This window comes from Rhizophagus irregularis, chromosome 28 (assembly GCF_026210795.1).
Source record: "Rhizophagus irregularis chromosome 28, complete sequence".
NCBI classification, from domain to species: Eukaryota; Fungi; Glomeromycota; class Glomeromycetes; order Glomerales; family Glomeraceae; genus Rhizophagus; species Rhizophagus irregularis.
This window is the reverse complement of record NC_089456.1, coordinates 1,218,203-1,277,874: the sequence shown is the minus strand read 5'-3', so window position 1 is coordinate 1,277,874 and position 59,672 is coordinate 1,218,203. Positions and strand designations below refer to the sequence as shown.

The 59,672-nt window shown below is 29.3% G+C and overlaps 17 protein-coding genes across 17 annotated transcripts; 6 read left to right on the top strand and 11 right to left on the bottom strand.

Moving 5' to 3' along the window:
* Nucleotides 1-2,485: 2,485 nt before the first annotated feature.
* On the bottom strand, nt 2,486-4,789 carry OCT59_018928 (uncharacterized protein; the record flags this gene model as incomplete). The annotated part of the gene is made up of 10 exons (XM_066135694.1): nt 2,486-2,689; nt 2,760-2,902; nt 2,983-3,242; nt 3,313-3,424; nt 3,484-3,661; nt 3,745-3,887; nt 3,957-4,137; nt 4,221-4,356; nt 4,431-4,514; nt 4,692-4,789. 10 exons carry the CDS (start codon nt 4,787-4,789, stop codon nt 2,585-2,587), a joined length of 1,440 nt encoding a protein of 479 aa, XP_066004959.1. The 3' UTR covers nt 2,486-2,584.
* Nucleotides 4,790-5,729: 940 nt separating this feature from the next.
* Nucleotides 5,730-6,277, top strand: OCT59_018927 (uncharacterized protein). The gene is made up of 2 exons (XM_066135693.1): nt 5,730-5,891; nt 5,966-6,277. The coding sequence occupies exons 1-2, from the start codon at nt 5,868-5,870 to the stop codon at nt 6,185-6,187; spliced, it is 246 nt and encodes an 81-aa protein (XP_066004958.1). The 5' UTR covers nt 5,730-5,867; the 3' UTR covers nt 6,188-6,277.
* Nucleotides 6,278-8,818: 2,541 nt separating this feature from the next.
* On the top strand, nt 8,819-9,158 carry OCT59_018926 (uncharacterized protein; the record flags this gene model as incomplete). Its single annotated transcript, XM_066135692.1, has 3 exons — nt 8,819-8,942; nt 8,999-9,073; nt 9,151-9,158. The coding sequence occupies 3 exons, from the start codon at nt 8,819-8,821 to the stop codon at nt 9,156-9,158; spliced, it is 207 nt and encodes a 68-aa protein (XP_066004957.1).
* Nucleotides 9,159-12,312: 3,154 nt separating this feature from the next.
* On the bottom strand, nt 12,313-20,286 carry OCT59_018925 (uncharacterized protein; the record flags this gene model as incomplete). The annotated part of the gene is made up of 12 exons (XM_066135691.1): nt 12,313-12,893; nt 12,966-15,488; nt 15,582-15,775; nt 15,880-16,071; nt 16,141-16,578; nt 16,654-17,153; nt 17,231-17,430; nt 17,504-17,664; nt 17,750-18,378; nt 18,458-18,569; nt 18,641-19,312; nt 19,393-20,286. The coding sequence occupies 12 exons, from the start codon at nt 20,284-20,286 to the stop codon at nt 12,689-12,691; spliced, it is 6,720 nt and encodes a 2,239-aa protein (XP_066004956.1). The 3' UTR covers nt 12,313-12,688.
* A 5,740-nt stretch (nt 20,287-26,026) lies between these two features.
* Nucleotides 26,027-27,699, bottom strand: OCT59_018924 (uncharacterized protein). Its single transcript, XM_025322697.2, has 2 exons — nt 27,366-27,699; nt 26,027-27,234 (listed from the first exon to the last, which is right to left on the bottom strand). The coding sequence occupies exons 1-2, from the start codon at nt 27,609-27,611 to the stop codon at nt 26,551-26,553; spliced, it is 930 nt and encodes a 309-aa protein (XP_025165702.1). The 5' UTR covers nt 27,612-27,699; the 3' UTR covers nt 26,027-26,550.
* Nucleotides 27,700-28,657: 958 nt separating this feature from the next.
* OCT59_018923 (uncharacterized protein) lies at nt 28,658-30,866 on the bottom strand. The gene is made up of 4 exons (XM_025328638.2): nt 30,193-30,866; nt 29,268-30,111; nt 29,141-29,173; nt 28,658-29,051 (listed from the first exon to the last, which is right to left on the bottom strand). Exons 1-4 carry the CDS (start codon nt 30,829-30,831, stop codon nt 28,954-28,956), a joined length of 1,614 nt encoding a protein of 537 aa, XP_025165701.1. The 5' UTR covers nt 30,832-30,866; the 3' UTR covers nt 28,658-28,953.
* Nucleotides 30,867-31,788: 922 nt separating this feature from the next.
* On the bottom strand, nt 31,789-33,343 carry OCT59_018922 (uncharacterized protein; the record flags this gene model as incomplete). Its single annotated transcript, XM_025332893.1, has 2 exons — nt 31,789-32,936; nt 33,028-33,343. 2 exons carry the CDS (start codon nt 33,341-33,343, stop codon nt 31,789-31,791), a joined length of 1,464 nt encoding a protein of 487 aa, XP_025165700.1.
* Nucleotides 33,344-35,231: 1,888 nt separating this feature from the next.
* On the top strand, nt 35,232-36,243 carry OCT59_018921 (uncharacterized protein; the record flags this gene model as incomplete). Its single annotated transcript, XM_025322696.2, has 2 exons — nt 35,232-35,808; nt 35,909-36,243. The coding sequence occupies 2 exons, from the start codon at nt 35,232-35,234 to the stop codon at nt 36,241-36,243; spliced, it is 912 nt and encodes a 303-aa protein (XP_025165699.2).
* Nucleotides 36,244-36,534: 291 nt separating this feature from the next.
* On the bottom strand, nt 36,535-37,711 carry OCT59_018920 (uncharacterized protein; the record flags this gene model as incomplete). The annotated part of the gene is made up of 5 exons (XM_066135690.1): nt 36,535-36,750; nt 36,955-37,040; nt 37,210-37,290; nt 37,383-37,502; nt 37,579-37,711. 5 exons carry the CDS (start codon nt 37,709-37,711, stop codon nt 36,535-36,537), a joined length of 636 nt encoding a protein of 211 aa, XP_066004955.1.
* Nucleotides 37,712-39,726: 2,015 nt separating this feature from the next.
* On the bottom strand, nt 39,727-41,691 carry OCT59_018919 (uncharacterized protein; the record flags this gene model as incomplete). Its single annotated transcript, XM_025322695.2, has 3 exons — nt 39,727-41,322; nt 41,403-41,417; nt 41,514-41,691. 3 exons carry the CDS (start codon nt 41,689-41,691, stop codon nt 39,773-39,775), a joined length of 1,743 nt encoding a protein of 580 aa, XP_025165697.2. The 3' UTR covers nt 39,727-39,772.
* Nucleotides 41,692-43,588: 1,897 nt separating this feature from the next.
* OCT59_018918 (uncharacterized protein) lies at nt 43,589-44,292 on the bottom strand (the record flags this gene model as incomplete). Its single annotated transcript, XM_025332892.2, has 2 exons — nt 43,589-43,848; nt 43,929-44,292. The coding sequence occupies 2 exons, from the start codon at nt 44,290-44,292 to the stop codon at nt 43,589-43,591; spliced, it is 624 nt and encodes a 207-aa protein (XP_025165696.1).
* A 167-nt stretch (nt 44,293-44,459) lies between these two features.
* On the bottom strand, nt 44,460-44,798 carry OCT59_018917 (uncharacterized protein; the record flags this gene model as incomplete). The annotated part of the gene is made up of 1 exon (XM_066135689.1): nt 44,460-44,798. One exon carries the CDS (start codon nt 44,796-44,798, stop codon nt 44,460-44,462), a length of 339 nt encoding a protein of 112 aa, XP_066004954.1.
* Nucleotides 44,799-45,323: 525 nt separating this feature from the next.
* OCT59_018916 (Coronin-like protein crn1) lies at nt 45,324-45,533 on the bottom strand (the record flags this gene model as incomplete). Its single annotated transcript, XM_066135688.1, has 1 exon — nt 45,324-45,533. The coding sequence occupies one exon, from the start codon at nt 45,531-45,533 to the stop codon at nt 45,324-45,326; it is 210 nt and encodes a 69-aa protein (XP_066004953.1).
* A 1,631-nt stretch (nt 45,534-47,164) lies between these two features.
* OCT59_018915 (uncharacterized protein) lies at nt 47,165-48,075 on the top strand (the record flags this gene model as incomplete). Its single annotated transcript, XM_066135687.1, has 6 exons — nt 47,165-47,201; nt 47,314-47,336; nt 47,425-47,493; nt 47,839-47,858; nt 47,931-47,971; nt 48,044-48,075. 6 exons carry the CDS (start codon nt 47,165-47,167, stop codon nt 48,073-48,075), a joined length of 222 nt encoding a protein of 73 aa, XP_066004952.1.
* An 849-nt stretch (nt 48,076-48,924) lies between these two features.
* Nucleotides 48,925-49,211, bottom strand: OCT59_018914 (uncharacterized protein; the record flags this gene model as incomplete). The annotated part of the gene is made up of 2 exons (XM_025328636.2): nt 48,925-49,073; nt 49,160-49,211. 2 exons carry the CDS (start codon nt 49,209-49,211, stop codon nt 48,925-48,927), a joined length of 201 nt encoding a protein of 66 aa, XP_025165693.2.
* A 2,002-nt stretch (nt 49,212-51,213) lies between these two features.
* Nucleotides 51,214-52,336, top strand: OCT59_018913 (uncharacterized protein; the record flags this gene model as incomplete). Its single annotated transcript, XM_025322694.2, has 2 exons — nt 51,214-51,793; nt 51,898-52,336. 2 exons carry the CDS (start codon nt 51,214-51,216, stop codon nt 52,227-52,229), a joined length of 912 nt encoding a protein of 303 aa, XP_025165692.1. The 3' UTR covers nt 52,230-52,336.
* A 547-nt stretch (nt 52,337-52,883) lies between these two features.
* Nucleotides 52,884-53,891, top strand: OCT59_018912 (uncharacterized protein; the record flags this gene model as incomplete). Its single annotated transcript, XM_025322693.2, has 1 exon — nt 52,884-53,891. One exon carries the CDS (start codon nt 52,884-52,886, stop codon nt 53,889-53,891), a length of 1,008 nt encoding a protein of 335 aa, XP_025165691.2.
* Nucleotides 53,892-59,672: the final 5,781 nt, after the last annotated feature.

The following is a 59,672-nucleotide window of genomic DNA, read 5'->3' as shown; positions in this document are numbered from 1 at the left end:
AAGAAATTTCTCGTTCTTTTATATCAAGCTCTCTCTCTTTGAGATAGAGCTTTCTCCTTATCATCCTATTGTAATAACGTTTTAAATTAATAAATATGTAAACCTAAAAGGAATTTATTCGCAATCTGGAAATGAATAGAAAACATATATACTCACGAAATTTTTATGTATTTTTCTTTTTTTATTTTTTCAATTTTCCTTTTCTGGTTCTTTGTTTGGTTCTTTGTATACATTTTTTAAAATTTCCGGACTTTTCCATAGTTCGTTCACGTGTTTTGAATCAGCCTATTGAAATAATTGAATATTAGTATCATGTTGATATAATAAAAAAAAGTATTAGTTCAATATGATCAGTGAGTGAAGAGGAAATTTATTGACTTAAGGATGATACATAACCGAATCCTCATTCAGATTCGGTTGACCTTTACAATAAATTTCACTTTCCAACTCATAATCACATGACTAAAATGGTTTCCTGCTTGGCTGCTTAAATCCGATTGAAAAACCTCACTAAGGCGCAGTCAGTGAGGGAGGAAAAAAAACAGGACATCAGGTAATGAGAAGTACTTCAATTTTCAGACAAAAAAGGGCTTCCTTACTTTTACTGTTTATCCAATTCAAAAACCTCACTAAGGCGCAGTCAGCAAGGGAGGAATAAATAGGACATAAGGACATTTGAGAAAGTAACCCATACCATTCAAGAAAAATGGGTTCCTGCTCAGCTGCTTAAATCCGATTGAAAAACCTCACTAAGGCGTAGTCAGAGAGGAAGGAAAAAGAACGTAACATCCAGGAACAAGAAAGTAACCCATACCATTATTAGCCAGAGTTTATGGAAGCAAAGTACACTCACTTTTTTATTTTTAATAAGTTTCTTGCTTTTTTAGACTTCTTCGAATCAACATTGTTTATTAACATGTTTGTTAATAATTTATAAAATGTCCAGTGCCCTTTGGTGGGTTGATGAAATATTACATTATTGATGGCCCAGCTGTCATAGTCGATTAATGACCATTTATCTACGTCTTGTACATTAAAGTAAATTTTATACTTTTCGTCCATATTAAATTGAAACTACGTTCTGTAGTTAAAGTCAGAAAATTTCAGTCTTTAAACGAATGAATGTATTTATCAAAATTATGTGGAATCAACTTACAATAAAAAAAGAATTATTATTAAAACAACACTATCAGAACCCAAATAAAAGTTTAATAAATCTTCGTAAAGTTGTTGATATAAAAGTTTCTGATATGGACGTGAGATTTATAGGAAATTTGTTGTGGGAAAAGATTTTTTTTTACGGGAAGAGATAATTTTTTTTTTACTGAATTTTGTTGTGGGAAAAGATATTTTTTTTGCCGATATTTATATATATTTACTCAAAAGAAACCAGTTATTTTTTTTTGTAAACTTAATATGGTAATGTGATTAATCGGATCATAAAAAATTCTTTAAATGTGGAAATGATCAAATAGTTTAAAAAATTTTCCACGCCACTTTTGAAAAATTATGTAATTGCTCCAACCAAGTTACGCGATTATTGAATCTAAAAAATCACAAGTGATCTTACATACACAACGTGACATTTTGATGAAACGAAGTTTGCAATTTAGGGAGCTTAATGGCACCTGAATTTGATCAATACTGAGATTTTTTTCATATATCACTCATGTTCAACATGAATTTTCTTATTTTTTGGGACTTGCATTATCACTAGCAGAGATATTCCATTTCTGTTTCATACTGTAGTTAAATAAAGCTTCCGCAAGTGAAACGAGTAGTAAACAATCAAAATGCGTCGGAAAAAGTATGGCTCAAAAAAAAAAAAAATAGTCGTATCCTTTTTAGTAACTTACAAGTATAAAAAAAAAATTTCATTCAAAAAAAAAAAAAGTTCTAAAAATTCTGAATAAATTTCAGAAATAATCAGCGGATCAAAAAATTGTTCGTATTGAAATAAACCTTTAAGTGAAAATTATGAAATCCTGATACTGATAAGTTTATAAAAGATACAATGTATAATGTAAGAGATAGTAAATAAATTCATGTTTATAAATTTCTTGAAAGGTATAAAAGAAATTGTTCGCAAAAATGTATTCTGCAACATGAATCAAAAACTATGATGGAAATTGGAAAAAAAGAGCCTGAGCACATAACCGTTGCTATGAAAAGGTTAAATGGATCAGAAAATATTTAAATGAAGTACGTATTTATACTATTCTGTTATATTAAGAATCACTGGAATTATTTATTTAATTTGTTACTAGTTGTAGCCCTGTTGCTTCGCACCACTGGCTGGAATTATATGATCGTCTTATAAATTTCGCTTTTTTGAATTTGTTTAACGTCACGACGTTACGTAATAAACTGGCCAATGGATAAGGTTGCACAATTTAGAATTTATTTATACAGGTAATCCAAACAAGTTTCTTGTTTATCAAAACAAGCTCAATAACTTAAGTATTTCTGAAACAATATTTTTTTTAAAAAAACTACTTTATTAATTATAACTACAAATAACAATCAATATAATGCATGCCTTAAAGACTACGTTTAAAAACTAATAAACTAAGCAAACGATGACTTAAGTAGATTTAACAGCAGCTACTTCATGTAAATAAGTACCAAGCAGTTTGATTCCTTGAATATAATTAGATCGATCAAGTTTTTCATTTGTCGAATGAGCGCCCTATGGAATTAAAAAAAAAGATGGTTAATATAATTATTAATCAATAACTGAGGATATAAATAATTCTTACGTCGTCTCCTCTACCCATTGGAAGCAAAAGAACATTCTTATTTAGCGCGTCTTGGAAAGTAAGAGTAACGGGAATGGAACCTCCTTCACGTGTCAGATCAGGTTTGCACTTAAAAACTTTTTCAACAGCTTTAGCTGCTGCGACTGTGAAAAATCATTCATTATATTAATAATACTTTATTTACACTCATGTTTTTCTTCTAAAAGATAAATATTAAACAAACCAAAATTCCAGTGATTTGGACTTGAAACCCATGCTTTGGCACCATGTAAACTTTCTATATTAAGTTTATTCTTACTGCCCAGTTTAGCAAATTCTTCTTTTAAATATTTTTCAACACAAGCTGTAACTTTATCAGGGTCCATGTTTGGAACTGAACGAATTGAGAATTTGCCAGAAACTTTACAAGGTAATACAGTTTTAACTCCGGGTGCAGAAAATGCTCCTTCAATGCCGTGTATAGATAGTGACGGATAGCGCCAGCTAATGTAACAGAAAATTAGTTAATTAATGACAATCATTTCCGTTTTTTAGTACTAGCAGAAGTAATTACCGAGCTTGTAAAGTTTGAGTTTCGTTATCGAATAGATTAGTTTGAGATTCGATAGCAGATTGAAGATCTTGTATTTTGAACTCAATTGCCTTATAAGTTTCCTTTTCCTCATCTAAAATATTAAAACTGTTAATATTTTAATAAACAAGTAACAAAATAATGATTTCTTACCTGTTAATTCCGCTACGTCGTCATTGATTCCAGGAATCAATATTTTTCCATCCGAAGTAACTAATTTACTGAATAAAATAATCAGATCCGTCATAGGCTCATAAACAGTACCACCAAAGACTCCAGAATGAAGGTCTCGCCCTGGACCAGAAACTGTGACTTTAAAATAAGAAATGCCCTTAAAAAAAGAATATATGAATGATGAGTAGGATATCCTTTTCATTATTACAACTATCAGCACAAATTATATTAACTACATACGCGTAAACCGTAAGTCAAACATGGTTTTGTGACACCCAACCAATAATTATCAGAGATGCAAACTGCATCTACGCCTTTAAAATATCTATTAGCCTCTCGTAGAATTAAATCATCTAATCCTTCGGATTCATTCTCCTCCATTCCTTAAATTAATAAACAAATAATTTTAAAGTTTTATAGTATATTTAAAGAATGTTAATTAATTTGATTACCTTCAAAACAGATCTTTAAGTTTACTGGAAATTCAATTCCAGCTTTTTGATGTGCTTCAATTGCATTAAGCCAACCAATAATTGGACCTTTGTCATCTGAGGATCCACGACCTACTAAACGACCAGTAGAATCTTCAGTTAGCTTCCAAGGATCTGATCTCCAGCCATCTTCAATTAGAGCCTTGAAGCAGAATATTAATTATCACAAATTTATTACGTAAAACGATTTCATAATTTTTATTTAGAAAGAAAAAGATTCCCTACCGGTTGAACATCATAGTGTCCATATACCAAGATAGTTTTTTTATTAGGATCATTGCCATAAGTACCCAACAAGATAGGTGGCAATTTCAAAGTTTTACCATCTAGCACATGAGTGCCTGGTTCAGCAGCTTCATAGCTATCCGTAAAAAAAAAAATAATAATTGATATCAAATATTATAAAGATAAGACAAAATCGCAAAATTTTCACACCTAATATTAAGTTGCTTGAACAACCCGATGAGCCAATCGCCCATCCGGTAAACGTCTTCACGATGATCTGCATCAGAACTCACACTAAATTGATAGTATTATCGTTCAGTTCATCCAAGAAAATTATTTATGTATATTTAATTATATTAAACATTAAACATCATCCAAATTTTATTTGAAAATAAGAGCTAAAATTAGACTATAAGGTTCTTCTCGCACAAATATTATTTATAACCAAACTCTGAGATATTATCAATGTACCTCGGAATAGCTACTGCTTCTCTTAACCTAGTAACGTAATGATCCTGGTTTTGGTCAACGTAACTGAAAAAACGTTCCAACGTTTCCGTGTTTGCCATTTTGCAGTTTTAAATTTAAGTGAGTCCAAAAGAAACAATATATATTAAAAAAAAAGTTCATTTACTGTCCAAAATAGCAATGTATATTAAAAAAAAAGTTCATTTACTGTCCAAAATAGCAATATATATTAAAAAAAAGTTCATTTACTGTCCAAAATAGTTATATTAACGCTGCGCCAAGATAAAGATCAATAAACGTTACACAGAACATTATTTCTATTTCTATTTCTTTTTAAATAAACTAGTTGTAGCCCTGTTGCTTCGCACCAGGATTGTAATGCTGGCTGGAATTATATGATCGTCTTATAAATTTCGCTTTTTTGAATTTGTTTAACGTCACGACGTTACGTAATAAACTGGCCAATGGATGTAAGGTTGCACAATTTAGAATCAGGTAATCCAAACGTTACAAATTTTTTTAATTAGATAGATTGCAAATTGCAAATATAGCTTAAACTCTATAAGAAATCTGTATAAGGAAATGATACGTTTTGTACTTTTGATTACATTTTTTAGATAAATTCCGTGTATTTTAAAAAATTTACTATAAGAAATCTATATATGGAAATGGTACGTTTTTCATATTTTTATTAGTCTGAAGTGTAATTCTACACAAGGTACAAATATCCGAATGTCCGCCATATTGAAATTCGGTGAAGGATTTTTCCATTTAATAAAAATATTTGATATTTCTTAGCTTTTCTTGTAATTTCAGGTTCAGAATACCAGAATGCGTTTCACAAGCTTAATTATCTGCTTCTTTCATTTTATGTACGAGTTGTGGAATCGTATGATGAGCATGCAAATGAGTTTGATTATATGTAGTTAATTAGATATTATTATGTTTACTGAGAGTAATACGAATAGTAGTATATCTGTGTAACACAACTATAAATAATATTGATAATCAAAATTTTTTTTCATATCGAACCTTTACTTTCTTTTTCAATTTCAAATTATGGATAATATTTTTGAAGAGGACCTTATTTTAGAGGTAACTTAATATGATTTTAGTTAAATATTCATAAAACATACAATATACCCAATAGAGGGCGAGACAAAGGACCTATAGCTCGCAATGTTCAGTCTAACAAACGTAAAGGTAATTAAAAATTATGACTTTATTTAATTATGATTTATTTTATTGATTTTTTTTATATATTTGCTAATGCACAGGTTAAAAAATCGAATGTTACAAACAAGAAAACCAAAACAATTGTCACAATTTCTGATTCCGATGATAATTGTGATGATAATCATAATAAAGAAAATTTAAACTTAAATTTCAATGAGCTTGAATATCGAGAGAGGGAACTAGCTTTAAAAAAACGTGAAATTTTATTAAGAGAACGTGAAGCAAAAGTTCATGTAATGGAACTATCCAGAGAAGGAGCGTAGTTTATTGGTTAGAATAGCTTTATCAATAGTAAATTATAAAAGTAAAAATTTGCATTAATTAAATAAAAATGAAATCCGCATTTTATACTCAATTACTCTTTGCAAATTAATTAATACAATACATGTTTTAAATGTTACATACATATTATTACGTCATACAATACTCAATAGACAACCCATACGCATTTTCATACATTGTTATACGTGTTTTTAAACGACGCCATAAAATTGTTTAATATTTTATTGACATAAGGTTCGTTACTCTACATTTTTTGGTACATTTATTAACACTTTATACGCCTATTCAAATTACCATTTGTAATGCATACGTAATTTTATAAAAAAATTTATTTTTTTAAAAATTATATTAAAAATTATAAAATAATTATAAAAAAAAAGTCTGACTCCCGATCAGACACGTCCAATCCCAATTGGACAAAAAGAAAAAAAATATAAAATAATTATAAAAAAAAGTCTGACCCCAATCAGACACGTCCAACCCCAATTGGACAAAAAGAAAAAAAAAATTATAAAAAATATAAAAAAAAACATGAAAAAAAAGTCTGACCCCAATCAGACACGTCCAACCCCAATTGGACAAAAATAAAATAAAAAAAATTTATTTATTTGAAATTAAAATTTTAAAGCCATGGCTCCTTTCTGGCGTTAAATTTACAATTTTTCGCTTGGTAAGATTTGCTGGACCAGTAGTGACCTTTAAACTCGGAAGGGATTTTATCGCAGTAAGCAGCTACCCAGCGGAAACCGTTACAATAGATGCAAGTTTCCTACAGTATTTTTATGTTTAAATTTAAGAATAAATTATTATTAGATAATTTATAAACTTTAATTTTATATTAAATTGATAAATACCAGATTGTGATGACGAGACGTGTGGTGAGGATAAGCGTGATGAGACATGCGACCAGACATTCGAGCGTGACGGGATATTTGATGTGGTTGTATCCGCAGCTGCTTTGATTTCATTGTTAAACATCTTCATTTTCTTCAACTTCTTCACGTTACAGAAATTATGTTAGAAGCGATATCTGTGAGCTTTTGTGTCTTTTATTAGACCTGCACGAAGACCTGGTTTTCTAATATTAGTAGAATTAATAGAAAATTTTATTTGACACACTACCTTTAAAATATTGTTTATTTCTATCGGTATGAGCCTAGCATATCGTTCCAACCAATAATTTCTGCTTATTTTTCCATAAATTCGCCATATTTGACGTATGTCTTTTTTAAAAGGCCGTAATTGTGTCATTCTTGAATGTTAAATATATTTTATATAATAAAATCTTATTACCAAAACTTAAAAAAATCATATTTTTTTTATATTAATTATTTTACTTACTATTGATTATTTTTTATCGAGTTAATAGCCATAAGGAAAACTTCTTTAGCATGTCGTTACGATTTTTTGTGCTTTAAGAACTTGTTCATTTATTTCAAATTCGTTATCTGTAGTTTTTTTTTGATACGTTACTTGTAGTTTATTTTTTTGAGTCATTTTTTAAAAAAAACCAAAGAAAAAATATTTGAAAATAAAAATTTCGTTTTTTTTATTCTTTTTTTTTTAAAAAAAAATACATTTTTTAAAGAAATCACATTTTTCTAAAAGAAAAAGTCATGGCAAAATTCCAATTTAGGGAATAGAACATTATTTGTTAAAAAATCTTGGCGTAATAATTGATAATCTAAAGATTAAAAGACAGCTTCTACTAGTGTGGCGCAGAGCGCTTTTGAAAAATCCGAACAAGTTTTGTTAGCTCAAAAGGACTTTTTATCACTTTGTGGGCAGTTTCAAATGTATTTGGTCTGAAATTTATTCGATAAAACTTTTGCCATCACTAAAATAATTTTTTAGACGAGAAAATAGATGCACCTAACCCTTATTAATAATAGATATTTTATTATACACAAATTTCCATTTGTTTTAGCTTTGTATAGCGTTTATTCCTACTTTTACTTTCTTTTTGTTATTACGTATTTCCTCCCTCCTTTCTTTTTGAATAATTTTCTTTCTTCAAAAATTTTTCTGTGGGAAAAAAATTTTTTTCCCATTACGTGATCTGACGATTTTGGTAATCTAGCTTGCTGAATTTCATGCAACATCTGTGAAGATTGAACCAATCAATGGATAATCAGACAACGTGCAGATCTTACGAATTTAAGTTGTCCTACGTGTATGATACGCAGTTCCCATTGAAATCTTATGCAGGTTCCAATCGTTTGTATAATGTTTGAAGAAGAAATTTTTGTTACTTGTTTGACAAGGATAATCTAGTGATACATACGAATAACCCCAAAATGTTATCAGAAATCAGAATTTATCACCTCGAATGCAACTAATATGAATGGTAAATATAAATTTAGTAAATTTCTTACTAGTTGATTTTTACGCAAGAATTCATTCCATCACGAGCTAGAAGAAAGAATTAGAACTCTTTTGAGTCAACAATATGAAGCTATTGAAGCGCGAAAAAGGAAATCATATAAGGATATTTCAGAGAAAAGCAATAGAAAAACAAAACCGTTTTTTCGTTTTAGTTATGGAATTAGTGGATTTTATGTGGGAATTTACCATGTGGGTTGATTAAATGTAATTTCCCAAGCACTTTTGTAATGAACGAAAATCGTCCGCATCACGTGAAAGAAATTAGTCACGTGGAAGATCCACCAATGCATATCAACCGATATTTACGTACCTTTAATAGTCACGAAAAAATAATTATATCCAAACGTTTGGGTATGGCTTACACAAAGGTTGTTACTAGGGCAAATGATTCTTTTTTTTTTATAAAGAATTAAAAAATCCTGCGATTTTAACGAAATCAACAAAAGCACAACGTATACGGCGCGATCAGTTTTTGAAAAGAGGTATAGAATTTGAAAACAATAAATTTGGTACAAGGCTCATTGCTGGTTTTTGTAAAGTGAAATTTTACAAATTTAAGGATTTTGAAGCTAATGGGCGATATAAGGCAGCATCGATCGTTAAAAAGAAACTTCAACTTCAAATGGAAAAGGTCAATAATTTATCTACAGAAGTGGCTCGTTTGGAATCAATGGAGAGGATAGAGCATAGATAGATCGGTTAGTTATAGGGTTATTCAATCGTTATAATTGTTCACCTCTATGTACATGTATTTCTAAAATTAATGTAATCTTTGCTTGCTTTATATAAAAACAGTTAATAAAGAAAATGCGTTACTAATCAAAAAAAAAGAAAATTGCGTAATATAACCCCCGTGTATGAAATAGTGATAATTTTATTAGTCGCATACGTGACCAATTTATTAATAATATTAATTACAATGCTTCAGTCTGAAAAACCAAATTTATATATTTATATTGCTTTGTTAATTTAAATTGATCTAGTGCTCTCCTACCGGGTCAACTCAAGTCGGGTTTGGAGAAAATATTCGACTCGACCGACCTGATGAGCATAATTAACTCGAATAAACCCAGGTTATTCGAATATCCATAAATTGCAATTAATATAACAAGAGTTCATGTTTAGAGGAATTGGGTTAGTGTAAATGCTAATGCAAGATTTAGTAAAGATTACGTTTTTTAATAAAAAAACATTGAACCCAGTGTTTTTCATTAAAAAAATATAAAAAAACATCGAATCTGATTTTTTTCATTAAAACAAAAATAAAAAATGTCAAATCTGACGTTCTTTCATTGAAAAAAATAAAAAGCGTCAAATCTGACGTTTTTTCATTAAAAAAAAATAATAAACATCAAATCTGACGTTTTTTCATTAAAAGAAACAAAAAAAAGTTTTTTAATAAAAAAATGTTGATTCAACGATTTCCATTAGAAAAGAATAAGAAACGTCAGGTTTGACGTTTTTTCATTAAAAAAAAAAAAAAAAAGTCGAACACGACATTTTTTCATTAAAACAATATTTTTTTTTATCGAACCCAATGTTTTTTCATTAGAAGAAATAAAAAACATTTCTATTTATAAAAATTTCAAGAAAAAATGCCAAAACATTTTCTTAATAACTTGCGGTCAGGGTTATCAAATTCATGACCTACCTCTGGTCAGTAACGTTTTTTCATAATCTATCTAATTAAAAAAATTTTGTCATATTTAGATTACCCTGTATAAATAATTTGAATTGTGTAACATTGAAAAGTGTGCGTTTGATCTATTTCGTAATTATCATATCATAATTAATATATCATATCATAATTAACTGACTACGATAACAAATCTTTAAACTAATACATTTACAGTTAATTAAAATTTTAACTGTATTTTTTTTTATTCTGATGGATTATGCATTTATTTGTGGTCATTTCCGCTCTCTTAGTTACCACGAACCATTTCTTTAATAATAATTTTTTTCAGTTTTTACCAAAAAACCGAAACTACCTTTTTAGTCTTTTTTTTTTTAAATTTTTCCCTCTTTTTATCATTATTGGGGATTTTTTTTTAATCGGAATTTATCAAAATTTTGGATTTTTTTTTTAACCCAAAAAATAGTCTATTCTTTTTTTAGTCAATGATATTGTTTCTAACTAATAAATTCGTGTGAAATTTTTTTTTGATATTAACGAATTTTTTTTGTGAGATTGTTTTAATTATATAGATATTTTGTAATTAAATCAATAAAATCAATAAATTTTTTGATAAATCTATATAACTAATAAACTATATAACTTAAAAAATTTATCTGACGTTTGGATTAGTCTCTGCATAATATTCCCGTGACATACCTCCACCTGATCTATTTATTCCAATCCAATTTACCTTCAAACTGAAAAAAAAAATTTCTTCCTTTCTTCTTTCGGTTTAGTTTTTTTTTCAAACCGAAAATTTGTTTTTTCTCATTCTTTTCCCGTTTAGGTTTAATTTTTTTCGATACTTATTTTTTTCAGATTCCTTTTTTTTCAGAAATTTCCCTTTTTTTGAACCGATTTCTTTCCCCCAAATTTATTTTTAATTTTTTTCAAATTCATAAAAATCAAAAAAAAATTGATATTTTTACAATATTTTATAATTAATTAATTGAAGAAATTGTTGATTTAATAATAGACTATTATAACCAAAATTCTTAATTCAAATGGTTTAGTTAAATTAATAATTTATCGAATAAAATGAGTATCAAAAGAATAATAATATATGAAATGAACAGATTTCTAATACATTTAAATGATTCAAATATTTTTCCTAAGTTGATTATAAGTTTAAAAACAATAAGAAATAATTAATTAATTAATATAAATATTTGTAGTATTTTCATAATATTAAAGTTTTCTCAAAAATACTTCTAAAAAAATTAATCAATTTTTATTGATAATTATTTTTTCACAATTCTTAATTAATCCGAATTTCACTCTACACTCAAACATCAAATCATTAATACATTATTTTAAAAATAATTTATTATTTATATCATTCTAATATTATAAATATAATTTAATACATATTTTTTGTTACCTAATTATTACAATATTAAATTCCTAATTATAAACAAAAAACTTCTTTAATTTACTTAGTATTACATTATAATATTAAATCTTTCTATTTAAAAAAACTCATTGGTCCTGGCGCGAAGCAACGGGTGACAGCTAGTAATATATTAAAAAAAATGTTTCGCACCATTTTATTATGAAAGAACGTTTTCACTACATTTTTTTAAATATAATATTATACAAAAAAATGTTGCGGCACTACTATAAAACTCAAAGCAAATAAACACTCAATACAAAATTAATAATGAAACAGTAAAATAATGATATTTATTGAATTTAAATATATATTTATTTTATTAAAGTGGTAAAAAAGAAAATTAGCATTTCTGTAACATGCTATTGATTGGTGAAATTTTAAAATCTCATAAACTTAAATATGAATTCTACAAAATTAAAAAAGTTTTTTTATGCCAAAAAAAAAAAAAATTTTTTTGTGTTATGCGTTTGGAAAAAAAACTTAATATAGTGGGAAGTGATACAGCGTACTACTAAGCGTACTTACTCAGCACACTATAAATAAATTGATTTTCTTATCATCAAGGTAGTTTAAATTTAAAAGTTGGAAACATTTAAAATATTTTGTGTAAATACATGCAACATTGCAATAGGTACTATCAAATTTTATTCTTGATTAGAACTTGGACTCATTTATTTACTTAATAACTTAACAAATTACATAGAAAAAATCAATTAGATCAACAGTTAATTGACTTAAATTTTTAAAAGTAAATAAAATTACATTATTTAGATTGGAAATTAGAGATCCAATTGTTATATAAAGGTTAAATAATATCCTAAAATACTACAATCTATCACATCCAGTTGAAAAATACTGTTATTTGGTTTTAACTTTTAGACTAGTAAATCGGATTTTTTTTTTTTGCAAATATAAATTTTATCACATAAAATTACTCATAACTTTGATAGCTGGAAATGGAATAACCGCAAATAAATAGAACGAATCATAAGGATAAATATTACGTTTGGTTGCACTTTGTCCCATTCAAAATTCTTTTTGCTGGAAAATTTTATTACTATTAACTTCATCCTCGTATTCATCCACCCAGTTCTGAAATTGATCAATAATATCCTCTGCTTGTTGCAATTCTTTTTTCAACCACTTAATATTTACTTCTTTATGTTGCGCTGAATTCTCAGTTATTGACAACGATTTTAGCGCTTGTTCAACTTCTTTATAATGGTTATTCCTAAAATTACAAGTTTCGCTTAACTTAGTAAAAGAAAAAAAACCATTGTAAAAAATCCAAATATTAACAAACCTTAGTTCATCTTCCAATTCTAAACGGCGATTACTTTTGTTTGAATCTGGAGAACATTTATTAATAAATGCTTTCATCCGCTTGTATAGCCTAAGGAGCTTCACAACAATATCCACTGTCTGGCCTCTCAATAAAATATTATATACGCACACCGATTTTTTGTTTACTTCTTTCGCAATACTTTTGCAGAATACCACCATATCATTGTAAATCTTATTCGGAGTTGGGTCATAACCAGGTTGACGTGATTTCACCCGTTTATAAACTCGGCGAATCCAGCTTTGAATTTTTTTGACAGCTTCTAACTTATGAAACCAGGCCTGAATTTTTCTGATTTTTATTACCCTGCGAAACCAGCCTTGAATTTTTCTAATTGCTTTTTGAGATCGACGAATTTTGCAATACCAAACTTGAAGTTTATTTACAGTTGTAACATTTTCCTGATTATTTACCGGTGATTTAATCTGCTGGAGAGCAGAATGGAATTCTTTAGTAGATTTATATCTAAGCTTCTTAAAACTATTTTTTTCTATTCTAGAAAATTTTGACAAAACTTCTGTATATTTCGCATAATGGTAAACAATAACAAGGTAATCACAACCTGTTTCCTTAAGATCGTTACATAAAACATTTGTAAGTTGTTCCAAAGATTCCTTTTCCAGATATTTTTTAATTTTCGCAGAAAAGACTTTGCGATTCAAATTTTTGAAAAGAATAATGACTTTTGTTGCAAGCTTTGTTTCATTTAGACTAACGAGGATCAAGAGACGTATCAGTCGAAGAATAATTGACAAGTAGACCTGCTCTTCACAAATAAGAAGGTTAAGAAGTTTTTGGACTTGATCAAAAGAATTATTAATCATATCTAGATATTTCTCCCTGTCATAATTATGTTGATCATCTGGAATAAGCGGCTCTGCAGTGAACTCTTCAAAATAATTAATCAAAAAAGCCCGAGGAATACAAAAGTCACAATATCCAGGTTTAATTGTAAAAACTAAAGATATAGTAAATTCTATAAGAGAAATTAAATTACCAAAAGCATCAGATGTAACAAGATTAACCAGTTGTGCGTTATCAATAGCATATTGGATAAATATTTTTATATTTGAAATTGCACTAATCACATTATTGAGATAAAGATGAAAAAAGAATGATGAAAGTCGATTTCCAACTGGTATTGCTTTGTTATGCCCTTTGTAGTACTCAAAACCAATAGGCAAATTGTTAGAATGTGAAAGGATTTTTGTTTTTGATACTTTCCAATTAAACTTATTAATACTCCGTCTATCTTGCAACCACTGAAAAACAAACATATATTCCAATATAACTTCAAAGTTATTGATGTCTTTAAAATTGAATAACCATGTCTTGCGAGCAGGATAAATAAGCGTCTCACGTTCAGGGAATTTAATATAAGTGGCTTCCGGACAGCTTACTTGTGGAGATTGATAGCGAGTATGAATTTTAATCAATCTTTCAGTCCACCACTTTTGTAAGTTACGAATTTTTTTAATTTGTTTGTAATTAAGATACTTTTCCAATACATCATCGAACATTATCATTACGGTGTATTGGAGACGGGAAAACATCAAACGTTGATACAGAATTGATGGTGTTGGTTTCACATGATGTCGCCGGCAACCTGATTTTTCACAGGAAGTAAACTTATAACACAGTTGATAACTTATATCTGGAATATTTCTACCCTTCTGGTCAGCATTTTGGATATGCTTAAAAATGCGTGGGACAAGACATTTTAAAATACTTCGGTGTACATCAATCGCATCATAAATATGCTGATCATTCCTGTTTTCTTCGCTGATCTCTATCATGCTTTTAAACGGTTTGTCTACGAGATTGAGAAGTGGGTTGCCAAATGAAATTTGCCGTTTTTGTAGGTTAATAACTTCTCTTATACAGAAAATGTCTTCAAAATTCTTTTTGATTTGATTTCTCTTTTTATTATTGATAATATTTATAAAAGAAAAGACTAATTCACACATCCATTGCAGATTTTTCAGTCGTTCATAATGATGTTTAGATTGAATACCAGATGATTGTGGAAGAATCTGCAGCCATATGTTTACCGCATGAAACTCGGTAGCAAGCTCTTTACGATGCCTAAAAAATTGTATATACTCGTAAACCTTATTAAAATCCTTATCTAAGTAAGCTGAATATAAATTAAACTCTTCTATTAAATTATTCCATTTCTCAGATTTACTTATCAATCGTGATTCAAATTCCATGATAAACTCTTTCGCCTTGGAAAGATATTTTTGAAGAGTACTAGGACTTGTAATATATATTATTGTTTCCTTCAACATATCAATTCTGCATATATACAAGATTAATTCTAATGTTTCATCAATATCATCATCATTATTATCATCGATCAATATTTTATACATATCAACAGCCTTATCAAATTTACCATCTGAAATGGCAACAGAATGATAACTGTTTTTAATGTGACGAGCAACATGTCGAAATGTCCTGTTTTTAATTTCTTGTTTGTAACTTTTTATAATAAATAAATAAATAATTAATTAAATTTTAGATTGCATAATTTTTACAAGTTAATTCAATGGGTGGAATTAAAATTGGGCTCACCTTAGTATAAATTTAGCCGCAATTTCAAGATCACCATCCTTGTAAGCAAAAGCAGCATCATCATACTTCTCTACCTTTTCAAAATATTTACCCGCTTCTAGATACATATATGCCTTAAGATAACTATATGCAGCAGATTCAAAATTCTTATCTTCGGCATAAATATCACCAGCTTCTTTATACATGCCAATTTTCTTTAAGCAAATTAGGTAACATTAAGTAAATTTGTAAATGTCAGCTTTAGTGAGTATTGGAAAAAATTGGAGCCGACATATATCCTAATTATAGCTAGAAATACCTGATAGCATTTAGCTGCCTCGTCTGGTCGAGAACATTCCTGAAAAGCTCTAGCAGCATTAGTAAAATTAGATTTTATAGTATCTTCATTGAAATCATCATCTCTAGAATCCCTAGCGATCTGTCGAAGACGATATGCATAAGCTAGTTTACGATCCTTTTCATTTCCACTCTTCGTAAAACCAAAAATAGCCTAAAAATAGTTTAACTTTTTTGTCAAATATAATAAAATTGAAATTGAATAACTCAAAAAATGATTTACCTGCTCATATTGCTGTTTTTCAAAATAATCTCTTCCCTTTTGATCCCACTCATCTGGACTACTTTTCTTAGCCAAATTAGAAAAAAAGGTTTTCGCCTGTCCCAAATTAGAAATAGTTTTTACCCTGAATAGCCTTTGATCCTTTTTCCGATCTTCTTCCCGATATTCTTCCCAATCTTCTTCTTCTCGAACTTCTTCCTCTTGATCTACCCGATCTTCTTCCTGATCTTCTTCTCGATCTTCCTCACAGCGTTCCCAGTATACTCGGATTGGTAAGCTATACTCAGTATTTTCGTCGCAGATCCAGATATTCCGTCGAGCCCTAGTTACTGCAACATATAGATGTTTAAGCTCTGATGAAAGAATATAATGCTTCTCGTGAGAGAAGACCGGTACACGCTCGGACTTTTTTTTTACAGCAGAAAGAATTACCCGCCACTAAAACAAGCAAGAATGAATGAATAAATAATCTCGAATAGTTTAAGGTTACAGTACAGTACGTATAATTTATACCTTTCGGCATGCAGGTGAATCGGTAAAGAAATTGTACAAAAGAACATCATTAAACTCCATACCCTTAGCATCTAACACGGTTAACACCATTGCACCTTTATCGACTAATTTCATTACACGTGATTTAACTTCTTCATTGCGCACAATAATCACTTGATCAGCACCAAATTCGATAAGTGAACTTCGTTTTTTAAATTTCATTTCCCTGCAAATATCATACGTAAATTTAAGCTCATTTGGCCTGTTATTTAAAATATTAAAATATTCCTCTTTAAACTCATTAACGATAATAGGCAGTGGACCGTCAACCTCACTACGTTCAGATGATAATTGGTCAATTGAATTAGGGAAAAGATGCTGGATAAGTTTAACCACTGAAGCAGCAAGTTTAAGAATTCCATTATGGGAACGGTAATTAATATTCAGATCAAATAATTTTGGTTTTAAAATATTGTCATTTTTCCGAGTAAGTTCCCATTGATACATTAAGGCTTGTAAATCTATATCAGATATTATTAAAAAAAAAATTGTTAAAATTAAAATTAGGGAAATAAACTTTTTTATTTTATGCGAATACCTTGAAATCGGAAAGAAGACCCTTTAGCAATACATTGTGCTATATCTCCTGCAAAAAAAATGCTACTAGTACGGTCAAAAACCTTTAGGATAAGGGCTAAATCCATAATATGATTATCTTGACATTCATCAATATATACTTCATGTATATGTAAACTACCCAGTGCTTTTTTTTTGGCGCGACGAAAGATGGCCAACGTTCTGTAAAGATTTCGAGATTTCAAATAATTTATCCTAAAAAATAAAAACTATAAAATTATACAATTGGTCTTACCGATCCATCGAATCATATTCATGCCTTTGCGCCTTCATCTTTTCATAATGCTGAAATAAATCATAAATCTCATCACGGTTATAGCAAAATGCTGGATACTTTTTGATACTGACGTCTATATAATCCTCTCTTGATAAGAAATCCACTTCAGGATTTGTACCCTTAAATTTTTTATGAAAAATTAAATGGAACTCGAAATTTATCTGATATATTAATATGCCATGTAATTAATTACTGATTACTCACCTTAATAATAGAAAATTCAGAGTAAACCAACTCACAATCAAATTTTTTCTTACTGTAATCATTAAGAGATGGCCAATATTTTTTCCGAAATCTATCATAACTCACGAAAATTTCTTCTGTGTCTTTTGTTATTCGGTTAAATCTTTCTTTATCCTTGTCATATAAATCGATATTATCTGCATTCAATTTTTTTTGTATTATAAAGTCCTGATTTTTGATACCATAAGTTCCTTGAAGCATTTCAAAAAATTTGTCAAAAGTAATAAACAAAGGAAATTTGTCATCTGTCAGCTGCAGATAATTAAACGTGTTTGGAATTTCTTTTAACTCCTTTTCCTCATCTCTCTCTTCGCGCATTGTTAAAGTGGAAACACATTCGCCCCTCTCTTTCTTCTCTCTATATTTACGAAACTCCGCCTTAGTTATCTGTTTTCCAGCAAGTTCAGCAGATTCTAACAACCTGTCAAAATATTTCTTTACGTGGTGACGCAAATTATAGCTCACTGTAATAAATATCTGTCTTTTGTAAAAATTTCTGTTATTGCCACATAAAGATGGGTTTTCGTAGATTTGGCTATTTAGGTATGAAGCGATTTGCCTAAACACAATACATGTAGTCTTACCAGTCCCTAAATATTAAATATTTGTTATATATAAAATCAAATGACTAAACTTACTTCTTAGTTACAAAATGTTTTTCCTACTAACCTGATCGACCAACAACGATCGCTGATGTAGGACAATTAATAATTTCATACTCTCTCTTAGATACTTGAAAGGTAAATCTAAGACCACCCAAGACTAGTGACTTATACAAGTTCTATAAGAAAGAATATTATCTATTAAAATAAATTCTAATTAAATATTTTTATATCGTCTCTGTATACTTACCGTTGATAATGGAACAAATTTATTTGTAACAAGCTTTTTATGAATCATTAACAACTCATCTTCCGTTCTTGAGGCATATACCCTGTCTTCAGAAGATCCCGTATCTTCTCCATCTCCAAGGATTTTTGGTAAAACTAAATTATTTTTAGCTCTTTGTTCCATACACCAATGTCTCTGCTTTGAAGTATAAACTTGATGAACTATTGAAAGGTCATTTAATACTTGGTCTATTTGTTCCTTATTATCGGTGACAGCCCAAATCCTGACAAGCTGCGTAAGTGAATTGCTACGAATAGTAAATCCATAATCAATCTGCCAAAGAATCTTTAGACCATTATCGGGAAGTACTATCTCATAAACCGGAATAGCACTAGTTTGCATTGCGTTACATCGCAACTTATGTCTGTCCCATGCTCCAGAAGATATCTGTCCAAGTTTTTGCATAATCAACCTAATCACATCAGGTCTTGATTCCAAATGTTGCAGGTCTTTAATTGCGTCTTCGCTAAGCAAGATATCCCAAGGTCCGAGCTTATCATCTTCATTAAATTCAAATGGAAGGTGAAAGCATCTTGATGGTGCTGACTCGTCTTCCAAAATGTATTCATCAGGAAAAACATAATTAAGCGCCTGCCTTTGGCAACTTATACATGGAAAAAGTTCCATTAAATTCTAAGTGAAAGTTAAATAAAGTTTGTCAATTTTGCAGTTCAATTAATTATGTTTGATTAAAGCAAAAAAAAAGTAATTACCTCAAATGAATCTATCTTTCGTTGCTCAAGAGCTCGTGAAAAGTGAGGTAAATCTGAAAGCTTTTGAGGCATCTTCATCCCCAATAATGTGAGATGCTGTTCATCTTTAATAGATAAAGGAAACAAGCTGTTTTTACCGACAGTTTGCCTCCTATGCCAATGTTGCTCCTTATTATCAACGCTCTCGTAATCTCTTAGAGTTCTCAATAGTGCAGTGCAAGCTTTGTATACAGAAAAACCTTCTGACAACGATAAGTTATTTACATGCTCAGGACATTTTTCCACAAGATCAGCAACTATATCTACCGCCTTGAGCAACTCTACCTGCTCAATGTGTTTAATCAGGTTGAAGTCAAACAGTATACGTTTAAGGCAATGATAACCATACAATTCTGATATCAAAACTTCCAGAATATTAGCATGCATGATTGCACTAAAGATGTTTTTAATTGTATTAAAGACTGAATTCGGTTTATTATTTTCTTTAATACCAGCCCACCAGAGAAGTTCAACACAGTTGTGAAGGAGCTCATTAAAGCCAAAAATGTAAGATTTGTGCAGGTTTTCCTTGATTACATCGGTGATTAAACGTGAGATGAATTTAGCAAGTAAGATATTCCGTTTCAAATTGACATTTGTAACGACCTGTAAATATTTATCGCAGAGGTGGGAAGTAAACGCTTGAAGTTTCGGTAGGTATTTGTCAAAAGAGTTTGATAATTCGGTAATGAACTCATCCACCGAATCCGATTGATTCGATTGATTGAGACATCGTTTCAACAGGTCATTCCATTTCTTTCCATCATCATTCTTCTTGTCATCATCATTCTTTTTGTCATCATCATTTTTATCATCATCATCATCCAGAAGTTTAATTAAAGATGTTGCATCCATAAGAACTAGGTTATAATTTAACGTAATAAATTTTTTTTTTTTTTTTGTCTCTTTAAAATGCTTGATAAAAAGAAATTTTAAATTGCTTTCTATTTCCAAACTGAGAGAATAGTGAATTATTATTAATTGTTTCCTGTGGGAAAAAAATAAATGTTTACCATTATATATAGTCACCAGTGTTGAAACCTGGAACCCCAAATAGGTCGCACTTTATCTTTTTTAGAAATTGAATTATCCATAAGAGGAAAGATCTGTATTACTTTTTTGGAACCATGTATATTTTGGGGTCTAAGGGTTTTTCCGGAGCAGAGTGCAAATCGTTTTATTTTTTTTATCCAATTGAATCGGATCCTTGATTTCCAATATTTCATTCACAACATATATACCGTAATCATGGGTTTACGACTTTTAAAATCGGAATAAAAAGAATAAAAGTAAAAAATAGTACTGCTGGATTTTTCATCATATCCGTCTTTCCTGAAAATAAAAGATCTTCATGCATTATTAATTATAAAAGGAAACACCTTGTTTTTTATCTTTATTTAGTTCAAAAAATTAAAAATTATTTAAATGAAAATAAAAATGGAACCTAGACCAAAAGAATTAATTAATGTTGCAAATAAAATCTTGTATGGAAGTCAAAGTCAATCAAGCCATCAAGAACTGATTATCGGTCTTTTTATAATCAACTAACTAAAAATGTATTTTTAACCTTCCTTTTTTCTCTATCTTCTCTTCTCTTTCTTTAGGTCTTCTTTCGTTTTTCAATTAATTAATCTTGAAAAGTAACTCATCAGATGAACTAATAACCAAGAATATCTTCACCCGATATTCTTCAGTTCCCTTTTTACATCTTCTTTTAGGTATGTAGTTTGGGAGTGCGGGTTATGTATGGGTGGGTGGTGTGTGCGTATTTATTCGCTCTTCACTCGTTTTCCATCTTTTCCTTTCCCTTTCCCATACTCTCGCTCCTCTCTCGCTTTCCCGTCCTTTTTCACTTTCCCGTTCCCTTTTCCCATTCCCTTCACCTTTCTTTTCTCTTGTTGTCCTCTCTCCTTTTCCCCTTCCCTTCTCCTCCTCCCCTTTCTTCCCTTATTCTCCTTTCCTTTCTCCTCCTCTTTCCCTTTCCATTATTTCTCGCTCTTCCCTTTCCCATCCCTCGCTTTTTTCTCCCTCCCCTCCCCTCCTGATCAATGTTGCTGCACCTCAACGGTGACAACAAGATTTTAAAAGACCTGGCTAAGTCGGCAACAATTTGTTCACTTTTATTAAATATATATACTGTATATATATCTGATTTTACATTTATTTAGATTTACTCCAATCTTATATTAAATACTTTATTATCAAATAATTTTTCTTAGAATTTTAAATATAAATTAAATTCATTACTTTCTATAGTCTGAATTGTTAGCTTAATTGCAAAATTTCATACCAAAAATTCACTTTTTCTCAATTTTTTTTCACATATACGTAAGAAAGCAGCGTGTTGCTCATATTAGCTTTATATAGACAAAGTTTTTATTCAATTCGAGTTTTCATATGTTTTTGCTACTTGACAATAGAGAGTTAGAAATTATACCCGCTTTTTTTTGTGACTCATGAATTTATTACAAAAAAATTTTTAAAAAATTTCTGTATGCTCTTATCATTATTCTATAATGAAAACAATTTTGGAATGTATTGCTATCAAATACGATTGTATAAAACCAGCTAAAACTAAAATAATAAATATTAAAACAATTTCAACATTTGGTTTCAGTTAATTCATCACTACGCCAAATATTCTATAAAAAATTTTATCCGTTATTTCTGTAAAAACTACGTAAAATGAGCCTTTCCCGGATCCGTTCACAGAAAATGTAAATATTTGATAAATTCCGTGATATAAGATCATTAATTCCGGAAATATGAACCTTTTACGGAAAAAATTTGGAATATAAAAATGGATGGACTTTTTTTACAGGGATATAATATCAATCAGATAAAAAACTATTATCTAGCCCTATAAAAAATTTTCAGAAAAATGATCACACGTCTGTTTCTTAGGAATAAAAACTAGTTTTTTTCGGATTTTTTTTTTTATGGTAGATAAATTAAATCTGGATTCTATTCGAACATCCAGGAATTTAGATAAGTCCAGGTACTTGATTTCCAAAGCTGTACAGTCAGACCGATATCCTACCGATAACTGCCTGTACCGGGTCCTTACAGTAAACTAGCACCTATAGATGATAGAAATTTTTTCTCGGCGTCCGGGTTTATTTGTAGAGGGTATTTTTCATTTTCATGTAGTTCCTTTTTTTTGTTCTTTATTTTATATCACAACGCTGGCTATGCCCAGGGTTGTTTAATTGCAATAATAGGCAGGGCGATCCTCGCGAGGGTTGGGTTTTCACAATTATACCGATATTTTAGGTTACACTTAAATTAATTCGGGCCAACACTACAAATTTGGCCTGAGTTATTCCATCCAAATCACATGACATTTAATATATGAGATTTTATGAGTTTGCATAATGCTGGCAATAATTGGATTTTGGCCCGCATTATGATTCACTGATGACTTATAGGACTTATATGTAACGATATATTTTTCCCGACTCTATTAAGAAATATTATCTAGATATTTTTTTAGCATCATATTTCCTTCCAGGAAGTATAATCAATTGCTAATTATTGTATATTATTGTATTTTTTTACTTAATTATAAACATTTTTAATTATTATAAATAATGTTTCCAAGATGTAGCATAGATGCAATATTTTTATATAAGATCTTTCACTTAATTTGTATTTTAATAGAAGGTTGAAAAGAATCACGATCGTATCTTTAAGGAATCTCTCGGCCTGAGAACAAAACAAATAAACTTATCCATTAATTTTGTTTTAAAAATATGCTTCTTACTGGAAATAGGGATGATAGTAGAATAATTTGGTTTGATAAATTATGAATAATTTGAATGATATAGTGGGATATTTGAGATGAATTACTTTACTTTCTCGAACTCTGCATATAATATATAAGGGAAACACAATTAATTGTAATAATATTTTTTTTTTAACGTTTATTTACTCATTATTTAATTAAAAACTTTGATCGCAACATTAAAAAAAAGAACTCGCTTTATCTTTTTTTTTGATCCGATTATTCGACTCACGCATTATCACGTGATCTCTTCAGTTATTTTTTCCAAAGAATTCGCTTTCTTCTTCATTTTTGAATAATCTATATACATAATTTTTTTAGTAGTTTATTTTTTATTTCAAAACTTACCTAGGAATCTGGTATTAAATGTGTAATATCAATGGTAAGCAAAAACTAAATACATTTGGTTTAATATTCTCTCATTTTATTGACTGTGTTCCTCCGGTCCTAGGTTTTTTAGGGTTATTTCTACAGAAGTATTTAGGACGTAACGTAAATCAACTGTTCATCTGAAACTTGTACTGATTTTAGTTTTTTCGTGGACTCAGGGATTACTGTTTGAAATCTTTCACGTTCTTATGATCTAACTATAAGGAATTTCGCCATCAGCTAAGTAATAATATTGTTGATACAGTATAAAGCAATTGTACACTTATATACTTGGTGACTTTATGGTATATTGTACCTTTCTGCGTAGGTGTAAATTAAATTCCGATATCGATTATTTTGTGCTATTTGTTCGAGGATATGAGTTTTTCTTTTCGCTGTTAGTAACGAACTATTGCTAAAAGTTTTTTTTTTCTTTTGTTATTATTCAGGTCTCTTGGATGCGTGGGAATTCGGTGAGGTGTTTTTTTGAATTAATTCTTTTAACAAAATAGCTACTCACCTTTCAGGCAACTGTTCGTTCATCATTTGTGGTTGGAAAAAAAATTAATCCATAAGCATGTGTTTAATTTGATTATGAGCGAGCTGCTAAAAAAAATAAACATTAAAAATTATTACATACTGGCAAAGCATATCACCAAAACTTGGTATTAAAATGTTTATGTGATTTTTCGTCCCCTTGAGCAAAAATGAAAGAAATTAGATTTCAGAATTAATTGAGAATTAATAATTTATTTTATTAAATACAACTGATTATATTTAATTAATTTATCATATGCTATGTGGCAGACCGGTACGTTTTTCACATCGCAAAATCAATCAACATAAGTTCGTTTGTAACACGAAAAATAATTAGAGAAAATAATAACAAAGAGAATCAACAAATGTCGCCAGTTGGTTATATGATTAATTGTGCAATTAACTATTTTAAGATAGATAATTATTTATCATAAACAAAATTGGTAATTAATATATCAACGTGTAAAAATAATCCTAGAATCACGTGATAAAAATTCAGGGTTGTTCAAGATCTGGCAGGATCAGTTGTTTTACCTAGGTTCATATGTACTTTGACTACACTTACTGCTTTATTCATGGTGGAGACTGCGGCAGCATTCTTCCATTTATCTATCGTTTCACATTGAATATCTGTTGCCGTAACACTGTAGCTTTTGTAACAAAAGTGTAGTTATTGAATAAATATTAGAAGTACAGACGGCCAGGTCAGGTGTGGGTAGTAAATGTGCACTTGGTTCGGAAACTTGCAGTGGACGTACTCTTTTAATCAGGACGTACCCAATAAGAGTTGCAAGTAACCTGGCAAAAAAGCCCCATCATCATTACTTAAAATTTTAATCTCACCTTCTTATTATTTGAAAGCTTTTGTGCAACATGTCCAAGTCAGAGAGAAAAAGAAATGTTTTATTAAAAAACATTTCTTAATTAAAGAAAACTTTCCTAAAACCCAATTTACCTTGGGACTGTGTATAGGATAAAAAATACAATTCTGTAAGCGAAAACGGGCCTAAAGTTGTAAGATCTTTTTGATCGATTTAAATACCGTAAATCAGGTGATCGAAATCTACATCCAGGCACAGGAAAGAGCCGACTTCTTCAAGAATTGCCAGCTTTATTATATGATCATCAAGCTAAAGAATATACGGATGACAGTGATTAATCAGGATGTACGTTACCTTTGGGAATGGTAGTCCTGCAAGCTTGGAAGATGTGCGAATTGGTGAAACATCAGTTGCACTGCGAATAATCTATGAGTACTTTTTTTCTGGAACTATGAAACATGAGAATATTTAGAAACAGAACGCTCAAAATTGCAGGTGCACTCAATGTCATTCTTGAAGATGTTAATAGTGATAGGGATAAAAATAATTATTATATTAGATCTGTCGTCTTTTGCATTGACGAACTAAATGTTTTGCACCGGTTAATGAAATTTTAATTTTTTTTACAAACTGTACAGTTGCCACGAACCTCTGTTCCAGGAGGTTTGGTTCGGTATATAATGAATTCGTAATATAATTTACCGAACTTCTGGATAATTTAGGCCAAATTTGTAATGCTGGCCAAAATTATAATTTCGTTTAACATAAATTTTCGAAAAAATTACTAGTAATTCTGGCCAGCGCTATAAAATTGGTCTGGACTACTATATAGTCACATGACCGTTCGTTATAAAAAGTATAAAGTTATTTTATAGCTTATATATAGGAGCTGGTTAAGTTACGAGATTTCAGTACAAACAGGTTCGTTATAACTAAAGTTGCGCATGTTGCTACGATTTGTACGATAAGAATTTGGATATTAAACTAAATCCAATTTAATTGTGGCTGCCACTTGCAAGCGTTAAAAGGACTCTCAGATATGAAAAAAGGTATGTAAGATGATACATTGATACCATAGATGTTTAAACTTTTAAATTTAACATGAAAAACCAGTTTTATTTTCAACACAAACTTCAAAAGAGTAACGGATTGTGAACAATTTATAAATTTGATCGGAAGTAATATAAAATGTATAACCTAAGGAAAAGCAAAGTACATTATTTTCTCATCATGTGACATGAGTCTGTGATGATGTATAATTTTAAACTTGGCATGAAAAAATTGATCGTAAGATCTACAAATAATTAAAAAAAATTAGTGATAAAACACGTTTCCTTTATATTTTGTATACTGTGTCAATGCATTGAGTCAAAAACATTGACATGCGTAATAACTTTTTTTGCATGATCCATATGATTATTCGCATTGCATCATAAATATTTATCCGAAGTCATATTGTTATTCATAAAAATATATATTTAATAATATAATATAGCAAAGATATAATACAAAAATTATTACATATATGTGAATTAATAAAAAATATTGCTAGTATGTTTTTTGAATTATTTCAAACGTTTATAAATTATTTCAAATGCTCATACTACTTTACTTAATTGTAATCTTTCTTTTAGGTTTATCATTATTTTTAGGAATTCTGATCTTTAATACACCATTTTCTAAAGTAGCAAAAAATTCATCATCCGATTTAATATTAGTAGGTAACTGAATTGATCTGGAAAAATAACCATAAGGACGTTCTCGTATATGAAATCTATCATTTTGAGAAGGATCGTTTTGACGACGATGTTTAATATGTTGATATTCATTCGTTTGTTGTTGGTATTGGGGATCATTCGATGATTGTTGGTTATGAGGATCATCCGATTGTTGTTGGTATTGTTGAGGCTGGCTCGATTGTTGTTGAGGCTCATTTAAATTATATTTTTGTTCGGCCGTTTGTTGATACTGTTGAGCTGAAGATGGTTGTTGTTGATATTTCTGAGGTTCGGTAGATTGTTGAGGTTGTTGTTGAAGCTGTTGTTGAGGTTGTTGTTGAGTTTGTTGAAATGGTTGAGGTTCGGTCGTTTGTTGATATGGTTGAGGTGGTTGTTGTTGATACTGTTGAGGTGGCGGATATTGATTAGATTGATTAGTTGGATGTTGGCGATTATCTTTACCAACATTTATCTCTTGTGCTTGTGGAGAAGAATATATATCTTGACTAAGATGACCGGACAAAACCAAAACTGATTCATGTAACTCGATATCAATATCATCTTTTCTAACACCCTATAAAAATTTATTTGGAAAAAAATAAAAAAAAAATTTAGCAAAAAATATAAATATATAATAATATATAATTTTAATTTTTCTTTTTAATTAAAAAAATGAATAATAAATATGAGAGAAAGAAAACTTACGGGAACATCAGCGACAACAAGATATTCTCTATCAACTTCCTTTATATCAATAGCAGGGGACCAAGTAGCATTTTTACCATCATCTACACCACGAAATTTTGTACTATTAGTTCTGGTAAATCCTACATCATTTAAGAAATCATCAAATAATCTTGAAATTTTCCTTTCAAATTTATTATAACTATTACTACTACTATTATTATTAGTATGATCGTTATTAAATTCCGTATCCTTGTTACGTGTCATTTTGAGAAATGTTTTAATAATGTTTAGATGATGTTTATAATGTTTAAAATGTTTTTTAAAATATTTTTTTTTCTTGTTCCGAAATTTCGAAATTTGTTGTCCATTATATTTATACCTTTTTCAATTACTACGACTATCAAGTTAAATTATCGAATTATGAGCTCATCTTGGCAAAATTTAGCCCGAAATCGTCATAATTCGTTAATCATGATTTATATATATTGTACTGAAATTAAATAGTTAGACTAGACAATCCCTAATTGCTTAAATTAGCTGATAGCTGCGCCAAATATTTAATTATTTAAAAAATGTCTACCGTTTTAATTTAAATATTTAAATAATATTTCCTTTTTAAATGAATTGGATGATGGATATAATCCGAATAAATCCGTTAAATTATTATGTAAACAAAGAAAAACAGTCAGATATTGCTAGTACCTATGCCAAGTATTTTTTAATTATTTAAAAGTCGACCGTTTTAATTTAAATATTTAAATAATATTTCCTTTTTAAATAGATTCCATAAGCTGGGATGATGAATATAATCCGGATAAATCCGTTAAATTTATTATGTAAACAACAGACAGATATTTAAATAATTAGCTGGTACCTATGCCAAGTATTTTAATTATTTTTAAAAAGTCGACAAATATGATTTTGTCAAAAAATGAATTCTCCAAGCTGAAATGATGGGATAATCCGTTAAATTATTATATTATTATATCAACAACAAAAAAAAAATACACTTATATTTAAATAATTAGCTGGTACCTATGCCAAGTATTTAATTATTCGACAAATACGGATTTTGTTAAAAATGAATTCTCCAAGCTGAGATGATGGATAATCCGTTAAATTATTATATTATTATATCAACAACGAAAAAAAATACACTTATATTTAAATAATTAGCCGGTACCTATGCAAAGTATTTAATTATTTTAAAAGCTCGACAAATATGATTTTGTTAAAGATGAATTCCTAGGCTGAGATGACTGAGATGGGATAATCCATTAAATTATTATATCAACAACAAAAAAATACTTTTATAAATATATATATATAATATATGAATATGAATAATTTATTTTTTTTAAATACATGAGACTACAGTTAACCCTATTTATATTATAATAATTAAATAATAATGAAATAATACTTTTTTTTTTGATAATAATATACATATGAAATTTTTATAACCAATAAAAATGAATAATAAAATGAATAAATATATATAATTATAAATGCGTCTTGGTAAGGCACAAGTTGTTCAAAGGGAGGGCTGGGAGAGTAAATGTTTTCCAAAAAAAGGGCGGAGTGCCACAGGTATATATTAAATTAATTATCTAGGATATGAACGATTTGGATCAAAAGATTCGTCAACATTTTCGAGCCATTTCATTAAATCTTTCCTCGTTAGTTTCACGAATCTATTTTGAACTAAAAATAAAAAAAAAGAATTTTTTTTAAAAAATCATGTAATAAAAATTAAATATTATATAAATAAATCAATATTAAAATATATTTACCTCTGCGTTCAAAATCTTCATTTAATTCAATATCTATGTAAAAAAAGAAAATTAATTAATTAATAAATAAATAATTTAATAAATTTCATCAAATATTACATTACATATTACATTACATATTACATACCTTCATCACTATCATTCTCATTAAAATTTAATTCTTCGTTATCATCATCATGTTCAAAATCTTCTTTTCCCAAATCAGTAGTTTTAATTTGTTGACTTTTATAAATATCATATTTATATAAAGGATATTTCAATCGAATTTGTTGTTCACATTTATTAAATTGCGAATTAATATTATTTTCTTTAATTTCTTTAATCCAATTTCCAATAATATCAACTAATTGAGAGATAAGAGGTCTATTAAATTCATCATCATCCCAACATTGTTTCATTATTTTTTCAAAAGATTTTGGAATATATTTAGAATTATAAATTGGTCGAAGTCCATCACAAATATCAAAGATTAAATCGTTTAATTGGTCACGCGAAACGTTAATGAAAGGGGGAACGCCAACCGAAATTTCATACATTAACATGGAAAAGAAGTAAACATCTGAATATTTTGTGTAATTGTGACCACGAAGTATTTCAGGGGGTGTGTATTGCATCACCCCAAATGGGTCATATGATCTATCAGCTGGACCCGAAATTCCCAAATCCGATATAAATATTGATAAATTAGACTTTTCATTGGAAACAAGTATGTTACCAGAATGAAAATCATTATGACTTAACCCTGATGAATGAATTTTATTAAGTCCGATTGCTATCGATTGTAATAATTCGAGTTTTTGTAACCATGAAAGAGTAATAAAATTATTATTAATAAAATTTCTTAAATTTCCTTGTTCAACGAATTTAGTTATTATCATATAATCTTTCGTTATGGAATCTTGCGTTATTCCATATATTGGCAAAATTTCATTATTTTGATTACCAGAACAATGGAGCAACGAAATCTCAAACTAAAATTATAATTTAAAGTGTTAATAATTATTCACAAACTCCACCCCCGAAAATTACATAAAAAATATATAATACTTTACCTCATATAAGAAATCTTTAGAAATATTCTGAGAATTATGTAATCTTTTTAATGCAACTTTAAATTCACCATCCCGATTCCAATCATTTTTTGATTGATTCCAATTAATAATTGGACCTTTTGACCAATAAGCAGAATATATTGTACTAAAACCACCTTTTGATATATATTTAACATCATGTAAATCATCATAAGGTATCCATTCAATAAAAACTCTACGTTTATTATTAGAAGATTGTGATGATTTTATTAATTTATCAATATTATCATTTCCACTTTTCCATTTATCAAAATTATTTTGAAAATGTGAAGAAAAACATGATGAACAATAATTTTTTGAAGTATATTGTTTATTACATTCTTCGCAAAAACCAAAATCATCTCTCTTTGATGTTCGTAAAGGTAATGATGACGATGATGACGATGGTGACGACGACGACGACGACGACGACGATGATGATGATGATGATGACGATGATGATGATGATGATGATAATGAAGGAGAATTTAATTTTATGGTTACAGTCTTAGGTTTAGGTACATTTTTGTTTAAATTTAATGATATTGGAACTGATTGATATTTTACTGGAGAATTTAAACGTATAGTTTTGTAAACCGTCGTTTTTGTTTCTGTCGACATTTTTTTTTTTTTTTTGTAAAGAGAAAAATTTTTTTTTTTTTTCAGAAAAATCAATCAAATATATATATGTATTTCAAATGAAAATCTAGTTTAAAATTGGTGCTTGAAACACAAAGATACCAGAAATGGAAATTATTCAACCCCATAGATGAGACAATAGTCACAAAACAAGCGTAACCACAAGATTTTGATCATGTATCATTCTCTTTTAGGGAACTAGTATTCTTTTAAGTCCTTGATATTGGTTGATCACGTAACAAAGAGTAACATACATACCATTTATTATTATCCAAAGATCAAGAAACGCCGATGCATCGATTAATGTGATTTACGCCGTAAAAATTACACAAGAAGAAAAGAAGAAAAAAAAAATCTATCAAAAAAAAAAAAAAAAAATTTTCTCAGTTACTATAATTATTTTTATACCTGCATTTTCATTGCATTTTACCGATCATTTGAATCTGTTTCTCAGCCTATTATTTTCTGATGTCAATAATAAATAACTCAGCAAGTCCGCTTGTACAACAATACAAAAGTCCAAATTAGGATCTAACTTTGTGGCGTATAGTTAAATTTAATTGTAATCAATAAAACATTAACACATTCCCCAACTTTTTACTTGCGTAACATTTTTAAGTAGTCACAAATCACGTAATTACGTTACAAAGAATTAAACTTAACTTGAAAGTTGTCGAATTATCAAACACTTAAAAAAAAATTAATTATTTGCCTTTCAAAGTATTTCAATATGAATAAAATGAGCAATAAAACTTTATTACTAAAAACATTGTTTTTATTATATAAGAATGGTTTAATTACTATATGCATCTAAATAATCGAAATAATAAGGTAAAACCCTCCCTATTACATACAGTACAGCTTACTTTGTTCAATCGGCTATGACCATTGCCTATAAATCACGTGAAAATACGTATATAATTAGACGTTTATACGTAATCATTTTTTTCTTTTAACATTTCTGCTTGAAGATGTTTCACCTAACTCCATATCTAGCATGGAATCTTTAAATGATCTCTTTTTTTGATTAGTTTTATTAATTATATCATCAATCACTTCTTGTATATAAGTTTTATCCATTAATCCCATTTGTTTCCACTTTTCAATGAAATTTGTACTACCATTTGCATCATCGTCCGTATCTTCCTCTTTTCCTTTCCCCTTAATGTCATCTTCAATAAAAGAATTTGGTAAATTTCTATTTTGATGAATTTTAGACCAAAATTTTACGATATCAATAGCGATTCTAGAATCTTTGATAAATTTTTGTTTACAATCAAAAATTTTACCACTATGATTAATATTTTTAATATGATAATAATCATCATCATCATTTAATTCACTAAAAGATTCGGCAAATTTAATGGCCTCATTTATATTATCAAATAATTTCAAAAAATTGAATTGAAAAATCGAATTAACATCCATATAATTATATACAATGAATAATTCATCATTATCTTTTAATTTTAATGGTTTTGTTAATTCAGTTTTAATAGGTTCAATTGCGATTCTCCATTCATTAAATCCTTCTTGTAATGAATCAAATATTTGAGTATTATGTTGAACAAAATTAGCTGGAGAAAATGTTTCTTCTTCATCATATATTGCGTATTGATAAGCTTCAATATGTACCGTTGAAAGATCATAAGAAACTCCTGGGAATGATATAGTAAAATCATTTGGATCATCTAAATATGTAAATGCTAAATAAAATGGTCGATATTTTAATCTATTAAATACTTGTCTTTTCCATGCTACGGATGGTTTAAGTTCTGGTGATGCTAATGATTGTATCATAATTAATGGTTTCATTATAGAACTAATAGATCCTGGTGATAATTCTTTATATAATTCTTGCCATAATTTCTCTGAATTTGTAATAAATTTATGAATGGGTTTGTAAGTTAAACTTACGGATATTAAATCTTCTACATCAAGGTATCCTAATATTTCTTCCGCTATTTGAAATCCTACTGGAAGAAATGTATTTTGTGAAAGTTTATATTGATATAAATTATTTTCAATCGAAAATTTGAATTTTTTTGAAGATTCATTTGAAGGAAGATTTTCATCATCAATCAGATCTAAATTTGAAATTAGAATTATCGGTAAATATGGTAAATATCTATATTTTTTTTCTTAAAAAATTTTTCTTAAAAATAAAAATTTACATACCAAACATTCGTTTCAAAGATTCACTTTCTCCTTTTAATGGTTCTAAATTTGATAATCTCATATCCTTATTTTGAGGTACGATTAATTCAAATATATTTTGTCTCGGTGATACATTTTCGTTTTTAGAAGGGACGATTCTTTTCCATTTATTTCCATCTTTAACTAACCTATTAGGTTTATTATTGTCGATAATATTAACTTCTTTAATCTCTTTTCTCTGCCATGTATTCCCTACACGAACGAGTCTTGGTTCCTTTATGATTATTTTATTAGAACTAGAGAATTTTTTATTAACTTGACTTTTGCGTCGTGTCATAATTATAATCAATAGAGCTCAACTTACAAAGCTGTTTAAATAAATAATTTATCCTCCTCCCTGATTTTCGTGTATTGTGTATATATTTGTATTGTTTGAAAGGCATCGAGTTGAATCCCGCATATTGAGTTGAATAAAACTGGTTTGTTCTAATCCCGCATTGAGTTGAATAAACTGTTTGTTCATATTTTGTATTTTCTTTAACAAATAGGTCGATCACAGTGAATTGGTATCCGCGGATAATATCACGGATTTTGATTACGATATACTTGGAACCTTTTTTTTTTTTTTTATAAAATCTAAAAACGAAAAATTAATTAAAAAAATTCCGTAACTTACAATACATTATTATGTTATTATGTTATCCTGTCAACTATAACCCGTATTGAAGCTCAAATTACGGATTTTTGAAGCCCAAAATCGGTCAATTTCTTTATTGAAAAGCGCCAGATGGCTGAGACATTGAGTCGTTTATAGATAAGATATTCCAAATCTAATCAGTTATTGTCAATTATATTATTGTTCGGTTTTTAATATTATTTATTATTGAATACAATTATGATTATAAAAGTGATACATAGCGCAGTTTATCAAATTGTACAAATGGGACCTGACCTACAATGTAGTACATACATATTAAATACTATTCAGCGAAGTAAAATTTATAAAGAAACTGCGCATGTAAAATAATTTTTTTTTCGCTCGTAGCGAACTTTTTAAACTGCACATGTAAATTAATTTTTTATCGCTCGTAGCGAACTTTTTAGTTATGACGAATTTTTTAATTACAAGCAAAAAATTTTATCCTTAATTCAAGTTAATTAATTTGAGTAGATAAAATTTAAAGAGAAATTCACTTTCTCTATAAAAAAAATCACATATCCGATATCCCGATTTATCGATCGGAGAAAGAATGTTCTATTGATTTTTGAATATATTACTGAATATATTACATGAATATTCTTTATTAAATTAATTTTTTTTTTTTTCGCCCTTGTTCTTCATGAAACTTTCGATCATGCTCTTTCTTTTCAAATACTATTGGTTGATCATAGTCAAGTAAATAAACACAAATTACCCGTTCTTCTTAATAACCGGGAACTTTAATGTTTGTGGGATACAAATCCATTTTTTCAAACAAGGATATTTTTTTTTTAGAATTTGTACAACACATAACAATCATTTATTAACTTTTAAGGGCAATTTTTGTCCTATCATTTCCGTAATTTATCTTAAATCAGTATTTTGCAATTAAACTAATTACTAGGTAAAAACTGCGGAACGTATGTATCAGTATTCAGTATCTATCTTTAAAATGGAAAAACCTTATAACATTGGTGCATGTTTGTAATAACCTTTAGGTTTACTCTTTCTTATCAAAAACTTTATGCATGCAAGATGTAACTCCAAATTACGTCAAAAAATGTATTAAAAATGAAATTTAATTATTTCTTTTTCTTAATAATTGTATTACAAAATTTTATGTAATAAACTTGAAAATAGATCACAATTAATAAAGAAAGTACGTTCTTTACGTTCTTTCAGTTCCGGTACCTATAATAATTCTTATCTGTTATCTATTTATTCTATTTTTATTATATTATTATTACTATTTTCATTTTAATGTTTTTTTTTCTTTATTCATTTCTTTCTTTTTTTATTCAACAATCGTAATAATAATTCGTGTTACGTCCCTCATATTTCATAATTTTCCTGATTGAAAAGCACAAATTAAATTAAATTCATAAAGAATCAAGTTATACATACGAATTTATAAAAAGATCGAATTTTTTAGTCTGTCTTTTTTTTTAAAAAAAAAACCATTCACAATAACTGATAACATTTACCTTTAATAAATATTCCTTATTGTACTTATAATATAGAAACAATGAAAACTTTTAGTTTTTTCATATTTTTAAACGTATTAATCCTTTTCGCTTACGCTCAGGATCAAACACTTCCAGCAACTACTTGTGAACAAAATTTCGCTTTACAAGGCACGACATGTACACCATGTCAACAAGCAATTTTTAAAAATGGTGGAAGTGATGCATCATCCTTTGTAAACAAAAAGCCACCTTCTAACAAATGTTTGTTTACTAGTATTTTTACTTATCATTTATTTGAAAGTAGTTCTGCTACTCCCGCTACTCCTAGTACCCCTGGTACTCCTGATACTCCTAAAATAGACTCAGCAAGTGTAAAAGATGCTTTAGATAAAACTTGCGCTGATACCGCAAATAATACATGTAGTGAATCGGATGCTAAAAATGCTTATACTGAGATTGATAAAGCTTGTGATGCAGAATTGAATCAATATCTTTCTTCTAAAGGAACTCCTGGAACTGGCAAGGGACCCGCTCCTACTAGTGCTAATATTGTCGGACTTGAAGCTGAATCACTTATGCTTTCTTTTTATTTGGCTAATCCTATAAGAGAAATTTCGTGTTTGAAAGTAAATGGCGGTAAGTTATTAAGTATAATATAATATCATTTACATATATATACACAATATTTGGTTTTTTTAACAAATTATTATCTCTTTTAATAATATTTTTTTTTTAGAATATTGTGGTGTTAAAAATTTTGATAAACAAGCAAAACAAGCTCAATCTCAACCTCCAAATACGAATCCTTTTGCTAATTTACAATGTGATGAATGTTCAAAACAATCTTATAATAATATCAAAAGTTATCTATCATCTCATCCTCCTGATACTCCTAATTTACAAAAGTTTGTTGGTGAAACACAACAATCATTACAAGTATTTGAAAATCAATGTCCTAATATTGCCAGTAGCGCTAAATCTGATGGTCAGAAACTTACTAATCAATTTTATAATTATTTTGGAATTATTTTAATTAGTCTTGTAGGATTTATTTATACAACATTTATGTAATAATAATATATTATAGTTAAAGAACGTTTATTAATTATTACGAATTATTACGTTTCCTATTTAATTTTAACAATAAATAGAATAAACATTATAGAGACTACCAATAAATAAAAAAAAATAAACAAAATTTTAAAATTTTTTGTTTATTTATTTTAACATTATTTATGACCGTATTTACCGTCGACACTGACATGTACCGCAGCAATTTTGATAGTGTCACACAATCAGATACTTTTTTTCGTGTATACATTTTTCTTAATGTTTATACATTTTTCTTTTACAAATTTTTTTTTAAAAAAAAGAAAATGATGTGTCTAAAATTTCAACATTAACATGGACAATTATATTTTTAATAACAAATTTGATTTTATTATATCTTATAAATTTAGAACCATCATTTTTATCAATTTCAATTTTAACAATTTGTACTCCTATTATAGTTTTTGCAATGGTCCAACTTGGAGCCAAAGTCAAACCAAACCGATTGACTTGGACCTCCAAGTTGAACTGATGGGGTCATTAATATCGGTCCCATTGACTTTCCATCGGTCCCATCAACTTGCCTATTGACCCCATCAACCCCATCGGTTTGACCCCATCAACTTGACTGACCGAACCGGACCATGACTCAAAATCTTCAAGTCAAACCAAGTCGACCCCATCGGTCCGGTTTGGCTTGGTTCGGTTTGACTTGTACTTAACAACACTAACTGTTCCTCCACCTCCACTACATTCTTCTTCAGCTCCTTCTTCTTCAACTCCTTTTTCTTCTTCATCTAGACAAAAGTCAAATTGAGCTTGTTGTTTTTTTTTTATAAGAAAAAAAGAATTTTAAAAGAAATTGCGATAATATTTTTTATGGATTTTGGTGAATCTTCAAATGATCTCTTTTTCTGATTAGTTATATCTTGTATATAAGTTTTCCATTTAATCCCATTTGTCGCCATTTTTCAATGAAATTCATACTGCCATTTGCATCATCGTCCGTATCTTCCTCCTCTTCTATCTCTTCATTCCCATTCCTTTTCCTTTTTATTATAGAACTATCTAGATCCTGGTGATAATTTTTTGTACAATTCTTGCCATAATTTCTCTGATTTTGTAATAAATTTATAAATGGGTTTGTAAGTTAAATTTACGGATATTAAAATTTTCTACATCAAGGTATCCTAATGTTTCTTTCGTTATTTGAAATCCTACTGGAAGAAATGTATTATGTGGAGATTCATTTGAAGGAAGATTTTCATCATCAATCAAATCTAAATTCAATAAAATTTGAAATTAGAATTATCGGTAAATATCTATATTTTTTAAATTTTTCTTAAATTTACATACCAAACATTTGTTTCAAAGATTCACTTTCCCCTTTTAGTGGTTCTAAATTTGATAACCTCATATCTACGATTAATTCAAATATATTTTGTCGCGGTGACACATTTTCGTTTTTAGAAGGGGCGTATATTTCCATTTTCAACTAAACCTATTAGGTTTATTTTCGATAATATTAACTTTTTTTTTATCCCTTTTCTCTGCCATGTATTCCTTACACGAACGAGCCTTTATGGTTGACTTTTGCGTCGTGTCGTACTAATTATAATCAATAGAGCTCAACTTATAAAACTGTTTAAATAAATAATTTATAAAATTATCCCCTTCCCTGATTTTCGTGTATTATGTATATATTTGTACTGTTTGAAAGGCATCGAGTTGAATAAATAAACTGGTTTGTTCTAATTTCCGCATATTTTGTATTTTCTTTGATCACAGTGAATTGGTATCTGCGGATAATACCATTACGACATACTTGGAACCTTTTTTTTTTTTATAAAATCTAAAAATGATAACTTGTAACGAAAAAATAATTAAAAATTCTGTAACGTGATATTAAGTTACGATACATTAGTATGTTATCCCCTGTCAACTATAAACCGTATTGTGGCTCAAATTACGGATTTTTGAAGCCCAAAATGGTCAATTCTTTTAGTCACTAAAAAGCGCCAGATGGATGAGATATTGAGTCGTTTATAGATAAGATATTGATATTCCCAATCTAATCAGTTATTGTCAATTTATTATTGCTAAACTTTAATATTATTGTACTTTACAAATACAATTATAAAAGTGATACATAGCGCAGTTTATCAAATTGAATTATTGATACAATGGGACCTTCAATGAAATACTATTCAGCGAAGTAAATTTTATAAAGTGTAAACTGCACATGTTAAATATTTTTTTTTTCGCTCGTAGCGAACTTTTTAAACTGCACATGTAAAATAATTTTTTTCGCTCGTAGCGAACTTTTTAGTTATGACGAATTTTTTAATTACAAGCAAATATTTTTATATTTTTATTCTTAATTCAAGTTAATTAATTTGAGTAAATTTAAAGAGAAATTCACTTTCCCTGTAAAAAAATCACATATCCGATATCCCGATTTATCGATCGGAAAAAGAATGTTCTATTGGTTTTTATTACTGAATATATTACATGAATATTCTTTATTAAATTAAAATTTTTTTTTCGTCCTTGTTCTTCAAACTTTCGATCATGCTCATTCTTTCAAATACTATTGGTTGATCATAGTCAAGTAAATAAACACAAATTACCCGTTCTTCTTAATAGCCGGGAACTTTAATGTTTGTGGGATACAAATCCATTTTTTCAAAACAAGGATATTTTTTTTTAGAATTTGTACAACACATAACAATCATTTATTAACTTTAAGGGCAATTTTTATCCTATCATTCCGTAATTTATCTTAAATCAGTATTTTGCAATTAAACTAATTATTATGGAAAACTGCGGAACGTCTATCTTTAAAATGGAAAATCTTTAATCTTTACAACATTGGTCAATATTTTTTGCATGTTTGTAATAAACTTTAGGTTTACTCTTTCTTATCGAAAACTTTATGCATGCAAGATGTAACTCCAAATTACGTCAAAAAATGTATTAAAAATGAAATTTAAGTATTTCTGTATTTCTTTTTCTTAACAGTTAATAATTGTATCATAAAATTTTATGTAATAACAAAGCTCCTCTTATTTTTAGTCCCTTCTCATAGGCTTTGGTCGTCTAATTAAAACAAGATCAAAGTCGGCTAAGTAATATGATATTCTATCAGCAAAGCGAATAGATCATAAAACTTACATAGCTAGAACTAAAAATTTCTTCTCCAGTAAAGTGGTTCGTATTATATCTATAGTTAATATCATTTGTATTTTCTTCCCGAAGTTTCTCTTGTTATTGTGTGCATGATTTTCTGCTAGCCAGTTATAATTGATGCCTCACATATACATGTTCTGAAGTGCTGGCACCGCTAAAATACAACAACTAAATTAAGCGGGTTAGCCATTTTTATTAGATAATAAAATTTATAATCACATAAAAAAAAATCGATATAGTATTTCTATACTTTTCATTTATCTGTAACTATCTTAATGTAGAATTTTTATTACTATTACATATTGTTACATATCATACATAAAAATATAAACAGCACAGCCAACAGAATGTTTGTTTATAATCATGAGACGTTGATCGATATCTCGTTATCAATCGTGTTAATAGTAAATTTTGTGCATTCCGCATTGTACTTTACATTCACTAAAGTGACGTCTTTCGGAACATTAACCACAGCTGGAGTTGATCCACCATCATGGTAGAAATTAACCAAGTATATGTTCATTCTAAAATACTCAGCATATCTTTTGGCCTGTTTTACCGGATCTTTAAACTGAGCCGAAAATATTTTTTCAACTTTAAACTCGTATCCGCACCAATCGTTATTATCTTGAATCACCATTAGATCAAGTGCCTCATGCTCTCGTATTCTTACTTCAAATAAACAATCCATTGAAGTTGGAAGCAGTTCATTCATAACACAGAAAACTGCTGCTTGGAAAGCTTTTTCAGACGGTCCATGCAGATTTCTTATTCTTTCGTTTATGATTGTGGTCGGTGTAATATTTTGTAGTGCACGTACTAACAGAGAGAGAGGGTCTTTCACATCTTGTATTTGCAAAGAATTCGGCTTTGGCCAAACCTCCCGAAAGACAACACGAAAAATAACGTTACTCGTGAAAGAAATTCTATTAGATCCTCTATCTTTTGTTAATGGTACAAGAATGCCAATATTAAGTAGATACTTGTCAATCTCATTGAGGTCTGATAGATCTACTTTCCAATATTCGTTTTTGATTGCTGTGAGATCACGAACATGTGCTAGATCTGTTGATTTCATCATTCGCAATGCCCTTATAATTTTAATATGCGTCCCATTTAGATAACTTTCCAAATTTTCTTTTAATAAACGGTTCCATTCGATCGGTGAATACGTCCGATGATCATGATAGAGCTTTAATAAGATCATAAAGGACGCCGGATGTCCAAAGGATTCGTGCATGATGACTGACTGTATATCGATCGGGATGATCTCATCAAAAAATTCACTGTACAAACGGAAGAGTTTACCCAACTCTTCAGTTGTAAAGAATGGCATCGGGATGAAAGTGGCCTTGTTGTAAGGAGAACCTAATGGATTATCATCGCTCAACAAATCTACGACTTTAAAGGTACCTACACAAACATAGGTTACATTTTTGGAAGAGAGCGACCTGAAGAAATCACTTGATGCATCGTAAAGATCCTTAGATTCGAATATATACTGGAATTCATCTACCAGGAGATACAAACGATCTTTAAGTTCATTCAAATATTTGTCAAAATATAATTCGTCAACGGTTTCCCTAAAGAGATGTCGTGACAAATAACGGAAAAACCCAGCCCGTGCTCCATACTGAAGTATATGTCCTTTTACATCCGTCATATCAAAACGCACAACATTTAAGTGTTGATTACGTAGCATCTTTTCAAGTGCAATTAAAAAAGACGTTTTTCCGCTTTGATACGGACCATGTATTACAAACGATTTTTCTTCATGAATTCCAATGTTTACTGTATTGAATATCTCTCGTTCATATATTGGAAGAGCTAGCCTGCCACTGAAATGAAAGATCGGTCCTTCGGTTGATATAAATGAATTATTGAGTTTTCTCTTTCTAAATAATTTTTGATCTAATTGTGTGTAATAAAAGAAATATGATAGGTTATGCGTCACGTTCGAGTTGACCAATCATTACGGCGCAAAGGCTTACCTGGATGTTCATAGTCTAAATTGGGTTAGGAGACCAAAAAAAAGGCATAGTTAGTTACCGGACAAGAAATTGTGACGCGTCATGACCAATTACTACAGCGCAAAGGCTTACCATTTGATTTAACATATTTCCTTAAATATTCAGCTTTAATTTCGTTTTTCGTGATTTTTGAAAGAACCGCTTCTACTTTACTTGCATCTCTGTCAGTGAAAAAACTGAGTAGGCCTGCTTTTTCAATATCATCGAAGGGAAGGTCAAGAATAATATCCGTAATGATAGAACTTGTCATTTTTTATTTTATGAGAAAAAATAAATGTTAAAAAAAGTACTTTAAAAAGAAAAAACCGATTTCTATATGATTTAAAATTAACTTTTTCAAGCTATATGAACGCGCGTTAAATCTGATTAAACTTTTGATTATTATATGTACGCGTTTTGCATTTTATCCAGCTGATTAAATCATTAGATCTTAGCTGATATATCTGATTCCTAATAAAACATGATTATAGAATTCGATGACAAGTCGTCATTATTTATTTAAAAGGAAAAGTAAGTCATCAATAATAATTTTGTTGCATTATTACATCATACATGTTAAATATGATAAATCAGTGATAAATCCGATCTTTGGCTAGAGAAGCAAATGAAAAGTATGATGCTATCAAAGAGGGTGGTAACACGCGGATCTTAGGCCATTTAATGCGAGTCCCAGCATCAAGTTATTTCTTTGCTCTCTCAGATTTCAGATAAATTTCTATAGCTATTTTACTAACTACAAGATTCTCATCCCCACACTCTTTTAATACACTAGATTTCCGAAATAAATTATCCCACCCATATTTACAGAATTTTTGTCTATCTATATCTCTCCCACTCACAATATAAAGTAGAACTTTCGCAATATTAAGTAATTTCGAATCTACAGCATAATTACGGGGTATTTAACAACTGAAGTAAAAAAATAAGCAACGCAAGCATATTTCCGATTTATACTCACCACTACGATTCATTTTAATAACATTCCATTCCGCCTCATATACAAGGAATTGTTTGCTTAATTTTTTCTGCGTTATCGCCGATGATTCCATTGCTGGGAGATATACTGCGCCAGACTTTTGCTGTGCCGTTGCATGTGACGAGAATCATGTGAGAAATTTCACTGCGTCTATTGTACTCGATATATAGTAAAAACGGTAATACGATAATGAGTATGATATGACCCCCATTGTATGTATGGTATGGTTTTTATTGCCTATACTGTGTAGTTATTAATTTTATACAGTATACTGTTACTTTAAGGTTAGGATTAGGGTTAGAATTAGGAGAATTAGGGTTAGGGTTAGGGTTAGGGATTTAGCTATTTAAAATATAAAGATTAGAGTGGTTATACAGTACGGATAAAAAAACTATACTGTATAAAATAAAAAACTATACCATACATACAACGAAGGTTATATCATACTCATTATCTATATACTCTGATTCAAGAAGCTAGCCGAGCAATAAACTAACTTACTTTATTATTTACTTTGCAGAATATACGGGTTCGTTTGATTGTAAATATTGATGATGCAAATAACGGCAGTTTTAAATTTATTAATTTTATTATAATTTTCGTTTTATTTTTCCTTGGTTCTTGCTTATATTCGCACAAGGCAGATAAAAAGATTTACAAACTAGGACATCACCTTTTTATACAATTTGCAGGATCGATCTTGGAACACACTTGGGAAAAATTACGTTAATATGATCGCATCACGAAAATCTGATCAACGGCATCCCCTTAATTTAACAATAAAGAATTTAACGCTATCCGTATGTAAAGATCATCAAGGGGCTATACATAATTGTGAGAAAGTTTGAGAATAAATTATTTTGCGCAATTACTTATTCCTGTGATACGTGTGACATCTTTACTAAATGTTACTGCGCATTTATTTATCAAGTTCTGGATTGGTATACGCTTCTCACAATCCCATTTATATCTGAATTTGGCAAATTAATTGTTCATACGAGGTCAAAAAAAAAATTCTTTTGGCAATGATATTATCTTACTGCGCATTTTTTAGGTGATCGCGAACTGAAATTTATTTCTTGCGACCAGTAAATCAATAACTACATAAAAAACGCACAGCTACATGATAGAATATTTCTATTTATGCTAAGGAGTACCGTATCCCGCATCACTACAATCTTCCAGGACCCAGATTCTCAATTTCATCATTAAAGGCTGTAATATCGTTTGAAGTTAATGAGATGGAGTTATCCCCATTACCTTCATCATAGTCATGAAAACCCTCGACATCAGAACCAGGATCAGAAGGTGGGTTTTTAGCTTTTCTTTCACGATCTAGCATTTTGTCGTGAGTATTACTTTCTTTATGTTTATTTAAGGTTTTCTTCGATGCGGAACCTTTATCACATACGTCGCACCAATTTTGGACAGCTAAATACAAAATGCTACTTCATTATTAGCATTATAATTTATCAATTATTGTTCAGACCTGGGAATTATGAAACGCCCACCTTGGACTACAAGATGAATTTTATTTGGATCCGGATTATTAAAATGCAGTCTGATCTTTCTGAATCCTTCCATAATCCTGATACCTCCTGTAACGGACTCGACAGTTGAGTCAGCATTTTGAAGTTGTTCAAGCACTGCCCTATTATTACCAAGATCGATATCTACTGACCATAACTTGATGCCAAGACTACCATACTCAAAAGTACCTCTCTGATTTTCCCTTATGGCTTCTCGAAGGTCACAAATAAAATCATTTCCATCGATTTTAATTCTGAACTGGCCTTCAATAGGATTCTCTTTAACAACACAGTTAAGGGTAATTTTAGTACTTTCGGCCATTTCTTTGTACACAGGCAAGCCCATTCTTGAAGCTGGTATATATCCGTATTTATATTTATTCTTCGATAAATTTTTTTAGCTTATCTGATTCTTTCTTTCCACCAGTCTTTTTAGCCTTTTTGCAAGATGATTTTTCGGTAGATGCGGTAGATGCAAGAGATGCGTCCGTTTCATTACCTCTGTTAACTTCCCTAGAACGTTTTTTCTGACCCAGTATTTGCACCTCTTCGTCTAACATTTCTAATTCGTTTGAGCGTAAGTAATACATCAGCGTCCACATCCATGGAAGTTTGACTTCCGAAATCTACAGACGAGTTTGTCGTATCCTTAAAAAGATCAGGAGAGATAAAAGTTTCGATATTTCTGGCGCATTCCCAATTTGGGCATGTAATAATGCTTTTTTCTTTCGCAATCGTCAAGAGGTATTCTTCGAGGCACTTTGGTGAAAAAGACATCCGCAGGATACCATGGTAAATTCTTTGATTAACCCATCCGGTTGTGTGATGAGCTCTTGTTCGCATAAATTGCATGGTTTCATTTTCGGAATATGAATGCCAAAATCACTAACACAACTATTTGTGTTGAGTATATTTAGCGCTAGAGCAATGATTTGAGATTTGTCCATACTGTCCTGGTTGAGCAGACCTGCGAAGCTCAGTCAGCTTGATTTATAGTACTAGTAAATCATCAGGGGCAAGCGATCCCAGTGGATCTGTCCACTACTGCATTGCGTTATAATCCCCCATGCAAATCACTGCGATTATCATACATGGATAAATGGTTTTTTCTTGTACATGATTTCGTAAAATCAACTGTTTGCACGTGATGAATTTCAGCCGGGACCCGGTCGAAATATTGCCCAAGAAAATTTTATTAATACAGACAGAAGATAAAAAATAAATACAATGATTCGGGACGCATCCCATTATACAGGTGGTAAAGTATGAAGTAAAATAATACAAAGGCTCGCGATACATGATTTTAACGACTACACTAAGACTTATCTACAGTATCTGAATTTCCCGCAACTTTGCTCAATGACTTACGCTTTTTTATTACTTTCGATTCTTCCCCACTTTGCGAATCATACCCGGCTTCTGTGCCTCCTCCAGCAACCATACAATATGTCCGAGGACCTTTTCCACCTTAGCCTGTAAATTCTCATCTTTGTATGCGACGATCACTGGTTCTGACAACTTAAACGACGGCTTTCCCTCAATATCTACATAAAGTACTATTTTTCCGCATCCGTCACAATCCCCCATACTTTGTCCAAACCGTAAGAATCTTCTATTTCGTCCACTTTGCGTATATGACACGTCAATGATGATTCCATCTGCACGGTGGTCTGTGTGAATCCCTGCTTAAAGTCATCTTTTTTAACTTCGACTAAACCAACGATCCTATTAGTCGAACGTGCATAATCGAGATTTCCTTGCCCGTTATGTCCTGCGATGAGTTTTTCCGGTATGATTTTGATTTCGTTGCCTCATATGTCATGTTGAGTGGATAAGTCTTTTGGCGGAGTTTCAGTTCGGCCAATAGATGTTTAACCACGGCTTGAGACTTTTCGTTATTCAAGTCAGCACTACCACAAGGAAAAATGGGATATAGATCTATACTAGGATTCGGGTCATCGCTAAGACCGTAGAGTTCACAAACTTTCGGGACTGACCAATCTGAAAAGGGTTTCGATGGCGTCTCAATAAACACAGTAAACTTAAGATTATTTTTTGACACTAGCGACTGCAACATCTCTCGGAATGAGACATCGATCCTAGGTAAGTATCTATATCCATCACACATAAAGTTTAGTACTGCCCCATCATTTTCAAGCGCTGGTGGTTTGTACAATTCACGTATAAAATCTTTGAGGCTTCGAGAGTTGCATGTTCGATATTTGCAGTCCACTTATTTGCCTTCCGTTTCGGAATAACGACGACGTCAAACTCTGGCAGATTAAAAAAGTGAGTAATTCGGAAAACGATTTCAGCGACCTCAGGTCGCCCAAATTTCTTGGCAAAACTTTATACGTACCATGGACAGACTTGTTGAGTAATGCCTGCAACGTCAAGTAACTCCTGTTCGCGATTCGAAGTGGCGGTCGACGCGGGTGGTTCAACTATTACATGAATACATTCTTCGGCTGGTGATACAGGAAAGTATTTCGAAATCTTTTTTGTCGCAAGTAGTTCGGGTTGGTATTGTAATGTGAGATTACGCAAGAGATCGTCGCGATCGTCATGAATTTCCACCTTCCATAGCAGCCTGTCCGCAGGAAAAAAGGTCGAACTCTGGTGCTTTCTCCGCCTTTACAGCTTTTTTGAGTTCACTAACAGGCTCGTCCCTACTTATTCTAATGGAGAAAGCGTTCGCGGTCGTATTTCCTTTGACAAGACAGAATAACGTGATAGACATAACGGCTTTTATAGTATTTTTTGTGAAATTCTAGTGGCTCAAAGTACGGTGTGTGAGGACAAGAGTAAAAAAGAATTTTATTTGCGCAAAAATACCGAGTGGTACTATATGTGAGAAATCAATGTGATCGTTTATTTTGTGATACAGTAGTACATGCAATGTGTGGTTTCACAAACATTTGCGATCACCGCTCCGAACATTGGATTGTTGAATTAGACTGCGATCAGTCATATGTACGCAGTAGATGAGCTACTTTAATCGCCCATTTTATCCTCCGGTCACATCATCTGTCGAGCTTTGAATGAGAGAGATAATACCTGGATGAACGTATTTGGGGGATCAGGGTGAAATGTTTTTGGGGATGGTTCTTTTGAATTCTTTTGAAGTGTTGTAAATGTCCATCCTACTGGTTCCGTTGTTCCTTACCTTCTTTTTTATGGTAATATTATAGAATGGATGAGGCAGACAGATAAGGTAAATGGGGAACAGTGAGACTTCACGGAGAGAAGAAGTAGGTACTGCGAGGCCTGTGGCCGAGGTGGGCATAGCACACTACCAGCCTGACGACTGGGAGACTTCCATCTTTTAACGAATGGTTCCTAACAGTTCATTTAATTCTCTTTTTAGGCAGTTCTTTTGTATTTCTTGTGGTAAGTTAAATTTTTTTTTCTTTCATTTTTTTTTATTTGACAAAATGTTAACTAAAATTTTATTTTCTTGTTTCTTTCTTTTTTTTAGACGGTCAGGCCTTTGGATGCTTTTGATTTAAATTTTTCAGTTGTTTTTAGACGGGCCAGGCCTTTGGATGTGTGAAATTTTCAACGGTTGGATTTTTTCCTTTTTAAGTTCTTTTGGATTAAATTTTTTTCATTTTTATTTAACAAAACGTTTAACAAACGTTCCATCTTCTTTTTTCCTTTTTTTAACAGTCATGTCTTTTTCTTTTTTTAGGTTCTACGTTTCAAGCTTCTCTTTCAGATGTCCAGACCTTTTGACATGCAAGACTTCAGTGGAAACTATTTTTGACAAGAATTGTATTACTATTGACATATAATGAATCAAAATGAAAATTTGACTTTGATTCTGGATACAGAAGAGCAGATACAAGAACTCCCTCATCACGAAAAATTATTTTACTTAATAGTGGAATAGGGTATTGGAATCTTGAAATGGTAAGTTTCGTAACGAAATTTACCTTTTTTCTTAGTATTGAAAACATCCTTATTTTTTACTTTTTTTTGTAGTTATAGAAGGACTTTGATTGGGTACCTGGAGATTGGGGACGGTAAGTTTCTTTGTGAAACTTACTTTTTTGTTTCCTTTAATTAGAAACATTTTTAATGTTTCTTTTATATAGATTTGGGCTTCCTCAAACCTTCTTGTTATTGAACAGATTGTTTTTTGGAGTTCTTAAACATGTAGAATTTCGGTAGGAGGTTCCCTTTCTTGGGATTATTTTGTTTTAAGGAAAAGTTTCATTTTTTTGGACTTTTTCAAATTATCTTTAGTGAAACATGTTTATTAAATAATTTTATTTTCATATACTTTTTTACATTTTATATAATGAATTATATTATCAATACTTAATAATGTATAACTTAATAGTTAGCTAGCGTACTAGTAATGTAATATATAACATTGTTTGCTTTATTAATAGTGTGTTTACAACGTCGTAAAAAATAAATTACTACGTTTTGACAATATGTTTACAATAGTAAAATAGGTATAGTGAAATCGTTTTTACGGTAAATTAAAAAAGCAACGTGATTTTGGCGCAGTGACAACGTTGTTTAAAAATATGAAGTTTCTGCAATGGCTGTTCCTCCACCTCCACTACTTTTTGTCCTTTTTCTTCTTCATCTAGACAAAATCAAATTGAGCTTGTTGTTTCTTTCTTATAAGAAAACAAGAATTTAAAAGAAATGAGTAACATAATATTTTTTATGGATTTTGGTGAATCTTCAAATGATCTCTTTTTCTGATTAGTTATATCTTGTATATAAGTTTTCCATTTAATCCTATTTGTCGTCATTTTTCAATGAAATTCATACTGCCATTTGCATCATCGTATCTTCCTCCTCTTCTATCTCTTCATTCCCTTTCCTTTTCCCTTTTATTATGGAACTAACTAGATCTTGGTGATAATTTTTTGTACAATGCTTGTCATAATTTCTCTAATTTTGTAATAAATTTATGAATGGTTTGTAAGTTAAACTTACGGATATTAAATCTTCTACATTAAGGTATCCTAATATTTCTTTCGTTATTTGAAATCCTACTGGAAGAAATGTATTTTGTAAAAGTTATACCGATATAAATTATTTTCAATCGAAAATTTGAACTTTTTTGAGATTCATTTGGAGGAAGATTTTCATCATCAATCAAATCTAAATTCAATAAAATTTGAAATTAGAATTATCGGTAAATATTTATACTTTTTCTTTATTAAAAATTTTTTTTTAAATTTACATACGCTTCAAAGATTCACTTTCCCCTTTTAGTGGTTCTAAATTTGATAATCTCATATCCTTATTTTGAGGTACGATTAATTCAAATATATTTTGTCGCAGTGACACATTTTCGTTTTTAGAAGGGGCGTATATTTTCATATAATATTAACTTCTTTAATCCCTTTTCTCTGCCATGTATTCCCTACACGAACGAGTCTTGGTTCCTTTATGATTATTTTATTAGAACTTGGAAATTTTCTTTTCTTTAATTAGCTTGACTTTTGCGTCGTGTCATACTAATTATAATCAATAGAGCTCAACTTATAAAGCTGTTTAAATAAATAATTTATAAAATTATCCCTCTCCCTGATTTTCGTGTATTATGTATATATTTGTATTGTTTGAAAGGCATCGAGTTGAATGAATAAACTGGTTTGTTCTAATTCCCGCATATTTTGTATTTTCTTTCACGGATTTTGATTACGACATACTTGGAACCTTTTTTTTTATAAAATCTAAAAATGATAACTGTAACGAAAAAATAATTTAAAAATTCTGTAATGTTACGATACATTATGTTATCCCTGTCAACTATAAACCGTATTGTGGCTCAAATTACGGATTTTTAAAGCCCAAAATCGGTCAATTCTTTTCGTCACTAAAAGCGCCAGATGGCTGAGACAATGAGTCGTTTATAGATAAGATATTCCAAATCTAATTAGTTATTGTCAATTTATTATTGTTAAGCTTTAATATTATTGTACAAATACAATTATAAAAGTGATACATAGCGCAGTTTATCAAATTGAATTATTGATACATTGGGACCTTCAATGTAGTACATACATATTAAATACTATTCAGCGAAGTACAATTTATAAAGTTTACACTATTCAGCGAAGTAAAATTTATATAGTGTAAACTATTCAAGCGAAGTAAAATTTATAAAGTATAAACTGCGCATGTAAAATAATTTTTTTCTTTCGTAGCGAACTTTTTAGTTATGACGAATTTTTTAATTACAAACGAAGATTTTTCTTAATTCAAGTTAATTAATTTGAGTAGTAGATAAAATTTAAAGAGAAATTCACTTTCTCTATAAAAAATCATATATCTGGAATATTAATTCATTTTCTATTGGTTTTTGAAATATTACTAAATATATTCATATTACTAAATATATTACATGAGTATTCAGTTCTTTATTAAATTAATTTTTTTTTTTTCGCCCTTGTTCTTCAAACTTTCGATCATGCTTGCTCTTTTCAAATACGATTGGTTGATCAATAGTCAAATAAATAAACACAAATTACTCTTATTAATAGCCGAGAACTTAATGTTTGTAGGATACAAATCCATTTTTACAAACAAGTGTATTTTATTAGAATTTGTACAACACATAACATTCATTTATTATGTTAATATAATCTAATATTATTTATACAAACCTTCTTAAAACAGTATTTTGCAATTAAACTAATTACTCAATTTTATGCCTAACTAGGTAAAAACTGCGTAACACATGTACAATATTTATCTTTAAAATGGAAATCTTACATTAACCAATACTTTTGCATGTTTGTAATAAACTTTAGGTTTACTCTTCCCTATCGAAAACTTTATGCATGCAAGATTAACTCCGAATTCCGTCAAAAAATGTTGTAAAATGAAATTTAATTATTTCTTTTCTTAATAATTGTATCACAAATTTTATGTAATAAAGGCTTAAACTGAAAATAGATATGTAATAAAGACAGACTGAAAATAGATCACAATTAACAAAGAAGGTACGTTCTTTACGTCCTTTCAGTTCCATTACGTTTAATAATTCTTATCTATATTTTTATTATTATTATTATTATTATTATTTTTCAACAATCATATTAATAATAATTTGTGTTACGTTTCATAATTTTTCCTGGTCAAATTAAATTAAATTGATAAAGAATCATGTTACACATACGAATTTATAAAAAGATCGAATTTTTTAGTCCGTCTTTTTTTTTAAAAAAAAAACCATTCACAAAAACATTTACCTTTAATAAATATTCCTTATTGTACTTATAATATAGAAACAATGAAAACTTTTAGTTCTTTCATATTTTTAAACGCATTAATCCTTTTCGCTTACGCTCAGGATCAAACACTTCCAGCAACTACTTGTGAACAAAGTTTCGCTTTACAAGGCACGACATGTACACCATGTCAACAAGCAATTTTTAAAAATGGTGGAAGTGATGATGCATCATCCTTCATAAACAAAAAGCCACCTTCTAACAAATGTTTGTTTACTAGTATTTTTACATATCATTTACTTGAAAGTAGTTCTGCTACTCCCGCTACTCCTAGTACCCCTGGTACTCCTGGTACTCCTAAAATAGACTCAGCAATTGTAAAAGATGCTTTAGATAAAACTTGCGCTGATACTGCAAATAATGCATGTAGTGAATCGGATGCTAAAAATGCTTATACTGAGATTGATAAAGCTTGTGATGCAGAATTGAATCAATATCTTTCTTCTGAAGGAACTCCTGGAACTGGCAAGGGACCCGCTCCTACTAGTGCTAATATGGTCGGACCTAAAGCTGAATCACTTATGCTTTCTTTTTATTTGGCTATTCCTATAAGAGACATTTCGTGTTTGAAAGTAAATGGCGGTAAGTTATTAAGTATAAATATAATATCATTTACATATATATACACAATATTTGGTTTTTTTTAACAAATTATTATCTCTTTTAATATTATTAATTTTTTTTAGAATATTGTTCTGTTAAAGAGTTTGAACAAGCAAAACAAGCTCAATCTCAGTCTCCAAATACGAATCCTTTTGCTAATTTACAATGTGATGAATGTTCAAAACAATCTTATGGTAATATCAAAGGCTATCTATCATCTCATCCTCCTGATACTCCTAATTTACAAAAGATTGTTGGTGATACACAACAATCATTACAAGCATTTGAAAATCAATGTCCTAATATTGCCAGTAGCGCTAAATCTGATGGTCAAAAACTTGCTAATCAATTTTATAATTATTTTGGAATTATTTTAATTAGTCTTGTAGGATTTATTTATACAACAGTTATGTAATAATATTATGTAATAGAATAGTTAAAGAACATTTATTATTTATCAATAAATAGAATAAACACACAAAAATAAACAAAATTTTTGTTTATTTATTTTATTATTTACATTAATTCCGGATAAATTTTCCCCATATTGCCGTTTTGTTAACCCATGCAATTTTTAATTGCGCCACTGTAATGAATTGATCTACCCCTGCTTGTTCCTTTTTTAAATTTGTAACACATTTTTTTAACACAATGTTTTGTAACACTAATTATTTTTTGAAACACGTTTTAGCTCCGTCACTATTTACAAATGAAAAAAAAAAATATTAATAATTATTTTCCCAACCGATTTTTTTTTAGCCACATGAGGAAATGATTTTTAGGTTAAATTTGTCTAGTAAGCCGGCTTTTTTATCACTTTGGATCGACAACTTTCCTAATTTCGGTGCGTTAGGGTGTGTTACCTCTTATAAGGCGCAGTTATAGGTATGCTAAAAAAAAATTGTGATAAATGTCCCATAATGAACTCCTTTTTTTTCCTCTACCTTTTTAACCACTGAACAAATTTCAAGCGTAAAAGAGAGAGAACATTTTACTTTCTAGAGTCTTTAAGGATTTTATCAAAAATCATAGAAAAGATTATAGATCATATTTCATATTCATTTAGATTATGGATATAACATTATATCATGGATCTCATAATATTTTAGAAATAAGATATTATTATAATATTATAAATAATAATATATTTAAATATTATAGAAGAATAATTTATAAAGGAAAAGGAATATCGGATCAAATTGAAGAAATTTCATTTGAAAAAATCCTTAATGAATCTAAACATATTATGAAAAAATATAAAGTACAATTAAATTTAGAAAATGAAAAAAATTTATTATATAAATTTATTATTTGGGATTATTTTAATACATTTAAAGAAATTTTTAATGATATTAAAAGTGAAGAATATAATAAATTAATCTTTGAAAAAAAGTTAAATGCTGTTAAAAAAATTGAGGAATGGATTTTAAAGAAATGTCAAGAGAAGAGACAAATTATAATAATAGAAGGAGGTATAGGAGTAGGAAAATCTTCTATAACTGAAAAATTAAGAGAAATATTTTTGAAGAAAAGAAAAACGGTTAAAGTTTTACATGAAACAATTGAAGAATGGAGAGATACTTTGGAAAAATTTTATAAAGAACCGTTAAAATATCAATATCAATTAGAAATGGAAATTATTAAATCAAGAAATAACCAGTTAAGGAATTGTAATAGAATAACTGAGGTCATTATAATGGATAGAACACCATTGTCATCATACTTTTTTATATCATTAACAAAAGAAAGAGTATCTCTTGAGGATCTTCATAGTGAGATAAATGAAATGGAAAAGGATAGAGATCTCTTAAGATTAGAAACGGCAAAAATCATAAGGATAGAAATGACAGCGGAAGAGTGTTTGGAGAGAATAAAATTAAGAGGAAGAAATGAAGAGAAGGATATATCTTTGGGATATTTACGAAAATTGAATGAAAAATATGAACATGATTTAATTCAAGTTTATAAAGTAAATACTGATCAAATTTTCGTTACAGAAAATGAGAGAGGAAAATTAGATTATACAGCGTGGAAAATAATGAAATTTATTCAGCCAAATATTAGATACAAAGAATAACATTTAATTGGGTCTCTAAATACCGATAAATATGGATTTATTAACTAATTTGCATACGATTAAATCATTCCATTATAATAAATAAATAAATATGTTAATAATGTTATATAATGCGACTTTTGTTTCGTCATCTGTTAGAGTTTATATTTCATTTCACATTCTGCATCGCACTGCCAAAAGTATTTGGACAGCACTTTTTTCAAAAACGTTAAACTGCATTCTCTCGCCATCCAGTGATCGTAGGATGATAATCATTAAATGTAACGAGACGCGGTATTTTTGTATTGTTACGCAGTAAAATGTTGCGCAGCAATCATGTGATATAACTGGACCCGTGATGCCAATCAATGTAGCAAATGTTGAATATGTTCGTTCAACATGTTCGATATGTTGCATATGTCCGATAAATAGAATATATAGAATATATGGAACATGTAGCATATATGAGATATATAGAACATGTAGTATATATGGAACATATAGTATATATAGAATATATAGCATATATAGGATATATAGCATATGTAGCATTGTAGCATATGTTAAACATTTTTAGTTTGGAAATTTATGTATATATAGACCTGTAATTAGACCTGTAATTAAAGAATTCAATATAGGAACGAATTTAAAATGTTTATCCCTTAATATACACCTTAATTTTAAGTTTGGTTTTATATGGTTAATCTGCTTTCCCTTATTTGTGTCTGATTGTATGCGATACTCTATTCACATCTGATTGGATTGATTTTAACATATACGTTGATCCTTAAAATTAACCTTCTGCTTTATTATAAATAAACATTTTTTAATGTATAGCTTATTAGCTTATTTTTAAGCGTATAAGAACTGATCTCTAACAGTATTTCTGTGATTGATAGACAATCCCGACCCGAAACTTACATAACCGAAACTTACCTTATTACTAAGAAATATTATTATTTATTTAATATTTTAATTCTATATCTTTATTATATTATCCACTATTTTATAAAATACTATTTTACTTGCATAAAAACATAGATTAACCAGTTATTAATAAAATTCTGAACAAATCCGGGTCAAAAATCATTTTCCTTGTTCAATTTACGAATAGTTATTAAGTTCATCAACTTCTAATTTTGCCTATTTGCTACTGAATTATTCTTAAACATTAAATCCAAAATTCATTTGTCATTTGGTCATTTGAACCTTGAAAATTTTGCGGAGTCTTATTCGACACTATATATAAGAGTAATAAGAGTAAATGATATAAGCACAATTACAATTAATTATACAGTACATTGAGCTACTCACTGGGACTGGAACACTGGGTGGATGTTCATGTGCTTCAAACTGTTCTTATTTTGAAAATTCTTACTAAATATTTTCATAAAATAATAATATATAACGTGATGTAAAAATTTTCCACTATATTTAAAAATTTTTTATTACATTTATTTAAATAATTTTTTATATTTAGTTGCTTAATTCTAAATTAAATAATTAATTAATAATAACTCTCAATATTTTTAATATTTTTCAAATGACTTAAATGACCGACCATTTGAGTCATTTGTCACGAACACTACCATACGGTGCATACATAAAAGATCATATTCTTTTTCGTAAATTGAATAATATTACTACCAAATAATTGATATTAGCCGAATCATTCAAGTCACTATCCTTTTTTTCTCAAAGAAATACAAGAATGAGACTTGATAATAAACCAGGAACATGTCTTAATAAAAATATAATCTCTCAAATTATTATATAACTGTATCAATCTTGTCTGGCTATATTAACATCAATGGTCAGTCCAAGTCATGCTACAATGAAATATATTACATGTTCTTCATTAATTACTGACAAATGCAATATTGACTCATATTAACGAAGAATATGTAATACATTTTAAATAGACAGTATGATAATAATATATCATGTTTATATAATATAATTTAGTCATAGCCTACAAATATATATATATAATTAAGATACCCATCTTTACTTTATTTCACTTAGAATTAAATTAAAATTTATTCTTTTATTCCAAATTTTTATTCTTGACCCTTTTTATTCTTTATTTTTTTTTTAACAATTTATTTAAAATTCAATTTATTTAAAATTTTAAAATTTTTTATTCTTTTGTTCAACTGAAACTCTTAATTCTTTATGCTTTCAGTATATTGTTATATTTATTCATTTTTAAAATTCTATTAAATCCTTTCTTAATTCTTAATTCATTTTATTTTTTATTCTATTCTTTCTATTTCTTAACTAGTTATTATTAATTAACTACTTCAACTACATTTTAAATAATTTATTATTTACCCATTCTCTTAACAATTTGAATCTAATCAATTTGAACAACTATCCTGGTCAAAATAGTAAGTCCAATGAAAAGTACTTTAATTTGTAATATTTATTTTCAATAATTGAATATTTGAAAGAATGAGCATCATACTTATCATGGATTTTTGGATTTTAACAGTGATTTTATCACTGCTTTAATACCTACAGGCACATGTGATAATCTTAATACGGGAAGACAAAATTTCTGTTTAATCAGGAAACTTATGTTGTAATAAAAAATAAGGTGTGTCATTTTTTATTTTGCAAAGTTAGGGTAACTCCTAAGTAGAATGCGTCTCGACTTAGGAGAATTACTGATCTTGACATCTTTGGTAACCAACCCATAGCTCTCATTTTGGGCACCCTAATTTTGTAGTTGATACAAGTCTGCTAATTCTGGAGGAGGAATTGGCTATGTACCTTCTTTTATCACTAAATAAATTTTGATGCACTGCTAATGATTTCTTTCTTATATTAGGTAAATTAAAAACACGTTTGTTGGAATAATGAAGTTAGAGTTGTCAAAATGACTAATAATTGAATCATGGATTATTTAATTTTAACAACAAATTTGGTCAAATTTTATAATGAATGAAAAAGCTTTCTGAATTTCAAATTGCCAACAAACAAGTTTATAAAATTTTTATGAAACAATTATCGACATAACAGGACCCCAAGTTATATATCAACTAGATTGGGAAAGTTTTACAGGTGATATATAGCGATATATATCACTTTATTGATATATATCCCATTATTAATAAAATGTGATATATATTAACGATATGATTAAATTTACAACTATCATCACTAATGATTATTATCTTACAGTAAAACAACGTTAGATTATTTATTGTATTAAATAGCATTATATTATTTATCATTAGATAACGTTAAATTACTTTATTGTTAAATGTGGTTCAGTTTTATTATATTAATAAAAACATCTATGCTAAATCTATACTAAATTTTATACTAGTAAAACTATATTTAATCAATCAACATGAACACCTTTGAGTTGAAATCATACTTTGGCCAAGAAAGTAAGTCTTGAAATTGGCTTGTAATCTTCTTATTTAATTTATTTTTTTTATTTCAATAACTCTGCAACAAAAAAAAAGTTGTCATGCGTGAACAACTGTCATTTGTCGAAAAAAAAGTTTTTTTTTTTCTTTGGTCATTAAATGAGGCAACTAAATTCCTCAAGAGTGCAACAGTATGCAAGAAAAAAAAAATAATTTTTTATTCTTCAGCCAACAACTACTGTTTAATACTAAAGAAAAAAAATGTATTTCTGGGTGATTGATTACCTATCATTTGGTTTTCAATACTCTCAAAGACTAACGTGATCTTCAATATGATGACGAGAAGGTTTTAATCATTCATAACCAGGTAATGGAGTATTGAGTAATATTCGGTATATACTGTACCTATTTATCTTTACCTTTTTTATAAGAACTCTCTTCTTTTTTACTAGCATTGGAGTCATTAGTTTGTTTCTTTCCAAAGAATCAACCATTTATCTTTAATTAAAACTTTGGCAGGAGCAGGTCAGCTTCTTGTTTGATCTTCCAATGGTGGTAATATTGGTGAAAATTTTGTTCTCCTTGAATCTTTTTATTATATTTTCTAGAATCATCAAAAGGCTCATAAATAAATTTAGTGCTCTGAAATGAGTTAAGTTGACTTGCGAGTTGGTTGAGTTGAGTTGAGTCAAGTCGAGTTGAAAATTACAATCAAATCGAATCGATTCGAGTCGAGTTAATAATTTAATAAAATCGAGTCAAGTCAAGTTAAGCCGAATTAAACATAATTCCGGCCAAAATTTATGGAATTTCCTTTTTTGGAAATTATGTTACACAAAATCCGAGACAAAAATTTTTTGAAAATCATATGGGACGTATCTTCAATTTTGTCACACAGATCAACCATGTGATTATTACATGTACACAATACATTTAGTTGCTACCTATCGTATAAATCTTGTTTTCGCATCCTTATGTCAACACAGTTGTCTATTTCTTGCAAGCTTTGTTTTAAAGCTTTTACAACTTATCAAAAATTGCTTGTTCATGAAAGAAACAAACATTTATATAATAAAACAATACCCCATTTCTATGCTCTTTCTCAACCTTCTTCAAAATAAATGTCTTGTTACATTAGTTCCTTTATAATTCTTATTAAAAAAAAACTGGGTTTTTCTCGACATGCTGTTGGAAAAAAATGTTTTTCAATCGAAACCTTTCCAGAGAATATTTTTGTATATTTATTTAAAGATGAAGAAAATTTTAAATACAGTTTCGCCAAACACAAATATCAGTGTTATTTTAGGGGACTTGCTGGAGAGACTAGACTTAAGCAAATATTCCAATATGATCAGTGGAATTTTCGGCAAAATCCTTTAACTAATACTAAGGGCTATGTCTTACTTGAAGATTACAAAAATACATATCAAATTAAATTTATGTGGAACCAAACGGTATTATCAGAAAATAATAGAGAATTTATGTTAGGAAAAATGATATGTAATTTTATTACTGATTCGGGAGAATTTCAAGAAAAGCAAGTAATAAGATCTACTTTTTGGTTTTTTTTATATAAAATACAAATTTATTTTTTAACTTTTTTATTAGTGATTTAAACCAAATATCTACATCAAATCCAAAAATTCCAATATTTCAAAAGGATTCATTATTGCTTAACCATTTAAAACAACCAATTAAAAGGAAATTTTGTTATATTTTACCACGACCACTACTTAAAGACATAAATCAGAGTAGGTTACCTTCTCAATCTTAATTTTCTTTATCTCCTGCATCAATTTGACATATTTGAATTTCATGTGGAGTATTATTTATTAAATAATATATCTGACGATTTTCAAACTCCATTATGTCATGTACAGATGGTGCCCAAAATTATCCGGCCACTTTATTTTGCCAAAATTATGCTGATCATCACATGTTATTATGATGTAAACAAACAATAATTTTGTATTTATAATCACAATGAACAATCCTCTGCACCACATTTCTTCTGGAACTTTCCGGAAAAATGAAACCACTTACCCCAAAAACTCGTGGCGCAATTGTTTACGGTCACAATTGTGGACATTCAAGTCGCACAATTGCCAAACAACTGGGGTGTGGGAAAACAACAGTTAATGACATACTTAAACGCCTTCGTGAAACTCACTCTTTAACACCAAAAAAACAAACTGGGCGTCCACCACTTCTTAACTCACCAGCTCAACAAAAACTTAAGTCCTTCATTAAAGAAAACAATGAAAATCGTCGACTTTGTTCAAAAAAAATTGCGACCACTTGGACAGCCCAAACAAAGCAACCTATTTCTCGTAATACTATACGCTGAAACCTTAAGAAAGTTGGACTTACAGCCTGTGTTCCTCGTCATAAACCTGCAATGACAGAAGCACATTGTCAGGCT

What these genes read in the sequence shown, in the direction of transcription:
- OCT59_018927 (XM_066135693.1), top strand. Translation starts at nt 5,868, where the DNA reads ATGTTCAGTCTAACAAACGTAAAG. An exon ending in TCAGTCTAACAAACGTAAAG is followed by an intron (nt 5,892 to 5,965) that starts GTAATTAAAAAT and finishes GCTAATGCACAG; the next exon opens with GTTAAAAAATCGAATGTTAC.
- OCT59_018924 (XM_025322697.2), bottom strand. Translation starts at nt 27,611, where the DNA reads ATGACACGTAACAAGGATACGGAATTTAATAACGATCATACTAATAAT. An exon ending in TTGTTGTCGCTGATGTTCCC is followed by an intron (nt 27,235 to 27,365) that starts GTAAGTTTTCTT and finishes AAATTTTTATAG; the next exon opens with GGTGTTAGAAAAGATGATAT.
- OCT59_018923 (XM_025328638.2), bottom strand. Translation starts at nt 30,831, where the DNA reads ATGTCGACAGAAACAAAAACGACGGTTTACAAAACTATACGTTTAAAT. An exon ending in CTAAAGATTTCTTATATGAG is followed by an intron (nt 30,112 to 30,192) that starts GTAAAGTATTAT and finishes TTATAATTTTAG; the next exon opens with TTTGAGATTTCGTTGCTCCA. An exon ending in TGAGAATGATAGTGATGAAG is followed by an intron (nt 29,174 to 29,267) that starts GTATGTAATATG and finishes TTTTTTACATAG; the next exon opens with ATATTGAATTAAATGAAGAT.